This window comes from Microcebus murinus, chromosome 20 (assembly GCF_040939455.1).
Source record: "Microcebus murinus isolate Inina chromosome 20, M.murinus_Inina_mat1.0, whole genome shotgun sequence".
Lineage (NCBI taxonomy): Eukaryota > Metazoa > Chordata > Mammalia > Primates > Cheirogaleidae > Microcebus > Microcebus murinus.
The window spans coordinates 23,523,381-23,580,886 of record NC_134123.1 but is presented as its reverse complement, the minus strand read 5'-3'; the positions used below and the strand labels follow the sequence as shown (position 1 = coordinate 23,580,886).

Here is a 57,506-nt window from a genome sequence, read left to right as displayed (position 1 = left end):
TTTGAACTATTGGTTACTCTTACAGGGAAATTTGTTCTGATTTTTTTAAATGTATTTTGAGGTTACAATAACAAATGCATAAAAACAATTCTTGTGCCTTCCTGGTGAATTGAACTCTTATAAAGTGTTCACTTTTATCTCAAATATTTTTATAGTATATTTTATCTATTTTTTTTTAATTTTAAAGAGATTTATTCTGAGCCAAATTTGAGGACCATGACCTGGAACCACTGCCAAGAGGCCTTGGGCAAGTGGACTCGCTGTGGCTGGTTTGGTTTTTATACATTTTAGAGACAAGGGTTATGGGTAAAGCCATCAATCAATGTGTGGGAGGCATACATTGGTTTGGCCCAAAATATTTTATCTAATATTAATATTACATTAGCTTTTAGTGTGTACATGAAGTATGTTTTTATATTCTTTGTCATGTTTTTTGTTCCCTTATGTGTTTTTTTGTTTGTTTGTTTTTTGGTTTTTTTGGGTTTTTTTTGAGACAGAGTCTCACTCTGTTGCCCAGGCTAGAGTGTCGTGGTGTCAGCCTAGCACACAGCAACCTCAAACTCCTGGGCTCAAGCGATCCTCCTGCCTCAGCCTCCCGAGTAGCTGGGACTACAGGCATGTGCCACCAGGCGTGGCTAATTTTTTCCATATATTTTTAGTTGGCCAATTAATTTCATTCTGTTTTTAGTAGAGACAGGGTCTCGCTCTTGCTCAGGCTGGTTTTGAACTCCTGACTTCAAGCGATTCCCCAGCCTCGGCCTCCCAGAGTGCTGGGATAACAGGCATGAGCCACCACACCCTGCCCTGCCCTGCCCATATGTCTTAATGCCTTTTGTAAACACAGTTGGGATTTTTTAAATCCATATACAGACCACATTTTATTTATACATTCATTCATGCATGGATGGACACTTGTTATAAATTTTAGAGACCAATTGTTACTAGCAGGAAAGATCTACTGCTGGCCTCTACCCCCTAGGTCCTATTTTTAAATGGATGCTAGTTCTAGTACTTATATTAGAAGCACACTGGCTCCAGTAGAGGCTGGCAAACTCAACAGGTCAAATCTGTGCCTGTTTTTTATAAATAAAGTTTTACTTATAAAACTCATTCATTTATTATCTATGGTTGCTCTCATGCTGCAAGAGCAGAATTGAGTAGCTGCCCCAAAAGTCATGTGGCAAAGCCAAAAGTATTTCCTATCTGACTCTTTAAGAAAAAGCTTACTGTTCCCAGAGCTGTAGTAACAAACAGACCCCAAAATTACTAACAGCTCAAACACGAATTTATTTTTCTTCCATGTAGCAGTCCACAGTGGGCAGCTTTCCCACTGTTTAATCCACACACACAGGATGCTTCTAGCTCAGGGTTCTGCAATGCCCTGGGGATACCATAGCATTTGCCTGGGGCTGGTAGAAAGGGAAAGAGACCCTGGAGGGGACACCCCTACTTATTTAGGCTTGACCCACAGGTGGCATGTATTATTCCTGTATGATCCATTAGTAAGAACGAGGTGCCTAACAATGTCTAGATGTTGAAAAGGACGGCACATTTGGTCCCTGACTTTGCAGCTTCCTCTCGGGGACAACCCTAAGCCACTAACTTTAGTGGGCAGCCAGCTGTCTTGGCCATGGCAACACCAAGCAGAGAAGACACTACAGATAGAAGAGGACTTCAGCCTGACACCACCCAGACAAAATATTACATTGTCACATCCTCAACGTGAGAACGTGGTCCTGAAACAGTGAGCAAGGCAGCTTGGACCAGCACCGAATGATAGAATCAGGACTTCTAAAGAGTCAGATAAAGCGAGATATTATGAAGCAGGGAGATCGTCTACCCCTGAAATGGGGCACAAAAAGGGGGAGCATCCTCAGCGTGCTCGGCCCAGCTCCCGGAGTTTCACCTGGGTCAAGAATTGAGCATCATGGGTGTATCAACTCCCTGATACGATCTGAAAGTTTGTACATCTACTTACATTTTTTCCTGAGCTTTCTAAAGATTCCAATGATTCCCTGATCAAAAGACAGAAAAAGGTTACAGACCAAACTAAGTCTGCTCTAAAATTCCTTCCCGCCCCTGAAATTTGCTGAATGGAGGTATAAGTAACCCATCTCAATGAGTCTTATTTGACAGAAATGCACACACAGCCACGCCTTTTGGTTTTTGCTTTGTCACTTTATTCATTACTTCATGATAACCTCATTTATCTGACTCGTGAGAGGTCCTGAGCCTAATTCTGGCACTTGGTACCAGTCGAAGGCCAGATCTCATTGAGTTTCCCTATCCAAGCCCAGAAATCAGTGGTAAAAAAATAAAAGGAGAAGCCCCAAGCCAAGTAATAAAACTCTGGGAGGGCAGGATGGGGCAGGGGCAGATGACCTGCCACCAAGGCTGAGGAGGAAGAGTCATCTGGCACCCTGAGTTCATCGTCTCAGCCACGCTAGCCCCAAGGTGGAGTCTTCACTGGCATGACCCTGGCTCCCAAGCTTCAGTACAAGAGCTGGTAAGTAGTGGCACTGTTCTTGGAGCCCGTGATCAGATACTGGTTGTCGGGGGACATGTCACAACACAGGATTTCAAAAGGCTCCACTACCTAGAAGAGAGGAGGGACCAAAAGAGGGTCACACACAGAGACAAGGCTTGGGCCAGACACGAAGGCTCCACCCGGGGCTGTTGCAAGGCTTAGCGTAGACCTAAGGTCAGTCTGAAGACAGGGAGTCCACAGGAACTCAAGTCCTCAATGCCCCACACTAGGAACTGGCCCTGGACACCTCTCAGAGGGACTTTCCAGCACACCCGGGGATCTGACCCAAGGGATCTGGGTCATACGCCCCGAGTGCCTGGGCTTGCGAACCCTTCCTCCTAGTACCTCAAACGACTTCTGTAGAGAAGCCGCCTGGAAGAAGTTGATGGACGTATCTGTTGTGGCCACAAAAAAGCTCCCTGGAGAAGGAAAGAATGGATGGAGAGGACAGAGACTGAGCCTGAAATCCAGTTCCAGCTCTGTCCTCGACTAGCTTAGGGAAAGGGCAATTCTTTCTCTGCCTCAGTTTCCCTGCCTATGACAATCAGAGACGCAACCCAAGCTGTTGGCCTTATCTGCTCCCACCCTCTTGCCATGCACAGGATCGTGGTGAGTGTCACTGAACGGAAGGACGATCAGATGGGGCTCCGTGCCCTTTCTGTCTGCCTGTGTCTTCGGGCTGCCATGCTGTCTAGGACGCTGCCGTCCTATGACAGAGGGGGCCAGAAGAGAAAAGGGATGGGGGTGACCCAGAGGTGTCACCTGGCTTTTCACTCACCAGAGGAAGCGAACTTGATGTTGTGGTGGTGGTAGTATTTTTGTGCGACAGTCTTAAACCAATCGTCCCGATGAGTGTGTAAGATGAAAATACTGCCCGTCCTCAAGCCCGCTAGGACCCACTCCTCGCTGGGGTCATGGGTGATGCTTAGGATCTGCATGGAGGAAGGTTTGGGGTCAGCACTCAAAGTTGCCTACGCCACAGCTCCTTTGTGCCCACCCTCTTGGAAATCGGACCCCAGCCCTGCCGCTCCGCCGGGGCCCAGCCAGGCACCTCGTAATGTAAGCAACACTGCCGCAGCATCCGGTAGGTCCTCAGGTCCCAGGAATACAGGATGGTGTCTTCGCCTCCCGTCCAGAACTTGTTGCCTGCGACCTCAATCCGTCGAGACCCGGACTTGGGGATGTCATGCTTCCTGGCGGGAAAACCACTCAGAGGTTCACCAATGGGTTTGGGGGCCCTGGAAGCTTCAAGGGGCCAGAGGTACCCCCGCCCCCTCGCTGCCTCGCCTCGCCCTGCTGCAGAGGGGGGAAGGTGAGGCCTCGTTGTCGAGTCCACCCCCGGCTGCACCCGAGCGGCTCTGGAGAGAGGCCATACCTGACCAAGATTTGGTTGTGCACATCCCAAATCTCCACACATCCTTTGAAACAAGCGAAGCAGAGGCGGGCATCATGGGAGAGAGCCAGGGAAGGGCACATGGAGTTTGCAGTGGGCAGGTGTACTCGAACTCGGGGCGTGGGTGCCAGGTCCCAGACAGTCAGGGTCTGCCTCTGCGACAGACCCCCCGTGATCAGGCTCTGCTCATCGGGAAACAGCTTGCAGGTGAAGACAGAGTCATTCGGGTCCTGTAGGAACAGTTCACACTCTTAGGTCCCCCCGCAGCCCTGTCTGGGGTCCCCAAGCCCTGCTTGAATACCCCGCACCTGAAGATCCAGCTGGGCCTGAGGGGCGCTGTCCGTGGCATGCAGAGCACTCTTGTCCCACACCTTGATGCAGCCGGTGCCACACGTGTACACGTGGTGTGTTGAGCGACTGATAGCAACAGCAAAGACTCTCTTTCCATGGCCGAGTGTGCCAACCTTCCAGGTAGTCCACGGGGCCCTCCGTGTAACCACGACATTATCTGGAACAAGGGGCTGGGGAGGGGGGCAGGTGGCAATGAGAGGCCATGGCCCTGCCTTCTGTGGGGCCAGCCTGCCCCTGTGCTCCAGCCAACTCCTATCCACCCACCCTCCCACCCAACAGCAGAGCCTGGCTCCGGGTTCCCTAGGTCACAGCTCTTGAAGAAGTGACACTGTGAGCAGAAGCCCTACTCAGGATGAGGGGAGAAAGAAAGCCTAGTTCAAAAGAAGCAGGAGCCCCAGAACACCCTTCACCTGTGGGACTGAGAGTGTGAACACATGGCTTCTTGATTAGGGGTAGGGGGAAAGGCTCCTGAGTGTTAATAAAATAAAACAAAAGAAGACACTTACAATTTTGCTGAGCAGTGAGTAGACTTCTGCACTGGGAGGGCGCAAGTGAGGCCAGCCTGCAGGGACACGGTGACACCCGACCGGCGCCTCAGTGGGTGTCTCGCAGCAGAGTCACCCCGTATAGGGAGAAGGCTGCTCTCAACTCGGCCCATCCCTAGGTCTGCATCTGTGGCCAACCTTGGGCCACCACCCCTGCCCGCCCACACAGCCACAGGTACTTACCATACTCATGTCCTGGTGGTAGGTGGCTATGGCGAACAGAGAGGGGAGAGGGAGGAGACATACGTGAGACGTGAGCTCTGTGCCCGTGTCCCCTGCACCCAGGACAGCTCGCTGCCCCCACCCAGTCTTATTCCAGCGACACTCACCTTGGGCCAGCCACGGCTTCGTCTCCTACTTCCACTTTGGAGGAGTAAGTGGCCTGGAGCTCAGACAAGCCCAGGGCCCGGCGGTTCCACTGCTGCTGGGTGACAGCGGTCAACTCTTGATAAACAGGCTGGTGCTGTGTCAGGGAGTCTGCGTCATCCGGGGAGTCCGCGTCGTCTGTGGACTCTGTGTCACCCGGGGAGTCCGCGTCATCTGTGGACTCCGAGTTGTCCTGGGAGTCCGCAATGTCCAGGTAGTCCACGTCGTACGGGAAGTCCACATTGTCCGAGTCATCTGGGCAGTGCAGGGGCTCCCGGGACATCCTATGCAGACGGTCCGATTGCTGCTGCCCTTGTTGCCCATGATGATTGGAAATACCAGAACTTTCTGGAACATTCCTCCTCTCCTCTGGTTCATCGTGAACCCTAGGCATACCAAATGAGTTCTTTTTCTTCGCTTTGCTCATGTTCCTAGATCAGTGAAGTGCCTGGGCCACCCGGCTCTAGGGCTTGAGAAATGAACCTGCCAAACAGATCCCGGGGTCCCAACGCGTCCTGATGCCTGTGGCAGGAAAGAGAACAGAGGCGGCTCTGCTGGAGTGCCGTCTAGGGTCGCCAACTCACTTTTTATATTAAATGTTGGCAGCCATGGTGTTCCGGGGTCAAAGTTTCACGCAGACGCTTTGAGATGTTCATGCCCGGTGTATTTTCCTTTTACACACATGTAGACTGCATTTCTACTCATATAAAATCAAACTCACCCTTTAATCTGGCTAGACACATTTCACCCCAGGGCTCAACCCCAAGGTAAGCAAAACAGCAACAGGAAGCTCCATGCACTCCACAGGGTCTGTCACCCCCTAGAGGGACAGCGTGGAGGAACTCCAAGAGCTCTGAGGAAGACTGAGATGCTCTGTTTGGAGGGGGCAAGGTTGTATTAAAGAATGATGATGAGGTCAGCTTGGGGATGATAATATTTCCTACTTTATGGGGTCATTCTTAGAAGTGGATGAAATCGGGCATGTAGAATGCTCGGTGTTGGATAGGGCAAATAGTAAGTGGAAGACATAATCGTACGCTTCTTTGTGGAAGGTTCTATCACAGTCTGTCTGCCCAGCAGTCAGCCCTAGGGAGGCCGTGGGGAGACCCAGGGTTCTATTAACAGAGCAGATTAGAAGCCTCAGGGACAAAACAACAGGTAGATATGGGAGGGGATTGTCCAGTTGGAGCCAATGGCTTCACAGTCGCGCTCCGTCGACAGCCCTCGGGCTGGCGGGCACCCTCTCACGGAGCCCTACAGCGGGCGGCAGGGGGAGCCCTGGCTGCCTGCCCTGGGGAAGATGCAGGGGACGGTTTTCCTGCCCTCCTTATGTGTTTGACCGTGAACTAAATGCTTGACATAGGTGATCTCATGTTATCCTCAAACTGTGTGCGCCACATTTCATAGATTTTAAAAACTGGAGCTTGGAGCAGGTGAGCTTCGGGTCTATGATCCAACAGCCAGAAAACACAAAGAGGAGGTTCAAACCCTCTCCGGTCTGGCTCTAAACTGCCTCTTTTCCCACCTCCTTGTTAGAGGGTGGAAGGCAATGTCCACCACAACTACCGATACAGTTACCCTTTGACCCAGCACTTCTACTTTTTAAGCAATTATCCTACAGATGTGCTTGGATATATGCAAAACAACAGATGTACAAGGTAGAACATTACAGCAGTGTTTGTGACAGATGACTGGCCAAAACCCAAATGAGGGGACTGGTGCAGTAAGTTAGAGCACAGCTAACATAGCAGAACAGGATGCAGCTACTAAAGAAGACAAGGAGACCAGCGTTGATATGCAAAATTCCAAGGTGGAGGGGGGAGAAATGCAAAGTTCAGAAAATGTGCAAAATATGCAACTTTTGTGCAAAAGAAGGATGGAAATTAAAAGTTATCTTTGTGTACGTTTGCATGCACATAAGAAATTAGGAAGAAGGCCGGGCATGGTGGCTCACGCCTGTAATCCTAGCACTCTAGCAGGCCGAGGGGGGATAATCACTCAAGGTCAGGAGTTCTAAACCAACCTGAGCAAGAGCAAGACTCCGACTCTACTAAAAATAGAAAGAAATTAATTGGCCAACTAAATATACAAAAAAATTAGCCTGGCATGGGGGCAAATGCCTGTAGTCCCAGCTACTCAGGAGGCTGAGGCAGGAGGATCACTTGAGCCCAGGAGTTTGAGGTTGCTGTGAGCTAGGCTGACACCACGGCACTCTAACCAGGGCAAAAGAGTTCGGAAAGGGAAAGGGGGAAAGGGAAAGGAAAGGAAAGGGAAAGGAAAAAGGACAGGACAGGACAGGAAGAAAGAAAGAAATTAGGAACAGTGGTTGCCTTTTGGCAAATAGGAAATTGGCAAATAGGAAAGAAGAATGGGAGGGAGATTTGTCACTGCATAACTTGGTACACTCTTTGCATATTTGTGGATATTTGAACCTAAGTTAAAAATTGTTGGACCTGGAGCCTCTTTCTCAGCCAAGTCCTTTCTTTCTCATCTTCCCCCAAATGATAATCCTATGGTTCTTAGTTATTTAGATGACGTAACACGCTCTCCCTGTTACCAATCAGGCCTCCCTTAAGCAGAGACACCAGGGCAGAGTGCGGAGCGTGGACACTCCCAGCCCAGAGTGGTGGACCAGCTGCTCACACTCACCTTTGGGGGCTGGGTAAAGCTAAAGGCAGTGAAACTATTTAACCAGGACTTTAGAACTCAAATTAACCAGAATTTCACCCTAAGAATAAGATAAGGCTTTCTAGAAAGAGGAGAAGTCAATATCACCAATTCCTATCTCTTCTCCCTCCCAGAGCTGGGAATAGAGACCCCTGCCCTTACGAGACAAATCTCTTTCCAAAACTTCACAAAATGCTGGTCGTGCAAATGCGGGGGAGGGGGTCGCGCAAATCCCCCCTGGCAGGGAACTCACCTCTGAAGGCAGAAGTCAAACCCTAGAGACAGAAAGTCAGCTGAGTGCCAGCTAGGCTCGGCAGCCCCCTCTCAGGCCCCAGACCCTCCCTTCGACACCCAGGCACTGCCCCTGGCCTCCAGCGCAGCCATTTTTAAACCTTAACAATGGATCATCAAGCCCGGGCCAGAACCTGCGTCAGGTATCTGGCCCTGAATGGTTTGTCAATCACCCAGGAGTGGCCACACCCCCCTGTGCTTAGCCATAGCTGGCAGCCAGGGTTCTTGGCTGGGGTAAGTCAGGGATCCACCAAATAAGTTCATGTCGAGAGGCAAGATGGAGAAATTTTTAGGGGCGTAAGTCTTTGGATTGGATTAGAGCCGCCCTGCAAGAGCAGAGTTTGGGCAAAGAAGGAGAGTTGAGTTGGGCTGTTCACACGAGCCAACTAAGAGGCAAAGTCTGACCTCCAGGTGAGGCCGCTTTGCTCCTGAGGCTGATCGGGGCTGAAGCCAATATGTGATTATGGAAGGGAGGTGGGCCCACTTTCCTTTTGTGCTCCCTGCTTTGGCCCAAACTTGCCTGGCTCTGTGCCTGTCATCTTTTACCAATGTCCCTGAAAGCAAAGACTGAGGAAGACTTTCTTTTTCATGGCTGTCCCATCCAATGGTTCTTAAATGTGAGCACACATCAGAATCCCCCGGAGGGCTTGTTAACACAGTGCTGCGCCCACCCCTAGAACTTCTGATCCTGCAGGTCTGGAGTGGACCCAAGTGTATTTCCAAGTTCACGGCAGTCCTGCTGCTGGTCTTAGGACCACATCTGAGAAGCACTGCATGACCCTTGGTCTGCTGGTCCCTTTCTGGAAGGCGGGAAAGGATGGTGAGGCCGGATGCCTCTCCTGCTCTGCTGCCCACTCTGCCCCCTGCCCCGGACCAACCCCCAAACTACTCTGTCCTCTCCTCGGTGGCTTCTTGTCTGTTGGCTTCCTTCTCTTGCAGCAGAAGTCCTGCTACTACTTAGAAGTATTTTACCACCTCTGACCTCCAATCTCCAAAGCTCTGTCTCTCCCTTCCTCCTCACACAACACTTGTCCCTAAAACTTCTGTGGCTGCCTACTGCCTTCAAGATCATCCCTCCACTCCTCCACCTAGTATTTAAAAATCCACCCCCACCTACCTTTTCCCTGCTTGTACCCTATATTCCTGCCAAGCCTCACGCCCAATGTGTTGAGTGTACATTTCCATGCTGGTGCTTTGCTTGTACTCTTCCCGAATCCAGGAATGCTATTCCTTGCCCACTTACGGGTCACATGTGTGCTTCCATGCACTGAGTCCCGGATGCCAGGGACCAGAAGGCAGGTTGAGGCCAGATTTGGGAGCTCCAATATGAGAAGGAGGATGGGGGTTATACACACATAAATTCCCATCCTGACATGTGATCCATTTTTGGTGAATTATTTCTTTTGTCATTTTCACAGGAAATGCAACAGTGAGGCATAGAGGCATAGATTTTATCCCCAATTTGGAAATGTGAGAATTAATTCAGGGGGTCAGAACCTCACAGATACATGCCCAGGATGTCACTAAATGGGCAGAAGAGCGAGCTGGGATGCAAATCCAGGCCTAGAGGACCTTTCCAAATGTGTTTATGAGCAAGCCTCATTGAATCACAGAAGTTCTTTACATATTCTGATTATGAATCCTTTGTCAGATACGTGTGTGACAGCTGTCCCCTGCCAATCTGTGGCATGCCTTTAACTCTCTCAGTGGTGTCTTTGGATGAATTCATTTTAAGAAGTTCTATCGAGTTTATCTTTTATTTTATAATTAATTCTTCTTTAGTCTTATTTTGGAAGTGTTTGCCGATCCCAACATCATAAAGCTATATGCGTTTTTGTTTACTTCTAGAAGCTTCACTATTTTACCTTTCATATTTACATCTACGAAATTTAGGACCCTGGCAACATCTGGAATGTGGTGCAGGAAAAACAGACAGCCCTGAATGGAAGCCTGGGCCTCTCGGGAGAGGGAGCACTCAGGGTGGTGAGAAGCCCGGGCCTGCCACTGCCAAGCAGCGGGGGCTCTGACAGGTTACCTGTGCCTCAGTTTCCTCATCTATAAAATAGACTTGGCAGGATTATATCCTTCCTGAAGCAGCAGATTCAGGTTAATAGATCCAGAAGTTAATAAGGGCTTTGATGATTCCAGATTTCAAATAAATGCTCATTGACAGCAGTTCTTGGAGGCCTCAGGAGAGAAAAAGAAGTGAGAAAGGTTGGTGGGAGGACCCTTGTCATCAGGGAGTGCAGCCCTTGGAGGAAAGGACTTCTAGAAGGGGTATGGGGTCTGGATCACTATACGGGGCATGCCTTAGCTTACTCTCACAGCTGCTCCAGGAGGGAAGTTTACATTTAAGGAAACTGAGGCACAGAGAAATAAGTGATTTGCTTATAGTCACACAGCAAGGAAGTGCTGGAGTGAGGGTTTGGGCCTAGGTTCAACCTGCACAACTCCACATGGTCCTCTACCTGGCTGCGGGGAGAGGGAGGAGGAACAGGGACCATCTGTCTTCAGCAACCTGGCCAGGGTGGCTTCTGTGCACGCTTGGACAAGATGCCAGATTGCTAAGAATGAAGTGTCACATCCTGGTAGACATGGAGGTGAGGGAGTGAGTAGAGTGCTCAGCTGAGACAAAGAACTGGAGGCAGCCCATGGGGTGCCGGGGTCAGGAGGGCAGTGGTTCTCAAACCCAGAGGCAAGGTAAAGGCAACCGAGTGCTTTAAAACCAGCTAGATGGAGAGACAGCACGTCCTGTTGTACCTCAGCTGTGTCTTTGGATGGAGGGACATGGTTGGTGCGGGTGCAACTGGTGGGACTCCCTGGATCAAAGCTGTCTGAACCAGGGTGCAGCTGCTTCTGGGCAGAGAAAGCAAACAGGGCCGATGATGTCATCAAACACATCTGAGCGTCTCCCCCCTCGCCCACCACCTCTCCACGCAAGGGGGCAGTTGGCACATCTGGCACTGAGGACACAAGGCCGAGCCCACCACCTGGCCATGACCCTTGTGGATGTCAGGCTTTTAGGGAAAATGGACCGCTGAACTGGAGATTACAAAGCAGAGTGGAAAGTGACACGGTGGGGGCGGGGGATGTAACAGGGCTGCAGGAGCAGAGACAAGGGCACGTGACCCCCTAGTAGAAGGTGGCAGGCAACAGGTGAGATCTGAGACACGAAGGATGGAGGGCTTAGTGGGGTGGAGGAGAGCAAAGGAGAATGTTCTAGGCAGAGAAGAGCAGGTGCTAAGGTTTGGAGGAGTATATTATAGCAACTGGGAGAGTTTTCTAGGGGCAGGAGCACAGACGGTGTGAGCTGTGATGGCAGGAAGGGCAGGAACGTGTGTTCCTTTCTGGGGAGAGTTGGGAGGCATTTGGGGGGCTCTAAGCATGGGAGACATGATCAGACCTGGGTTTCGGAAGGAGGACTCGGCTTGTTCCCCTGTGGATAGACTGGGGGAGGGGTAAGACAGGAGGCCGGGACCCAGTTAAAAGAAAAAGACGTTCAGCATCACCACTAGTCATCAGGGAAATACAAATCAAAACCACAACGAGATACCACTTCATACTCACTAGAATGGCTATAACAAAAACAACCAAAACCACAGAAAAGAACAAATGTCAGCAAGAATGTAAAGAAACTGGAATTCTCATACATTGCTTATAAGAATGCAAAATGGTGCAGCCATTGTGGAAAACAGTTTGGCAGTTCCTCAAAAAGTTAAACATAGAGTTACCATCTGACCCAGCAATTCCTCTCTTAGATACAGATCCAAAAGAACTGAAAACAGGGACCCCCAGCAGATTCTTGTACACCAATGTTCATAGCAGCAATATTCACAATAGCCAAAAGTGGGAACAACCCGAGTGTCCATCAACAGATGAACGGATAAACATAATGTACTATATTCCTACAGTGGAATATTATTCAGCCATGAAAAGGAACAAAATACCAATACATGCTACAACATGGACACACCTTGAAGACATTAGGCTAAGTGACTAGCAGCCAGGCACAAAAGTCCACGAATTGTATGACAGAAAGTACATTAGTAGTGATTGCCAGGGGACTGGTGGGGGGATGGGAAGCAACTGCTTAATGGGTAGGGGGGTTCCTTTTGGGTGATGAAAAAGTTCTGGAACTAGACAGTGCTAATGGTTACTCAACATGGTCAATGTACCTCATGGCACTGAACTGTACACTTTAAAATAGTTAAAATGGTAAATTTCACGTTATGTGTATTTTACCACAACAAAGAAACAAAAGCAGACATAGGGTCATGAGTTAAAGGCCCTGCAAGTCCCAGTAGCATTTTTCCTTCTTCCTCTTCAGCAAACTCCAGGCAGTTTGGCCGGTGGTTTTCTTACCTTTGCTGCCCTAGAAGAGTCAGTCAGCTGCAGGTGCCCCTAGGCAGCTACAGTCAAATTGGGAGGAGGGACCCTACCCCCTGGCCAGCCACCGCCGCAGCCTGGAGCGCGAGTCATGGGGCAGGACCGCAAACGTCGGCCCCAGATCTGCATTTGGGGGCTGCGCGCCCCCTGGTGGGCAACTGGAGAGCAGCCCCCTCATTTCCACCTGCGAGGCCTCGCTCGCGCCCCAGTTCACTCGCTGGCTGCTTCAGGTACCGTCCCCTACCCCGAAAATCTCTTTTTCCGCACAGTGGCCCGGGGGATTTACCTGGACGCTTGTTGTTGATGGAAATGCATAAACCATATAACTATCCACAGGCGCAAAACACTTCTTTCCCCGACGGATTCACGTCGTCATCCGCGCCACCGAAGCGTGCTACCGAGCGAGCGTGCTCGAGGCCCGCTGAGTCCCGCACACCAGCAGCGCCAAGGAGACTGAGAGCGCGGGGCAGGCGGGGACACCGCGCAGAGGACCCAGTGCGGACGGACGGGGACCAGGGAGGCCGGCAAGGGGGCGGTGGCGTTTGAGGGAAGCTTAGGGTGGGAGGGGAAGAGCGCTCCAGGTGGAAGGGACAATGCGCGGCCAGGCCCTGCTCACGGTTCGCCTGGCCCCTGATGCTTCCTCAATATTGCTCCCTCCCTGTCACTCCTTGCGCCTCAACAGAGCGCCCTGCTCACGGGCAGGAGCGTGGTGGCGCCGCTCTTCCAGGAGCACGGTGGCATATCCCCGGTGCATCGCTCTTCCCGCCACCTGGCCCCCCCAACTGTGCTCTGGGACACCTGGACTCCGGACTCCTGCATTCTCATTTCTGCCCTGGATCCGCCTCTTTCCTCCCAAGGGACCTTTATGCAAAGCTCCCAGCCCGGTCACTCGCAGGGGCCTGCCGGCGACTGCCCCCTCCCCCACAGTCCTCCCCAGCAGCTCTACTTATGTGGCCTCTGAGCAAGACTTGAAGGAAAGTTGGCGGTGGCTGCACTAACCATTCCTTCCGACTCTGGCCTGCAGGGCGCGGGGTGGCCCGTTAGGCAAAGCCAGTCCGGAGCGCCCCCAGGCCTCGGGGTCCCTGGGCTCATCTCCGCCCACCCTACTCCGCTGGAGACTTCCCACCGTCAGCTTGGGTGGGGACTGTTGTTGCAGGGCTACTCCTCCGGCTCCGGGCAGGGGACGAGCCCCCTCGCGTGGCCCAGGGGACAGGGCGGCTTCCCTCCTGGGTTTTCTTCCTGCTCCCGGAGAGTGGGGCGTGCGCCAGGCCACCAGGGACCAGCGGGGGCGGGGGCAGAAGGGCTTCTCGGGGCTCCCTGGGGCTCCCCTATGCACAACGACGCGGGCGCAGGGCCCCGCGTCCCTGCCCCCTTCCATGCTGGGCAAAGCCGAGGCCCAGAGAGGGTGAGACAGACCCGCCGGGCGACCACGCGCCAGCCCCAGCCTGGGAGCACGTGAGCTGCGCCGCTCCAAGGCAATGGCAGGGTAGGGACAGGCCCACACGCAGGGGGACGACAACAGAACAGCCTCTTACCGTGGTGGGCCACGCTACGGACAACCAGCGGAGAGAGGCTCAGGGCAGCCCTGGAGTCCGCGGAAGGCTTCTTGGAGGCTGGGCTTGGGCTGAGCGTGGGTGGGATTTCGGTGGCCCGTAGGAGGTGGGGGCCACGCTTCAGGAACTCTGGAGCCACTTGGAGACCAGCCTGCACAGTGGGAGATCAAACAGGAGCAGGGGCAGGCTGAGGCCCAGAAGCAGGGGCAGGCTGAGGCCCAGAGGCCTGAAAGCAGAGCTGGCTCAGACCCTGGGCAGGAGCCCTGGTCTGTAGCGTGTAGTGTGGCCTGCGAGCAAGGGGAAGGGGGCCCCAGGAGGCCGAGGTTGGTTCATCTGAGATTCCCCAGCCTGTGGCCAAGCTCTGGCCTGTGGAAAGGGCCTGCCAGTGGTCCTGGAATTGAATGGAATGTGGTGGGGGAAGATGTCCTCGCCCTTGTCAGGCCAGAAGACACAGACAAAAGGGGGGAGTGGAGACTTAAGAGGCACAGAGGACAGGAGAGAATACAGAAGCCTCTTCTCAGAACCCCCAGCCCGACTGCAGAGAGAGGGCTGCCAGCCCGCAGGAAGCTGTGCTGATAGCACTGGAGCCCTGCCCCCAGCTCATGGACACCCCCCAGCTCGTGGACACCCCCCAGCTCGTGGACACCTCCCAGCCCGTGGACACCCTGCTGGCGCCTCTCACCAGGCTCCCCCCAGCCATGTCCTCCTCTGAGCTTCCATTCCCACCCCCACCCCCAACCTGGTCAGGACAGGCCCAGATGTTCTCTGAGGGCTAGTGTGACAGGTCAGAGCAAGAGGGACAGAACAGACTGAAGGAGAAAGACTTTAATCCCCTCCCTTCCGGGCCCAGGCTCCAGTGCGGAAGAGGAGAGCTGCCTCTGTGTGGGGACAGGGGCCTTCTGTGGTGAGGTTCCTTGTTGTTCTTCTAAGGCCTCCCATGAACCCAGGCATCCTAGGACTGGGACAGTGAACAAGCTCTGTGGGAGCTTGTTCCCAGTGGGAGCTATAGGATATCAGGAGTACTGGGTGGTGGGGTCATGTGACTTCATACAGCTTGGAAGATGTTTAAGTACCTTCTTTTTGCCCTCCAATCTCCAGGGTCTGAACAGATGGTCCTGCTCTGAACAGTAGCAAGCCTGTGGGAGGAAGAAAACAGTCAGGGGCCATAGGGTGCTGGGACCAACCCCACTCTGCACTGACCAGAGGAACCAGAGACACAGAGAGGCCCAAGGTCACACAGGACATTGGCGGCAGATCTGGGATATCAGGTTCTGTCCTCAGTGATTTTTGATTCTCCTGGAGTCCCTGCCTTGGTCGTACCACAGCAGAGAAACTGGACCCTGCAGGATGCCAGGGCCAAAGGACTTCCTGAGCTCCCTCCCCTGTGTGCCGGCCCAGAGGCCTGCAGAGGCTGTCCCTGAGCCGGGAAGCTTGGGGGAGCCCTGGCCTTCTGACCTCTCCTCTGGCCTAGCTAAGAGATCACATCAGGTGATGATTTGCTGTGGGACTAGGGGGTGTCCCATCCCTAGGCCTCAGTTTCTCCATAAGTAAACAAAGGACTTGGACTCCCTGGCCTGGGGCCCTCCAGGGTCACACAGCATGTGGTGTAGAATTGCCCAGAGTTGTAGGACTGGGTGGTGATGGGGAAGAACAGTCCCACTCTCTACTCTCCTCAAGGTATGTTCTGGGGTGTCCAGGGTCTGTCTGCCTCTTCCTGTGCCCAGCTCCCAGGAAGCCCAGGGTGGGGTAGACTTACACAAGGGCATCCTTGGGACACTCCTGAGGTCCTACACCATGTCACTAGCTTTCTGACAGGAATGGCTGCTTTAAGTACTCAAGGCAGCACCCCTGGCCAACATTCCCTGAGCCACAGAGAGCAGCAGCAGGCGTCTGTGTGACGGGGTGGCCAGTGGGGTGTACCACGTGTGCCTCTATGTGTCTGGGGGTGGCGTCTGTGTCTATGGGAAGGTCTGTACGTGCAACTAGTTTATGCCTCTGGGAGAGAGATTTGGGGGCTTCCCGCATGCGTGCGCATCTGTGCGTGTGCGCGGCTGTGGCCATCAGACATGCGCACACACTCAAATGACAACCCCCATCGCCATCTCTGGGCAAGGCTCTGGCTGAGCATTTACCAGCAACAGGTAATCCAGTCCTCACAACCACACCTGGGAGGCAGGTTCTGTCATTACCCCATTTTACAGATGACAGAATAGAGGCCTGGAGATATGAAGACACTTCTCTGTGCCTCAGTTTCCTCATCTTTGTGCAAAAAAAAAAAATCCCAAACTTGGAAATAGGCAAAACTATGATTGTGTGGCTTTTAAATATATATGACACATTTCCTAAGCCATTTACCCCTAACTGTTCTCTGACCCTCCCAGGGGATACAATTTGGTTTGACTAACTCTGTAGCACTGATTGAACCCCAGCCCTTTCTCAGCCCCATGAACTTACAGCAAACCTACAGCAGACTTTAGGGTGGGACCATGTCATTTGCCCAGTTGAGAAGATAACCCTAAATGATTACAGTTTCATGACCATGCAAGACTAACCGATCTTGTTTCAAAAGCAGCCACCTTATTTCAACTTTCCTTTTCTAACTGAATATATATGAATCTCTTTATAATGCTCTTGGAACCAATTCTCTCATCTTCCTACTTATTCTATCATTTTATTTACAAACTCAAGAATGAAATGGATGCCAGTGAATGGCTTTGAGGAACATTCTTTTCCAACTGTGAAACGAGAATCGGTCACTGTCTTTGCCACCGTCACGCAGGGCTCAATCACAGTTTGAGATGTGCAAAAATTTTGTAACTTGCCAAGCTGATCTCCTGTGCTTGGGGCATCATTATTAATTTGCTTTTGCTACCCTTCTTTAGTGGGAACAAGCCTGTATTGTGCTGCGGTCCCAGCTCCCCCATCCCATGCCCACAGGTGACTGGGGGGCCCCTTCAGACCCCGTCCCTGCTCTCACCTGCACAGGTGTGCTGAAGAGAAGGCCCCAGGAGGCAGGTGACCAGGAGCAGCATCTGCAGGTGAGTCGTGGTGCAGGAGCCCAGGAAGGCCCTTGGTGCTGGCAGGTAAAGATGACCTGTTCAGCCCCACATCCTCCCACTCCCCTCACGTCCCTCCCTGGCCCAGTACATGATTGAGAATCTGAGATGATTCTATGGGATTCCAGTGTTTTTGGCTTTCCAGAGAATGGACACTCAACTGGGGACAGAGGTGGGTGCAGAAAATGATGACACACAGCTCCTTCAAAGGAGACATTTCTTGACTCCTCCATTACCAAAAGCCAAAAAATAATAATAAAAAATCTCTGTCTTGGACTGGGTTAACCTATGTGCTGTGTCTCTGAAGCTGAGGAGCTCCATCAAGACTGGGCCCTGAGCAGTGGGCAGGTGGGGGGACAGGCAAGTGAGGCAGGGACAGAAGAGAGTACCTTAACTAAGTACCATAAACAAACCTCAGGCATTGGAATCCTACTGCGGTAGAGACTGCTGGACAAGGGCACTCGGGCACCTCTGTGGTTGGGTCCATGGCTTCATCTGAGTCTGAAACCAAAATGGTTAAGTGCCATTCAGTGCCCTTAGCTGGGCACTGAAACACAGGGGAGAGGCTGATGAGACTTTGCCTCTATCCTGTCCAAATGTTCTGTTCCATAGATCCAGAAGCCGAGTGCCCAGAATGGGAGGACATCATGCCAAGGCCACAGAACAGAAAGAAAAGGGTGGCAGGAAAATGATGCCTCGCTTCTAACAGGACCTCACTCAGACATCTGGAATGAACACCTGGTCAGTGTCCAGACTGAGCCAGGCCCTGAGCAGTTTCCCAAGCCTCCCCTCTGGCCACAGCCTGTGTGCAGGTCACTCTACCAGCCACCAGAGAAAATGATCAGTTGTTTCACTATGGTCCACTGTAGGGCCAGAGGATGGATGCCTGGTGGTGTCAGAACCCCCACCCTGTGTTCTCAGAATTGGCTCTGCAAACAGCTCAGACCCCCAAGAACTGTAGGGGTGAGAGAGTTAGGGGGAGGGCTGAGGAGTGTGTCATGTATAGCACTTGTGGGATGGGGCAAGTTCTTGTTCTTGTCTTGCCTGTGTGTTTCGGCCCCTTTCTTTACACTTTCTACTTGGGCCTACTGTTCTTCAGCTTTCTGACAGCCTGTTCTTTTTATTGCTTAGAATTTTTTTAAAGGGGTGATAGATTTTCTTCTCAACAGTATGTTGAGACTTCCAAGATTTTCATGGAACCAGAGACCTTGAAAAGCACCTATAAGACTGGGAATCCAAGGCAGCCACCTTACTTCAGGACCTCAGGAGCTATGTGTATGGAAGAGTTCCACTTACTGCAAAGCAGGAACCCTCTAACACACTTTCTTGTTGACTGCATTTTATACCTACATAAAGGGCATCTATAGTAAATGCCATTTTTGAGGGCTGCATAGTATTCTATGTATGCATATATACCAATAGGATCTACAAAAAAAAATCTTCACTAGAGTACTGCTGAAACTGAACATCTCATAATCATTTTTATATTTTTAAAAACTGCCTGTTGGTATTATTTGCTGGTTTTGATTAATTTGTCTTTCTTTTAAATAAAAATCACTTTGCATATTAGATATTACACTTTTATATCACAAATTTTATAAAGGTATTTCTGCTTTTTACGTTTTATCTTTTAACCTCATTTGGGATTATTTGAAATGAAAACATACAGAAATATTTAGTTTTGAGTAGTCAATTTATCAATATATTCCCTGTGGCTGGTTTCTAGCTTTCATCTGACACTTAGAAAGTTTTTCTCTATTCCATGAAAATAAAAATATTTACTCGTGTCTTTGTTCCTTTTTTAAAGAAATCTTTATTTTTCCTCTTTACAAAAGTATTGCATGCTTATTGTTAAGAAACTAAACAGAAATAAGTTAATTTAAGTAGAGCGATTATCTTTATAATATGGGTTTTCCTGTCCAAGAACGAGATTTCTCTTTCCATTTTTTCAAGTTTCCTTTCATCACCCTCAGAGAAGACTTTTAATTTCCCCATATAGGTCTGCCATGATCATTGTTTAATCCTAGAAAATCTACTTTTCTTGATGCTGCTAGGGACAGGATATTTTCTTTCATTATATTTTCTAATTCTTGTTGGCACAAAACAAAGCTATTTATTTTTTGATGTTTCTTTTTAACTGTCATCTTTTCCTGATTCAAAATAGAATTAAAAAAAAAATTTGTTTCCATGTGAAAACTTTGCCATATTCATTTCCCTCTCAGGGTATTCCATGATGGTGAATTTGATGATACTTGATTCATTTTGGCATTAACGTTAAGAGTTTTCTACACCTTTCTTATTAGTATTTGACACTCTGATGCTAAGTTGGAAGCTAAACCTGAAGGCTTTCCAACACACATTATACAAATGTGGACTGTTATTAGGATTTTCCTTCACTATGGACATTCTGATGCTGACTAAGTTGGAAGCTAAACCTGAACGCTTTCCGACACACATTACACACATAGGGTTTCTTCCAAGTGTGGACTGTCTGATGTATAATACAGTCAGAACTAAAGCTGAAGCCTTTCCCACACTCCACACATCTAAAGGGTTTCTCCCCAGTGTGGCTTCTCTGATGTCGAATTAAGTGGGCATTAACATGGAAGGCTTTTCCACATTCCTTACATTGAAAGGGCTTCTCTCCAGTATGGATTCTCTGGTGCACAATATAGTCAGAACTACAGCTGAATGCCTTCTCACATTCCATACATTTGAAAGGTTTCTCCCCAGTGTGTATTCTCTGATGCCTAGTTAGTTTGGCATTAATACTAAAGGCTTTCCCACATTCCTTACATTGATAGGGCTTTTCTCCAGTATGGATTCGGTGATGATCAAATAGGTTTCTTTTAGAAGTAAAGCATTTCCTACATTCATTGCATTCAAAGGGTTTCTCCCCAGTGTGAATTCTCTGATGCTGCATTAGTTTTGCATTAACACTGAAGGCCTTTCCACACTCCTTACACTCATAGGGCTTCTCCCCAGTGTGGATTCTCAGATGCTGCCGAAGCTGGGAGTTGCACCTAAAGGCCTTCTCACATTCGCTGCACTCATAGGGTTTCTCACCTGTGTGGATTCTCTGGTGCTGAATTAATTTCCCTTTGACACCAAAAGCTTTTCCACATTCAGTGCACTCATAGGGTTTCTCACCGGTGTGGATTCTCTGATGTTGCATCAATTTTGCATTAACATTGAAGGCCTTTCCACACTCTTTACACTGATAGGGTTTCTCTCCAGTATGGATGTTCTGATGCTGCCTAAGCTGAGAACTGCACCTGAAGCCTTTTCCACACTCATTACATTCATAAGGTTTCTCTCCAGTATGGATTCTCTGATGTTGAATTAATTTTGCATTAACATTGAAAGCTTTCCCACAGTCATTACACTCATAAGGTTTCTCCCCAGTGTGGACTCTCTGATGTGTAATATATGCAGAACTACAGCTAAAGCCATTTCCACACTCCTTGCACCTATAGGGTTTCTCTCCCGTATGGACTCTCTGATGCCTACTTAGACTCCCATTAACACTGAAGGCCTTCCCACACACCTTACACTGATAAGGCTTCTCCCCACTGTGGATTGCCTGATGTGTGATATAGTGGGAACTGTAGCTGAAGCTTTTCCCACACTCCACACATTTGAAGGGTTTTTCCCCACTATGAAGTCTTTGATGCCAAATTAATTTTTCATTAACACTGAAGGCTTTGCCACACTCTGTGCACTGATAAACCTTCTCCTCGGTGTGGCTTTCTTGATGCTGAATAAGGTGAGAGTCATAGCTTAAGTTTTCCACTAATTCTTCACATTTGAAAGGTGTTTCTCCAGAATCAATTATTTCATGCTTAATAAGTTTTGTGTCAAAGCTGAAGGCTTTCTCCAGTTCTGTACACACGGGGGGCTGCTCTCCAGTGGAGATGGCATGACACTGATACAAATTTGGACTTTGACTTAAGAAAAAATCCTCCATGGGGCTTGCATCATTTTTCACTGTTCCATCAATGACACTGCTCTTTTCCTTCTTCATATTTCCTGCTGAGTGGATTGCTTGTCGTTTCTCTAGAATATAGGCTTCTGAGAAGTCTGTTTCCTGGGAAAATTCCCTTTGAAGTTCAAGTGATGTATAATCTTTTTCTTCACACATTTCCCTTGTCAAATTATTGTCAGTCTGAATACCTACTATAAAAAACAGAAAACATAAAATGTCATGTAAGAACCATGCTACAGAAAAGAACTGTGCTATAAAGGATCATAATCAAGGGGCTCCTTAAAATCACCAGACTAGGTCAAAGAACCTAAGGCTTATACATAAGGTGTAATAAATAATATGTAGCTGGCAAAAGAATAAAATAAATCTATATATGCTGACATTGAAAGATACCCAAGATACAACATTATGGATAAACAAGTTGAGAATAGTATATAGGTTCCATCTCTGTAAAGAAAAATAAAAAAGGCAGACACATACATTTATATATTTGTATACCTCCAGAAAACTTCTGGAAGAATACATAAGAAACTGAACAAAGTGGCATAGGAAGTTTGGTAGACTTATTTTTCCACTTTATACACTTTCTATACTATTTTGAGTATGTGTCAGTATTATAAATTTTAAAGTAATGATTAAAAAAGATTGTCAGTCTCACTCTGCCTAAAGGAAAGCCACTGTAAAGGACATAATCAATAATATGAAGGTTAAAAATGACACCAGCAGAATAAAACTCTAGGTCTTGTCCACCAGATCAGCATTCTTTCCATTGCACCATGCTTTTCTACATTCTGAAGTTTCTTTTTAGTTGTCCCTATGGCATTGAATTCCTTATTAATAAAAATAGAAAATGCTTAAGAAGGAAAAGGCACAGAATCCAAGCATATGTGGCAACACTGGGGATGACACATGTTAGCAGCACCAGGAAGCAAAGGGAAAGAATTTTGTTTCCTTCCTTAGAACTTCAACTCCAGGCTTTCCAAAATTCCCCCCATCTATTTCCTTTTTTGTCTACTTCAGAAGACTCTATTTAAGGCCCATTTGATCCCACCCCTTCCCACCCTCCTCCAGAATACTACTGCATTACCTTTGCCTTTTCCTTTCACCTCTTCCCTCAATCCTAAAATTGATCATTCCTTAAAATGCTTTCTATAATCCCAACAGTCTTTTGAACTACTGATCTCTGCATTTGTTCCCAAATTTCTCAAAAGGTTGGCCCAAATATGATGCCTCTATTTTTCCATCTTTCATCTCTCCTTAACCACATGTACTACGCCTCCTACCTCAATATTTCACTTTAGATGCCCACAATAAACCCAAGTGGTTGGGCAAGCATTTTCAAAATAATGTCAGTCTTTTGCCAATTAAAAAAATAACACTCATGTGTTACTGAATATTTGCCCTCCCTCTAAATTCATACGTTGAAATCCTAATCCCCAGTGTGACTGTATTAGGAGATGGGGCCTATATCAGAATACTCATGAATGGGATTAGTGCCTTTATAAAAGAGATCTAGAAGCTCCCTTCCCTTCTGTGAGAGGACACTGTGAGAAGACGCCTGTCTATTAACCAGGAAGCGGGCCTTTGCCAGACACAGAATCTGTCAGGACCTTGATCTTGGACTTCTCAGATGTAATAAATAAATTTTTGTAGTTTATAGGCCACCAAGTCTATGGTATAGTTATAGTAGCCCAAACTAAGACATCTATAGTTATCAGAAACTTACAAAGAAGAACATTAAAATTACCTGCAATACAACTACCTACAAGTAACTATAGTAGTCCCCTCTTATCTGAGGGGGAATATGTTCCAAAACCACTAGTAAATGCCTGAAACTTCGGATACTACTGAATCTCATATTTATTATGTTTTTTTCTATGCATATATACCAATGATAAAGTTTAAATTATAAATTAGGCACATTAAGAGATTAACAACAATAAAATAGAACAATCATAACAATATGCTGTGACAAACATTATGTGAATGTGGTATCTCTCTCTCTCTCAAAATATCTTAATATTTTTAGACCGTTGGTTGACCATGGGTAACTGAAACTAAGGAAAGCACGACCAAGGATAAGGGAAACTACTGTACTACAATCTTCTGATTTATTTCGTTCCCCAACCATTTTCTTTGCAATCATTTTTCTAAAAAGAAATATGCATTTTTTTCAAAACTGAAAATCGTTTCTTCCTTAAATATTTATGATGATCATTTTTAACACCTTTAGATATAATAAGAAAATATACTTTCCAATTGTTAAATAGTATTCCATCCTACAGAGGTACCTCAATTTAACCATCCTCCTTACACTGAAAATTCAGACTGTTTCCAATATTTTATTATATAAAATTATGATGGACTTATATGCATATGTATCTTTGTCTATACCTCTGATTACTTTATTAGGGTGCAGTCCTTGAAGGGAATATCCAGGTTACCAAGTACATACTTTTTTAAAGGTTTTTGATATGTATAACTAAAGTACTTTCTGGAAAGACTACCAATTCACATTCACCTCCAAAAGTTTATTCCTGTTTTGCTGCACTCTCATCAACACTTAGTTGTTCTCAATATGATAGATGAAATCTCTGCCCTGTTTTAATCTGTATTTCACTGGTTTCTACCAAGGGTGGACATGTTTCCCATTGATTAACATTCGCACTTCTTAAGTGGATCAACCACTTATATTCTTTGCTAATTTTTCTACACTAATGACTTTATTTACCAAATCCTACGGTGTGACAGATGTCAATATCCATCCTCCCTTTTCTGAAGTAGCAATATGCCCAGCAAAAACAATACTGTCCTTCCTCTCTTGCAGTGAGGATGGCCGTTTGACACAATTCCAGCAAATGTGATTTAAACAGAAATTGCTGGGTGGGTTTCCGAACACTTATAAAAACAAAGTTAACTTTGCTGACACAGGCCTCATTCCCTTTGCCCTTCCCCTTCTGGCTGCCGGAAGACCCTCTAATTCTTCACCCCAATTAACCCACACACACTGACTACATTAATGTTTTTATCCTCAGCTAAGATCATGATGGGTTGCTCAGAACTTCAAAGACTTCCAGATGGCCTGCAGCCTATAGAATGAAATCCGGACTCCTTTGATTAAAGACCTCACAATATCACTTTTTTCTTCTTTATTTGTCAAGCACATTACACTTCAAACTCTCCATTTCCAAAGCACGCCTTCCTTGGCCAGGTATCATCTAGCAAAATGATCAAATGGAATAAAAAACTCACTGAAACCATCTAAGAAAAATGAAGATTCATTGAAAAAAAATGCAAAAGAATCTCATGGACCCCAAGTGCAGGAAATAAAAGTGAGGCTTCAGGGGAAAAGAAAAGTCATCTGAAAAATAAAAGATTACAAAAAAAAAATTGAACTTTTAAATAAAATGGTTAATCACCTTTTAAAATGCAAAAAAAAAAAAGAAAAAAGAGAAGTCACCTGGCAGTTACTCTGCTTGCACCAATTAGAACCTTGCTACTTCAAGCGTGGTGGATGACCAGAAGAACTGGCCAGGGAGTATAATGGAAATGCAGACTCTTGGCCCTGCCCCAGACTTCCCAGACTTCCTAAATATCTGTGAGACCCCCAGGTGATTCATTTACACATGGACATTTAAGAAGCAATTGAAACCACTTCTTCCCTTAGGTTCCCACCTTACTTCCCCTACATATAGCTGTCTCCCTACCGCCACCAAAATAAAAATATTTAATTGTGCACACACTATAAGCTAGGCACTTGATATGTGTTATTTCATTTAATCCTCAACCTACAAGACTAGTACTATTTCCTCCTTTTACTATTATTCTCCATTTTCAGAGATGAGAACACTGAATCTTAGAAAAGTCAAAGAATTAAACCACTTGAAAGTCGCATGACTAGAAAGTACCACAGTTGGGACTGGAAAAGTCTACTCTAAAGACTATGCTTTTAACAACTTCTGCTTTTTTTTCATTTTTTTGAGATAGGGTCTCACTATGTTGCCTAAGCTGGAGTGTGGTGGTGTCATCATAGCTCACTGCAAATTCAAACTCCTGGGCTCAAGTGGTCCTCCCAACTCAGCCTCCTGAGTAGTGGGGACTACAGGTGTGCCTCACCACGCCTGCTTTATTTTTCTGTTTTTAATAGAGATGGGGTCTCATTATGCTGCCCAGGCTCATTTCTCCTTTTCTGTGTGAAAAGGCTGTTAATTCTCTTATCCTCCACATTAAGTAGACAATGCTTAGAAAATGGCAAAGGCCCCCCAAATTAATGAATCCACTAATTTTGTCTGAGAAAGGCAGGATTCCAAAATTAGGATTATAAAGAGTTAGAATGAGGCATTTGAAAAAAGATCTCTTCTTGGAATTAGACACAGAAAACTGCAAAGACCGAAAGGACTGTACCTATCTCTATAAATCAACAAAACTTATTCAAACTTTGTGTGGCTGGTCGATAAATGTGGCATGTTTACATGTTGCTGAAGTTGGCCTTCTTCCTCAAGAGCTAAACTTTCCAATGGAATGGGCAGTATGTGCCTCACTTACCAGTCCAGAGGCCCTGGGGGCCTGTTCCTATTCCGGTGGCCAGCAGAGAGGGGCCCCGCAGCTCACCTCCTTCCTCCAGTTGTGAGATCACAGCAGGTTTGAGAAGTGGAAATCCTGGTTTGGGGGAAGTAAATAGGACAGATAAATGAATAATCTCCTACAGTAAGTTCCTAAGCCTCTTCTCGGATCATCTCAGCAATGGGGAGGGAAGGTGAGAGCCCCAGGGGTTCCAAGCTTAAGGACCACGGGAAAGTGTTGGGGGACTTGGGAAGTGTGAGAGGGTGTAGGGGAGCTTGGGAAAGGCCCAGACTATGGGTCCAGGACCTCATGCAGGACAGGCAGGGAGATTCTGCACAAAAGGGTTACTATTAGATTGGTGCAAAAGTAATTGCAGTTTTATCATTGTTGAAATTTGCTATTGGAATACATTCTTAAATAAATGTGGTTTAGCTATACATCATTTTAAAGCCCATTTCTCACTCTATATTTTTTGTTAATGACCTATTATTACTTGCTGTTTATTTTATATTTATTTTAGACTATGGAAATGGTGTTAGACAAAAAGCAAACTCAAGCAATTTTCTTATTTGAGTTCAAGTCGTAAAATAGCAGAGACAACTTGCAACATAACAACACATTTGGCCCAGGAACTGCTAACTAATGTACAGCGCAGTGGTGGTTCACAAAGTTTTGCAAAGGAGATGAGAGCCTTGAAGATGAGGAGCGCAGTGGCTGGGCAACAGAAGTTGACAACGATCAACTGAGAGCAATCATCAAAGCTGATCCTCTTACAACTACACGAGAAGTTGCCGAGGAACCCAAGGTCGAAACAAATAAAGATGTGTTTGAGCCTAATTACGATGATTTAAAATTCATAGTCTGAAAACACAATTACTTTTGCACCAACCTAATACTTTCTGATCTTGGCCTGAAATATTCAGAGTCCACCAAGACCCTTAAAAAGATTCAAGATACAGGCGAGGTGATGGGGGACCTGAAGATGCTACTATGGAACAGGAAGTTACTGTATTCCACACTGTGCCAAAAACACAGCTTCCGTAGGGTGGATCAAAAGTACACACCAGTTCCAGCAAAGACCTATATAGGCCCACAACGGGCGTGGGGTTTGCCTTTCCCAGCAACCCCTAAGTCTAGGGGATTAGAACAGCCCTATGGGTCCTACGCAGTAAAGGATTACCAAAGACCCCACCTGCAACCTGTAGGGAAAAGGAAGCCAGGAACCTCAAATGGCAGAGTCTGGGTCCTGGGGGGAGAGAGACCTTACCCAGGGAGGCCACATTCCCATAATTCTCCAGCATCACATCCCTGTACAGGGCCCTCTGTGCAGGGGATAGGCCATCCCATTCCGTCTGCGTGAAGTACACAGCCACGTCCTCGAAGGTCACCGACTTCTGAAACAACAGGTTCCTGCTGCCCTAGGGCCAATTCCATGGCTCAGGCCCTAAGTGAGGGGCAGAGGGCAGTATAAGGGTTTGGGAGGGAGCTCGTGAGAGCACAAAATTAATAACAAGGGACAGATTTGAGAAAAAGCACCAGGAAAGTAAACCACAGAATACCCGACTTCTCCCACAACAGAGAAACCTCATAGCATTTTTAATACTTATAAAAGGTAACGTAAGATGAGCTAAAAGAAAAAAATTTTTCCATAAGCAAAATCTTCTAAAGCAACCCTGCTCTTTTGATTAGGCCACTCCCTCACTAGCAGAGTCAGGACGCATCTACCAGCAGTCCCCATGTCACCCCTTGAGGTCCAGGCTCCCCTGTGCCTGACCTCAGCCCCATTCCACTCCCCATACCTCACCCTCATCCTTACACCTCAAGCCCCCTGCTAAGAACAGTCATGGCTTCTGTCTCAGCCAGCCCCCATCAGCCACCTGGTATCCATCACAGACCCACCACCAAGGGGCTGCGCAGCCTCTGTTTGATCACCTCCAGCCAAGGGACTCAGTGCTGCCCAGGCTGGGGGGGGTTTTCCCTGAAAACCCGGGCTTTTCTGTTACTCTCTCCCAGTCAAGCCTCATCCTTTCCACCTGTTCCCAAGACTTACTGATTTTCCAAGAAGGCTTGGGAAAGAAGGGAGACCAGCCTTCCCAATGGCGGGCCACTCTGCCATCCTTTTGGCTTCTCTTCTTTGTGTCACTAAGCTTTGAGGTCAGCACAAGCCCTGCCACTCAGCGTTGATGCTGCATGTCACTCCAAGGCCCAACCCCTCCTCTGGCTGGCTGGCCTCTGCCCACTCCAGCCTTCCATGAAGACCCAGGAGAATCACTGGCAGGGATCTGTCTCTCAACTCTTTTCTGCCAGGACTTGCTTTCCTTGATGCTACTGATCTCCACCCGTCAACAATTCTGGTCCAACCTTTATGTGTTTCTGTCCTCTTTGTGTGACCTTAGACAGGTCAAGTACTTCTCTGTACAAAATTAAATGCCTTCACTGTGTGCCAACACCCTTTTCCCCAGTAAGCTGGCACTTGCTCCTGAACCTGCACCTCAGTGGATGTCAGCACCATCCTCGCAGAAAACCTCAGTTAGAAACCTGGGGCTCATTCTTGACTTCCCCTAATCCTTATCCTTAGCCCTAATCCTTGACTCTCTTTGTCCTGAAGACTTTTGTCTTAAGCATTACTGGAACTGGCTCCCTCCTCTTCAACAGCTACTTTCCTTGATGAAGCCCATATCACCTGGACCGGCAGGATTCATTCTCAAGTGCTCACCTTGCTTTTGAATCTTCCCTAAAAATTATTCCACACACATTGCAAATCTAACCAACTTAACATCACTGATTTCACAGTTGTCTTATGGTCAAGCAGTTACAAATCTCATGATAACTTTGTGACCTTGAGCAGGTTACTCTCCTCCCCTTTGCCTTCCTTTGTTTTTGGTAGGAAGAGTACAATGCAGCACCTATCAAAGAGGGCGGCTGTCAGGACTGAATGATCACACAAAGGGGTTTGCAGCATGGGAAGCTTCAAACGGTGCCTCTGTGACTATATTATTCCCAACCCGTAGCCCATGGAGGTCCATGGATGAGCTTCAGGTGGTCCATAAAGTCCCTGAAAGTGTATGGAAATTTTGGGTTGCAGGTTTATTTTCTGGGGGAGAGGATGGAGAGCTCTTATCACAGACCTAAAGTCTGAGCCACTGCACCCCAATCCCTGAAAGCCTCACAAGGACAATGAGATACTCTGTCCCACAGGATTCCTTGTCTGTCCCTTTTCTTGACTCCACTTACTGTCATCCTCCCCCTGCCCCTGAATTAGAGGCATAGCCATCCCTCTGTTTGATCTGGTCCTGCTACTCAACTCCCCTATACCCACACCACTGAGACTCCCAGTCCCCTGCAGTTCTCTTCCATTCAGATCTATGCACAGGGCATCCTACATGGGCAGTTTCCATGTCCCCAGTGCCCTGGAGCCCTGTGCTGGGAGACCACCTGCTGCCTCCTACTCAGCACCACCCTGGTCTCTGCTGCCCTGCCTTCATGCCACCTCCTTCCCGAAAGTTCCAGTCCAGCAGGAGGATGCAGCTTTCATCTCAGGGCTCATCTCAAGGCTCACCAGTCCCCCTTCTCACATCTCAATCAGAAACTGCCCAGAGCAAGAACTGAAGGACCCACAGCTCACCTGGGACCAGGCTGTCAGGAGCATGGCTGCCATCACCTGGTCTCCCCTTCAGAGCAGGGCTGGAGCTGAGCAGAAACAGAGAGGGACAAGTGTGAGTCAAGCCACCCCTACCAGGAGCAGCACAGAGCCTCCCACAAGATGTGAGATACAGGCAGCCTGCATCCAGGCAGGACTGGGAACAAGAGCTGCCACAGGAAGAACAGGGTGATCTGTTCACTGGCTCGGTGCCTAGAAGTGGCATAGAATATGAAAAAAAATTATGCAGGTTTACATGGCTTTACTCATTAAGAAACATACATCTGCATTATAAATGTATAGAAAATCAGAAGATAGACACAAAACGATGATAAAATCATTGCATGGTAGTAGGATATGATTTTTTTTAAGTTTTAATATTCTATTTTTATTATTTAAAATTTATAGAATGAGTAGTAATATTACTTTTGCAATTGAAAAAGAAGAAATTTTACATTTTCCTAAAATATCCATTTCTTCCAGGATTTCAACTTTACTGGTAAAGAGCTGTAGAAAACACTGGTTCACGATTCTTTTCATTTCTTCCCTATCTGGAGCTAATTTGCTGTTCCCACTTCTCTTTTGCATATATGCACTTTCCAGACCTTTTCCCCAGGGTCAGTGTTATGGACTAAATGTTTATGTAACCCCGAAATTCATATAGTCAAGTTCTGACCCCCCATTTGACTGCATTTGGAGATAGGGCCTATGAGTAGGTAATAAAGTTAAATGAGGACTGAAGGGTGACAGGCCCTAAACCAACAGGGCTGGTGCCTTTGTAAGAAGAGGAACGCCAGAAGCCACGCTCACACTCACTCGCTCTGCCACTCTTTGCCCTGTGAGGACACAATGAGAAGGCTGCCATCTGTAAGCCAAGAAGATAGCCCTGGCAGGAACCGAAATCAGCAGCACCTTGACCTTGGACTCCAGTCTTCAGAACTGTGAAAAATAAATACCTTCTCTTTAAGCCACCCAGTCTATAGTATCTGTCATGGGCTGCCAATAAATCTCAAGTAGACTAATATACTTAGGCTGAGCGATAGTTTATTTATTAACATTTTAATGTGGTTTTCTTTTATTTCTAAAGAACCAGCTTTTCTATTTCCTAAGCAATACCACTCTCTTCTATTTGTTTTTAATTCACCAATTCTGCTTTATTAGTTTGTTCCTTTAGATTTGTAAGGGACAGTTTAAGCACCACTCTAAATCCTCATGTCCCATCCTCAGTCCGGTTTTAAGGAGGCTTTGATCAGTTTTGGGCAGCTTCAACTTACCAATGTCTCTGCAAAAACCTACACCACATATGCCTGGTTTCTGCCCTGGGCCTTCTCTGGTGTCCCATGTGGGACACCTGTAGACACCTGCTGGGCCCTGAAATGCAGGGGAGTTAACACCTGCAGGACCACCTTCAACCAATAGGAGACAGAAGCCAAGGCATAAATGTTAAATGTTCCCCCCAACTCCCACCGTTAGTCCCCCAGGTGGGCAGCCTTGAGACTCCAAGGCTCCTCAAAAAGACCCTGCAAGACAGAGCCTGTTGAGGGCTGAGCCAAACAACACGTCCTTGTACTGGTCCTCCCTCCTTCTCTGTTTCACTCACCTTGTCTTTCATACTGCTCCTGTAACCATATTCCTAAGTAAATTCCTATGCACAAATCTTTGTTCCATGTTCTGCTTTTGGGGGAAGCTACACTGCAAAAGGTTTTTTTTCCTATCTTCTTCAAGTTGCATGATTTATTCATTTATTTTCATCCTTTCCCTTGGCAGTTAAAGCTTGTAGGGCCATAAATTTTCCTCTGAATATGCTATTAGACACATTCCAGGCATTTTTATATTTCATTTCATTTCATTTAAGTAGTGTTATAGGATTATTCTTTTTTTTTTTTTTTTTTTGGAGACAGGGTCTCACTCTGTTGTCCAGGCTAGAGTGCAGCGGCGTCATCATAGCTCACTGCAACCTCAAACTCCTGGGTTCAAGCCATGCTCCTACCTCAGCTTCTTGAGTAGCTTAGGACTACAGACTCAGGACACCAAACCCGGCTGACTTTAATTACTATTTTATAGCCAGTCAACAACTCTGTTTTGTCTCTGATCGAACACTGTTTAGGACAGTTTGTTGGTGCTAATTTTTTCTCTATTGATAAGTTCTGGATTTAGTGCATGATGTTTAAATAACCTAATGTATTAACTTCTACTTTACAGATTTTTTTCAGGTTGCTTTGTGGCTAAGTATCTATTTAAAAAAATATTCTGTGGTGTTTACACAGAAAACTTGTTCTATGATGACAGAGTATATAATTCTACTCTAATCTAATAAATCAATTCTACAAATTACACTATAAAGATTTTCTACATAATCCTTCATTATTTTTACCTAATCAAACCAAGACAGCCAGTGAAGAGCTAACACTCACAAAACACTGAGCCCAAGTATGTCATGAGATAGTCCTTTCAATTCTTTAAGAAATGAATAATTTTAGGGGTGGGTGTGGTAGCTTACATCTGTAATTCCAGCACTTTCAGAGGCCAAACAGGGAGGACTGCTTGAAGCTAGGAGTTTGAGACCAGCCTCCGCAGCACAGAGAGATCCCATCTCTACAGAAAAATAGCAAAATTAGCCAGATGTGGTGTCCTGAGTCTGTAGTCCTAAGCTACTCAAGAAGCTGAGGTAGGAGTATGGCTTGAACCCAGGAGTTTGAGGTTGCAGTGAGCTAAGACGACGCCACTGCACTCTAGCCTCAACAACAGAGTGAGACCCTGTCTCCAAAAAAAAAAAAAAAAAGAAGAATCCTATAACACTAATTGTAGCACAGCACAGCAAAATAAGTTTCCCAATTCTTTTTATGATGCCAGCACAATACTAATACAAAAACCATAGACCAGTCTCATTTATGAATAGTGATGCAAAAATTCTAAATATTAAGGAATAGACCAATAGTTCATTAAAGTAATGTATCGTGACTAAGTAGATCATCCCATGAATGCAAGTAAAGTTCAATATTAGGACACAAATTAGTATCTTTTCCACACTAACAAATCAAAGAAAGATAAACATATTATGCAACTCAACAGATATCAAAGGTGTGTGAAATAATTCAACATTCATAGCTAATTTTAAACACTCACACTGAGCGTAGTGGCAGTGGCTCATTCCTGTAATCCCAGCACTTTGGGAGTCCAAGGCAGGAGGACTGCTTGAGCCCAGGAGTTTTAGCCCGGGCTGGGGAACACTGCGAGACCCTGTCTCTACAAAAACTAACTAAATAAACACACCTGAGAGAAACTCTCATATATAGGAGATATGTGAAAAAATAATTCATTATCAGCTGTATTTAAATAGCAAAAAACTAGAAACAACCCACAGATCCATTGAGAATACATCAATAAATTTTTTAAGTTTTTAAGTTTTTAAGTTTTACAATGGAACATTACCTAGCAGCTACACACAACATGAATGAATTTAGGAACATCATATGGAATTATGTGAATCCAGATTACTAAACACAATGATGCCATGTATATGAAGCTCGAAAACCCAAAAGTTAAACGTTGTTTACAGATATATGCGTATTTCATAAAAATCCCTTTAAAAAATAGTAAGGCTACGATTAACACCAAATTCAAGATAGCAGTTACCTTTAGAGGTGGGAGGCTGGGAGTTGGGTTGAGGAGAAATACAGTACTAGCAATGTTCTCTTCCTTAATTGGGTGGTGTGTTCACGGGTGCTCATTTTAATATATATATATATATAAACATATATATTTGATACACACACAAACACACCAAGCAGGAGTGAAGGTGAGGACCTAAAATCGAATACTAACAAGAGGAAAGGAGCCTCACTATACTACAACTGAATAACATAACCACACTGAAGTGGTGGGAAGGAAAAGAACCAAGTAATTTTGGAAACCAGTATTTTGACTGAACACTATACGGCTAAAGACAAAAAGACTTGTATTTGAATACTGTACTCTAGGTAGTAAATTTGTTCTGCAAGGTGTTGAATTAGCAATGCTTAAACAATTTTACGTATATTCAAGAACTATGCAAATTCATAATTACACTGCAGATGTCATTTCCAAGTAGTTGTCACCCTACAGCCGAAGAGGAGTAGGACCGAGTTACCTTTTGGGACTGGCAACACAGTAGGAGACAGGGCCCTCCAAAAGCCAGGCTTCTTCTGCTCCTGGCAGGGGATCTGCTTTTTCTGAGCTCCCAGTCGGTCCTGATTCATGACCCTATGTCACCAGCCTGGGAGCACACACAGTCCAAACCTGAGGTGCAAGACCTCAGTGTGTCAAAAAACTTGTGGTATCACCTCGGGCTGCTTCACTCCCGCAAATCTTCACCCCCCTGGCGGCACCGACACATCTTCCCCGAACAGATTAAGTACTAAATACCGGGGGCTTCGTGGCTCTGACAGCAACACGGGCTTTGCTTTCCACTGTACGGAATGTATATTCGGACTCTAAGACCAAAGCGGGAGTCGAGGAGGGCAGAAGACCCCGGGCCGCCGCCGTGCTCCCTTCCCCCAGCCCGGGCCTCCCGGCAGCGCTGTCCGCGGGAGACTCAGCGCCACCCAGATGCAGGCGCTCCCCAACTGCGTCCAGAGCCTTGGGGCCCGGGCACCGCCCACGAGGCCCACAGTCCGGCACTCACCTTTGCAGCCCGCGGCTCCGCGCCGCTGACGGAAGTGCGTCACCAGGCAGCGTCCGAGCCTTTCTAGGAGCAGGGGCGCCTCCTCTCTATGGTGCTCTCGCCCGCCCGCTGCGGCTGCAGACCTGTCCTTGAGAGTTTTGCTCCCTTTGCCCTTCTCCCTCTGGTCTGACCCGTGAGGGTCGTTACTCCTCCGGGGGTTGGGACAGGCAAGAATCAGCGTTGAGCGCGGGGCCCAGCCCGGGGAGACGCGCCAAGAATCTGAGTCTTGGTAAAGCTGCAGGTGCAACTATGTTTGGGAGTCTCCGGACTGGACCGATGGTTCACACGCTGCCAAGACCCAGATCTAGTGCCCCTTCCTTTAGTTCTTTATCTTTTTCGAGACAGAGTCTCACTATGTCACCCCGGGCCGGAGGGCAGTGACACGATCATAGCTCACTGCAACCTCAAACTCCTAGTCTCAAGCGATCCTCCTGCCTCAGCCTCCCAAGTAGCTGGACTACAGATGCGCACCACGCCCGGCTCCAGTGCCCCCTTTTTCTAGCAAATATTCTGTAATGTCCACTTAATTCTCCTGACCTGAAACTCATAAATAATGGCCTAGAAAATGATAATATAAAGAATCTACATTTTAAAAATTAATGTTATGCCTTAAGTGTAATGAAGGAGAAATAAAAGGAACATAATTTTTAATTAAAAAACACATACTTCAATATGCCAATGTTTGGCCATGACTGCTGTAGGAGACCTAATGAAATGGTCTGATATTAGTCTTTACACACAAAATTTGCCTGAATTGCCACAGCCACAAGCTGTGTCTTATATTGGTGTTTCAAAAATCACAAGTATGATCCAGAATGGTAAACACTTTTTGATGAAGTTCTGAATGAAACACAGGACATTGTATTGATTATACAGTGGATATATTCTTGGAACATCAGTGTACATTAAAACTGTGCAAAAAATACATTGTGTTTATCTACATCAGTTAGCTGCTAGGTTCAAGTAATTTACAAATACGGTTTTCATTTACACGAATGTCCTGCAAGACATTTGAAAGTCTGAAAATGTTTTAGATCCTGTGCCTGCAGGACTTGTGGCACTCGAGTGGCTCCCATCCCTAATGCTAGTAGCAATGCCACCACCACCACCACCACCAAATGTTAACTAAATACCTCCCATGATTTCCAAAATTAGCCCTGGTGGGAGACAGTACTAAACACCACCGGACTGTACCACCCTTACATTCCCACCCTCAATCCTGATGGTGTAGCCCTTTCTTCCTTCCAGCTCCCATCCCTCCAATGCTGCTGCACTGGAAGGTGGTGGTTGGCCTAACTCACCTCTGCAAGCTCTTATCACTCCCATTCTTTCCCCCTCCCAACTTCATCCCCACTTGCTGAACATGCTGTTCTCTAAACCTAGAATGCCCTCCCCTTCCTCTTCTTACCCTCCATCTTAACTGTTACCGGAAGCATCAGCTCAAATCCTATTTCCCATGAGAAGCTTATGGTTTCCCCTGACCACCCAGAATAAGGCAGGTCCCCCATTTATGTGCCATCACAGTATTTCTCAGGACTTGGAACATCTGTACCTAATTAATGGTGATATTTTATTTAAATATCTAGGTCTTCTCTGGTAGCTCCAGAGAGCAGGGACTATTAATATATCTACCTTGTTCAACACTGTTATCCTCAGCTAGAGCACAAAGGAGGAGCAATAAACGTCTGTTGTTGGCATGGTCCAAAGGCTCCAGCCCCAACTCCTAGGTAGAACCCTACTTTACTTTTGTGCCACTGAGCATAGGATATGTCTTATCCCTGGGATCCTGGCATTTACCATGGCCAGAAGCCCTTCTCTGCCTTGCCCTGACTCTGATCCTCACTGATTTCCAAAATGAACACTTTATGTGGCTTCTTTCATTTGAAACAAAAAATGGTCCCTGTGATTGGGCAGAGTGGGATTACACTGCTCTAGGCCATACGTGCTACTTTTCACTTCTTCCTAGACTCAGATATCAGACTTCTAGGCAGGAGTGAGGGCTTATTGAAAGAAATAGGAAGGAATTAGGAGATAACACCATCAAATAAATGGGGGCCCCCGTTAGATCATAAATTACTTAATTTTACAGATAAGAAAATAAAGCCCCTTTAAAAAAAAAAAAAACAAAAAACCACAAAACTTCTAGTCCTACTGCTATCCAAGGTGCTAGCTCTACCTCATTCGGGTGTTCCTGGAGCTCTCCAAGGTCCTGGCTCAGGCTTCAGAACCCTTGTTCTCCAACCTGATGCTGGTCCCTCTGATTATATTTTAAGCCTGATCTCCAGATATCTGTCTCATCCTCTGTCTTCCTTTGAACTCAGTTGGCCAGAACCTGACACATCTCACCTAGCCACCCCGTTCCCGCTCCTCTCTGCCTATCACCCTGCCTCACACTCCAGAGAATTCCAAGGATGAGAATTTCTTGTGGACACAAATGGCCAAGAGAGGCTCTTTTGGAAAGCTTTCTTGCATCTTAAAGATTTCTATAAACATGAGTTATTGGCTTTGAAAATTTAAAAAGACAGACTAGATATTGTTCTTGTTGGTAACAATACATTACTTCAACAGAATTTAAGCATAATGAGAGTGTAATAAGATTGGAAACTTCATTATGTTCCAATTGCTTTATTTAACATTAAATCCCCCGAATTACCTTACATGCAGGTGTTCTGAGCTATGAAAGCATCTGTCATCTGAATTCAACTTTACTATTAGACACATTTGTGTTTATTATGTTTTTTCTCACCTCATCCTGAGAAAGGTGCATCCTGATATTATATCTATTTTATAGATAATGAAAAATAAAGCTTATAGGTTACAGCCTTTGTAAACCATAGAACATAGTGGAGTAGACACACTTTAAAATAAATCAGCACCTGGATAAATACACCATGGTAAACTTTCATTCATGTGATAAAGACAAAAAGCAAGGTGTTTAGGACCACTTAAGGAACAATTGTGGTAGTCTAGGAAACACTGGTGGCTCAGACCAGGCATAAAAACTAATACAGTAATCATAACTGATTCAAGGACAGTTACTCATTTGGAGGGGGCTTCCTGACAGTGGTCCTGGGGTGAGGGTGCTAACTACTCAATAGTGAATGCCAGAAAAAAGAAAACCAACCTCACTCAGCTGTCCCATCTCAAAGCTGAAAAACCTCAGAGGAGCCAGCTCACTGACTCAGGTATTTGATATGAAGACACCCATTTTCAGATGGTGTTGAGAGGAATACATGTTTAACTCCCCAAAGCTACACAGCCGCAAGGGTAGGGCAACCTAAGAACTGGACTCTCTGCCTTATCTACAGATGTACGCTACCTCCCCCACAACAGCTATACTGGGACACTGTACGAGACAGATTTTACTATTCTAGGTCAACTTATGCTTCCCCTTACAATGCCAAGCCCCCATCTACCTCTGTGAAGCTGAGCAGTCCCTGTCTTGACTTGTTCCTGATCTCTCCTCCACCCCTAAGGAGCATATCAGTTTCCCACAACCACCCTGCTTCTGTCGCCAAGGCACAGACTTTATATCCAACCTCTACAGGGCAGCCTATGTATTGGTTAGAACATGAGATCTGGACCCAGGCTGCCTGCGTGTGAATCCCTACTCCACTATTTACCGTGCCCTTGGGCAACCTATAATCAGTTTCCTCAACTGTAACATGGAGCTAAGTACACCCCCTTCTTCATTTACTGTACTCAGTAAATGTGTGTAGTGATTAGTGTAATGTGTAGTGAAAGTGTCTGACATATGATAATTGCCCCCCAAAAAATTACTGCTGTTATAATTTACTAGAGGGCAGTTGTAGCTGATGCAACATGTGAAACTAACAGTTCCTTGCCCAGTTACCTTAACCAGTTTCTTTTCTGGGTGACTTTTCGATTTTCTGCCCTTAAAATGATACCCCTAGAAATAACCCAAATGCTCACCAACAATAAGCAACTTACGTAGTGGAATACTACATGTGTCACTAGCAGTGATAATGAATCTATACTGAGGATACCATTACAGTACAAGAACAGGCAAAATTATTTACGGTGACAGAAGTCATAATAGGTTATGATGAGAGAGAGGTAACAACTGGAATATGGTACACGGAGATCTGAGGTGCTGGTATGTTCTTTTTCTTGATCTTGGCAATTGTAAGACTATGTTCTTTCTAAAAATTCATGTTGTACAACTATGACTCATGCATTTTTTCCATACACTTCAATTAAATAACATCTACTTCAGTGATTACCCCAGTTGGTCAGTACAACTGCTCATCCAACTGTTGGCAAGGAAAAGGTAGTGAAGCCCCCCAGGTGCTACACTCTGGGGGCAGGTAGTCTGGAATTGGGTAGGGTGACTCCAACAGTGGCTGATGGCAGAAAGACACATGGGAAAAGAGGGTGCAGATTATTTTCATCACCTAAAGGGCCAGCTCTTTGTTTCCCTACCAAGATGTCTCTGCAGTATGCCTTTTGTTGGCCCACTAACCAGATCGAAGAGCAGAGTGGGCATGTTATTCTAGGCATTAAGCTGGCAAATATTAATATCAACATTAATACATACAACACCCTGGCATTTGCCAGCTTAATGCCTAGAATAGCATCCATTCAAAATAAAAACAGTATAAATACAAAGAGTGAAAGCTTTCAGTTTCATAGGTAAGACTTTTCTTGAGAATGGATTCACTGACACAGTTTTGTATTGAGAAACACAAATTTGTTGTTCTAGAAAAAATTTTTTTTTCTAGCAAATTTTCTGTTCTAGCCCTTAAGCTAGAAGAATTTCTATTCTCTGGTGGTGTCCTGATGTAGCCTGCGCTCTCCAGTGTTGCAATGTGTTTCCCAATCTCATTGCAATCATGGGCTTTGGGAGGTACCATGGCTATAGCTAAAGACTTTGCCACATATGCACACAAGACATTTCTCCATCATCAGGAATGTTATCCCTGAAGACTTTTCAAATAACTGTTATACCAATAATGCTCTGTATAAGTCAAAATGTCGTTCCAAGGGAAGAAAACCTAATTCAAACTTGCCCAGGGAAAAAACAAAACAAAAAAAGTGGAATTTATTGGCTACTGAAATCCAAAAACCCACATGTATTTCTAGCTTCAGACATGGTTTAATGTAGCTGCTTAAACAGTATCTTCAACATTTGATTGCTCTTCAACTCTCAGATATCTTTTACTGTGCTGACTTTATTCTCAGCCTCTGTGAAAATTTAGGAGGTCTTCTCAGCTTTGAAAACAATGAAACAAAAAAGAAAAAGAGTATTTCTTCCTATTAGCTCTTGTTCTTGCCAAGTCCTGGGACTCATACTGGACCACCTTGGGTCACCTACCAACATCTGAACCAGTGATTGTGGCAGAAGGGAAGGATCTGAGGTTGAGCCAGGTCTGTGTCACACATTCTACTTTTGAGTGGAAGATGGAATCTAAAAAGAAACTGAGTGCACTATTACCAGTAAAAAGGAGTAAAGAATTCTGGCAGGCCAAAACGACCAATGTCCAGCATAGGCTTTTCTCCAGAGTAAAACTGCTCAAAATGACCTAGCTGGGAAGAAGTCCGAAAGGCTTTTGCGTACATGCTACACTCATAGGATTTCTCTCTAGTATGGATTCTTTGATGCTGAAGAAGATTTCTTTTGCTAGTGAAGACTTTTCCACACTCACCACATATATAGGAAGACTCTGGAATATGAACTCTTAGATGCCTTTTTAATTGTACTTGAGTACGGAAGGCTTTTCCACAATCTACACAGTCAAATGGTTTCTCCTCACTGTGAATCTTCTGGTGCCGAGTTAGTTTTGTATGGAAATTGAAGGCATGTCCACATACTTTACAAGAATAAGGCTTTTCCCCTGTGTGAATACGCTGATGTTGGCTAAGATGGGAAGTCCTTCCGAAGCTTTTGCCACACTCATTACACTCATAGGGTTTCTCTCCAGTGTGGATTTTCTGATGCCGAATTAGTGGTGAATTACCAACAAACGCTTTTCCACACTCGTTACACTCATAAGGTCTCTCCCCAGTGTGGATTCTCTGATGTATAACAAACTCAGAACTACTGGTGAAATTGTTTCCACACTCTGCGCAGTGATAGGGTCTGTCCCCACTGTGGATTCTCTGATGCCTGATCAGATTTGCATTGTCATTAAAGGCTCTCCCACACTCCACACACTGATAGGGCTTCTCTCCAGTGTGGATCCTCTGGTGCCGAATTAATGAAGAATTGCCATTAAAGCATTTCCCACACTCATTACATTCAAAGGGTTTCTCCCCAGTGTGAACTCTCTGGTGTCTAACATAGTAAGAAAAATAGCTGAAGCATTTTCCACATTCCTCACATCTGTAAGGTTTCCTTGCACAGTGGATTCTTGGAACCTTTCCTCGAGCATTTTTCACTGCGGGGATTTTCTGGCGCTTCTCCACTTCACATGTTTCTGGGAAGTCAGTTCTCTTGGGGAGACTCTTCTTCAGTCCACATGACATCAACATGTCTCTTTCTTCAGAAACTCCTTGTGGTGATGTGGACTCACTGTCAATGTTGGTCTCAGCACCTGACATAAGAAATAGAAAACACAAATGCCACAGAATTATACTACAAACAACAGAGCATCAAAAATTAGGTGGCTTTGAAAGACATCATTCCAATCTCCGTGTGAGCCTGCTGAGAAGATGAAGCTGTTAATATATATCACATACGCAGAGCATAGCCAAGGTGGAACACAGCATCTGTGCGCACAGCACATATCAGATTGCTTCGTAAGATTTTCCACTCTAATATCTGAAAGCCTCTGGTCACCCCTAGTATGATCTAGTATCTTTTGAATTTATGGTACTTACAGGCCTACAAGATGCCAAAGGCAACACAGGCTTTAAGAAAAAGTAGTGACACTGCGGCTGGCAAGACTCAAAATCAGGAAGTAAAACAGTCAGAAAGTAAAGGCAATGGATGAACTGTTGTTCTTTTTAAAAACTCATACCCTGCAGATGTCCCAAAAGATTGAAGACAATGAGCATTAAGGGCACTAGGTTGTGACAAAACAGAGAGAAAGAAAGTCACAGCAGCGTATAGAGGACATCACTGCCAATATACTACATGATTACTTAGTCCAGAGGTTCTTAACTGCAGTATACAGATAGACTACAATTAAGGAGACAGGGAAATACCCTAAAATTGTTGACAACTGCCACATCTTGCTATCACATTCTCAAAGTCTGAACCTCAAACATGCAGAGAAACTACTGTCCTAGACGCTCTGCCTATTTGGACAGGGAAGAACCTGTTTACTTAGACACTCCAAGTGTGAAGAGTATTCTATCTTATATTAGCAAAAAGGAGACAAACAGCAGCCCATATAATGGATTTTGTGTTCCTAAAGATTGGATGACACTTGAACTAACTTAACCATTTTATATAAAATCCATTTTATATATAATGTTGGACTAACTTTGTTTTAACATTATTTGGATTATCTGGGACTCGTGTGCTGGTTAATCAAGTTCATCCTATGCATGTGAGTTAAATGAGCAAGGGCTCTCAGAAGGAGAGTGCTGGGAGAGGAGAGATCTGAGACTAAATAAACACAGTAACCAGTCTGAAAAAAAATGATCACAGAATTGAGAACCTGTTGGGCTGTTCTCACACCCCTTCTCTCTCTAGCTACTAGGCTGTGCAAATATCATACAATCAGGACCAAGGAATAGATAACGCCAAAACTCTATTTTCCTTGCTGTCCCGTACTCTGTCATTCATCTTGATCAGTATCCCTGCAGCAGGTTGTCCAAGCAACCACCCTTCCCTATACCCCAGATGAGCCCCCACCTTCCTAGTTCTCCAGTCACTGTCACCTCCTTCTTGCTGAAAAAAAAACTAAGGCTGCCCAGGTGTAGTGCCCTGGACTTCTTTCTCTTCGATTTCCACATCCTCCCATCCCAAACTGCCCTCCTAACTCTCACATTTCCCCAACACCCCTGACGCCACCTCCTGCCACGTACTTGACATACCACCCTAGCAGCTATATCTTCTCTTTTCTTCACTTCAGGCTCCTTTAGATCTTCAAATCCACTTAAACTTAGTGATCACCCCATCATATTCAATTTTTCTTAGTACCTAGCCCTTAGTCATAAAACTGATAGAGTATGCCACTATTGCTATAAACAAATTTTTTTAATGAAATATGCTAACCTACATTAGAAGAGAACAGAATAAAACAGAAAATATTCACACACACTGCAACAGTAAAGGTAAATTTTGTTTCTGGATACTCGTTTCAGAGTACATATGACTGCACAGGGTTTTGCTGCAAAACATAATGCCTACTCAGGGTTAAAAAATTGAAAAAAAATTTGCTGCTGTGTCTACTGTATTTTCTTTCATTCCAAAACTTACCAAAATAAGAGGCTAAAGTGCTGCCCCAACGATGTCATCTTTCATTTTCTTGCTCTCTGCAAACCAACTGCACTGAAACTCCTGCCTCTGCCTGTGGTTTCACTGTTCACTCTCGGTGGTGCTCCTCTGACTATTTTCTTTTCTCTTTCTCACTGAAATTAAATACCCCTTAATATTAAAGATTCAGCTCTGTTTTTGTTTTTGTTTTTTAATCTCTGGGGATCATTTCAACCCGACTCTGGTAGAGTACTCTATCAGACCCGACCTTAATCTCGGACACTCTACCACCTGCCTTCTCAATGGCCTGCTCCAGCCATCCACTCACCTCACACCCTGCAGCCAGCTCTTCATTCGTATGAATGATAAAAATCTTCTCCCATGTCATGATTTCCCAGTGTTATCTGACTCAAATCACCTCTTTTATGGCCAATCTTGGTAAGATCTGGTCAATTTTAACTCCACACTCTTCTTCCCATTCCCAACAGCACTCAATACGTTTTTCCTTTTAGCTTTTTATATCTATCTCCATAACTTATATCCTCCAGAGCTTCTTAAACAAAGCTTGGCACATAGTAAATGCTCAAAACTGCTCTTGAATAAATCTATGCCATCCAAGGAAGGAGGACCACTGAAGTAAGCAATGTTGAAACTCACAAAGGAGCAATGGATTGAAGAATTGTAGATGAGATGTACTGAGTGGTTACATGTTCATAAGAGTTAAGATTGGTGGGAAAGTTTCATATTTTACCTATTAAGAGAAATCATCTATTATATTTAAATCCTGCCCAGTATGGTTCTTTTTAAAATACAATGCTCCAGGGCCAGGCATGGTGGCTCATGCCTGTAATCCAGCACTTTTGGAGGCCAAGGTGAGAGGATCACTTGAGACCAGGAGTTCGAGACCAGCCTGGGCAATGCAGTTAGACCCCCATCTCTACAAAACATTTAAAAATTAGCCACGAGTGGTGGCTCATGCCTGCAGTCCTGGCTACTTGGGAAGCTGAGACAGGAGAATCATTAGAGCCCAGGAGTTTCATGTTGCAGTGAGCTATGATTACACCACTATACCCCATCCTGGGCAACAGGGCAAGACTCTGCCTCTGGAATAAAAAAAAAAAAAAATACAATACAGTGCTCCATAAAACTCTACACTTATTGGTTCTAAACCTGACTCACTTACCTTTTTTTTTTTTGAGACAGTCTAACTCTGTTGCTGGGCTAGAGTGCCATGGTGTCAATCTAGCTCACAGCAACCTCAAACTTCTAGGCTTAAGCAATCCTTCTGCGTTGGTCTCCCAAGTATAGCTGGGACTACGGGCATGAGCCACACCATGCCCAGCTAATTTTTTTCCTATATATATTTTTAGTTCTCCAGCTAATTTCTTTCTATTTTTAGCAGAGACGGGGGTCTCACTCTTGCTCTGCTGGTGAACAAGGAGGAACAAGCAATCCTCCTATCTCAGCCTCCCAGAGTGCTAGGATTATATCACTTACCTTTACAGATGTCCCTGAGCCTCTCTGTATGGGGTTCACCCTGTGCCTCCAGGCCCCAAGGCAAATCCCCTCCCTCTAGAAATGAGATCAGTGTACATCTGGGAACTGGGTATCCTGAAAAGGGGAAGAAAATGGCAACCTTTCAGCCCTGTATCTGCTCTGTCAAAAGAAGGAAAACCCCAGGAGTCTCAGAAAGCGTAAGACCCGTAGAAGATGGCTCAGGACTAGGGAAGGCCAAAGAGCTTTTCATCAATAGGAAACTTAGCATTTGTGACCTCTTCCTAAAAAACCACTTAAGGGTAGGTAAGTTAGTGAGATTCTGCAAGCCATGTAAAAACACAGAAGGAAAACGACCTTACCCACAATCGCCAAGTTCTCATAATTCTCCAGCATCACACTTCTGTACAGGGCCCTCTGGGCACGAGAAAGGCCAGCCCATTCTGTCTCGGTGAAGTGCACAGCCACGTCCTCGAAGGTCACCACCTCCTAAAACAACAGGTTCCTGCTGCCCCAGAGCCAATTCTCTGGCTCCAGGCCAGAGTGTGGGGCAGAGGGGACAGTAATGAGGGCCTAAGGGAGGGTCCTGTGAGGGGTCAGTAATGAGAAAGGGGAAAGAACTGAATATTACATCATTACATAACTATTTCTACAACCAAAATTCTGGAACCTCTCTACCAGAAGAGCTTTCATTATAATACAAAACTTACCATAAAACATGATTTAATATTTTTGAAAACCCTGGAAAAAAGTCTCCCATTAGTTACACTACCTAGAGCAAAATTTCTTTGATTCCGCAAATACTTTCAGTCTTTCATTGTTGCACCTAAAAGTGGACAATTAGCTTCAAGTGGCCCTCAGGACCTGCTCCCACTCTGCTGCTGTAAGTCCCAGCCAATCCATCCTGTCTCACAAGTGCTCACTCTGCCCCGAATGTCACGCCCACACAATAACTGATTCGTAGTTTACCCTGATAAGCCTGTCTCATCCAACCCCCATCCGATGCTTGAATAAGGGGCTGTGTTACTTGTGCTCAAGAACGTCCAGCAGAGGGAACTCAGAGCCACCTGGAGCAGTCCATTCTGCTTCCTGACAGGTCTTCCTAGGAGAAGTTGCTTCTGACATCAAATTGTTGCTGCTGGGTGGCTCTTTTAGGGGCTTATCTTTTGTTTGAAACAGAATCTTGCTCTGTTGCCCAGGCTAAATGCAGTGGTGTCATCATAGCACACTGCAACCTCAAACTCCTGGGATTGAGCGATCCTCCTGCCTCAACCTCCCAAGTAGCTGGGACTACAGGTGTGCACCACCATGCCTGGCTAATTTTTCTATTTTTAGTAGAAACAGGGTCTTACTCCACTTGCTCAGGCTGGTCTCGAACTCCTGACCTCAAACAACCCTCCTGCTTCAGCCTCCCAAAGTGCTAGGATCACAGGCGTGAGCCAATGTGCTTTATACCTCCCAGACAATTGATAACAGGCCTCATGCTTTTTCAAAAGCCACTCCTTCCCCTCCCTGATGGCCCCAACTCTTCCTTCCCAGAAAGTTCTAGCATCTGGTTTAGAGCCTCTATTCACTCCTCAGACTTTCATATCAAATTTGGTTACCTGAACCCTCAGTGAATATCTTCCCATCTTCCAATGAATCATCAGCCTCAGTGATTCCGCACATCTCCACTCACCCCTCATCCCGGCACTGCTTCAGCCTCTGGATGACCCAACACCAAACTCATCTTCCCCTAAACTGGCCCCCTTTCTAACTCATATAAACTAACTGGCACAGCGAGTGACAATTCCCACCTCCCAACCCTCCCTCCCCCCCCCCCCCCCCCGCCTCAGTTAATAATATCAATTTCAACCCAGTCTCCAATGCTACAAATTTGAGATTCATCTTAAGACTATCTCACCCCTGACACTGTTCACTTCTGACAGTCAGTAACCAAGTTCTGCTAATTTTATCATCTAAATATTTCTGGAATCTGACTCGTCTTCACCATGGTACAATCAGTACACTAGTTCAACAGCTGGGGACACTTAAACAGCTCCAATTCCAGGCTTGTCTCACATTGAATCCATCCTCTGCCCAGGTCAACTCCTAAATGAATCACCACTAAATGGAACAGTGGTTCTCAAAGTGTGGTCCCTGACCACCACCAGTAGCAGCAGCAGCACTAGGAACCCGTGAGAAAGGCAAATTCTCAGCACCCACCCTGAGAGCAATCTATGCTTTGATGAGCCCTCCAGGTGACTGTCATGCACACTAAAGTTTGAGAACCCTGGATTAGAAGATAAAATGCAAGCTCAGAAAACTGAGCTGTTTCAGGTGACAAGGAGAAAGTGATGTGAAAACGCACAAGAGAAACTATTAATATCTGGGAAGCTCTGCAAGCAAAATCCCAGAGAAGGAATAACAAACCTTAAATGGGGGTAATATAAGATTGGATGAGTGTAAAAGAAATAACAGAAACACCAAAACTTGTGGTGGACAGTGGTATCAAGGGAGAACAGAGTCAGCAATTACTCAGTAATCTAGAAACGGAATGATCAGGACTGTGATATAGTGATGTCAGAGACGTGTAGAAAAATCAGAAGAGGGTCAGAGCTAAAAGGAAGATGATGTAGCAGTGAGACAGTCAGGTAGAGAAATTTGACAGATGCTGATAAATCTGGGATTGGGACTTGGGATACAGTTCGTGGATGCTAAGTTACTAGATAAGTGTCAGAAAGAAAGAAATGATAAAGCAACACTCAGCAACTCATCAGTCTCAAAAAGTGAAATATATTCAAGAAATAAATTTCCCTGTCCCCAAAATACAAAGTACTTATATTCACTTTACAAATGAAGCCAATTAAGATGCAAAGAGGTCAAGGTCACCATGCCACTGAGGTTTAATGGAATCCCTAACTTCAGGTGCCCTGGCCTAATGTAGATTTTCCTATCACAGCCAACTACCTTGCACAGCCGGCAGTACTGACCTCAAGAAGGATATGCGTTCCCTGATTCTGAAGCCCAAACTTCTTTCTTTAGGAGGACAAATGGTAGAGACTCCCTTTTTCTTGTCTTCTTCCTGTCATCTCTCTGCCACCATTTTCTAAGAACCTTGTAACCTTGCTGATCTTGATTACTCTCACCCTTAAGAGTTCCTACATCACGAGCCTGAGTCCCTCATCCTCACAAATCCCTCTGTGGCTGAGAGCTACTGAACTTTGGGACCTTCTGACCCACAGAGATCCTCAGCACACAGGAGGCTGTACTTCTGCTTTCAGGACACACTCTCCTGTCTCCATTTTCACCAGCCCCGACATCTGGCTGCTTAGCTCCTCACCTTCTACTCTTTCCCCAGCACCAGGTCCTAGTGGAGGGAGTCCACAGTGGTCTTCCTACTGCTTTGGCTCTAAGACCTGCCAGTGTTACCTCTGTCACCTCCCATTTCCTTCAAATCACATCTCCGCAAAGCTGACATGAGGGATCCACAGCTCACCTGGTGTCGGGCTGTCAGGGGCATGGCTGCCATCACCTGGGCTCCCTCTTAGGAGGCAGTCGCTGAGGGAAAGAAACAAAGAGAACCGAAGTGAGCCCCATCCAGTAAAAGGGTCTCCCTTAAACCAACAAACCTTCGAATAACAGCAGCAGCAATCACTTACTAAATGCCCACTGGATAAGTGGTGTATAAAAATATATCCTCTTTTAATCCACACCATACCATGAGGTTTGTAACTCTGAGGAAACAGATTTTGAAAGGATAAGTAACTCATCCTAGGTCACCAAAGACTGTACTCATCAACATCAGGCAAAACAAAGAGTAAAACAAGCAAAAGACACCAAAAAACTTGCAGTAAAACCTAACAAGAGGAACCCCAGACCCTTTTTTAAAAAAACAAAATTTTACTGAGAAACATAAAAAGTTAAAAACTAGAAAGTATCATGTTTTTGGATGAAAAACACACATTCTCTTATTCAGTCCCCACAATGATCTTCTGAACCTTTTTTTTCCCAAATGAGAGAACAAGACTAAGAGAATAATCTTCTCTACCAAGATCACTCAGCTGGTGAATGAATGAACTTGGATTCCACACCAGATCTGCCAGACTCCAGAGGCCTTGCTTATAATAACTACACTATATTGCTTCCAGTTGTACCGAACAGGATTTCTTTTAGAACCTGGCAAAGTGATTTTAAGGTTAATATGGAAGAATAGATAAAAATATTCAAGATAATTCAGAAAAAGAATCTTAAGAGTTCCAATCAATGGTGTCCAGTTAAAAACAAACAAACAAAAATAAAGAATCTTAGAATAAATCTTCCTTTACTTGGACATGGGGGCAGACATCTTTTGTTCATTGTCCCAATCTAGGATCCTGTGATAATCAGAAACAGGTCAGCAAAGGACCTGAAAGGCCACCTCAACATGCCAAAACATTTGGGTTATTCCTTTATCATCCCCTACAGACACTTTGTATTCTTGTTAAACAGTGATGTTCTACAAGAAGCCTGCCATCTTCTCTAAGAGACTCAATACATGACTCAGTTTCCTGCAAGCCCCATCTTGCGCCACCTTCCTCCTTTGTCTTAGTTTAGCCATACTGGCTTTCTTTCAGTTTCCTCTACTATGCTAATTCAGGACCTCCACACTTGCTGTTTCTTCTGTATGAACTACTCTTCTCAACCTCAGAACCTTTGTAACTGATATTCTCTGTCTTCCACACACTCCAGTAACCTCCCCACTTTTCACCTTCAGATCATGATCTGTCTCTACAGACCAGGTCAAGTCCCGGTTACACGTTCCACTAGCACTCTATTCCTTTTCCTATATACCACTATCCCAGTCTGAGACTTATACACTGATTTGTGCTTTCTCCATTCAGCAAAATTTCTCACATACATATTTCATGACAGGCCATGTTTGAGACACAGGAGAGCAGTGGAGAGAGACAAAAAAAAGGCATGACCCCTTCCCACATCGAGCTTAGTCTAAATCAAAGACACACATTAATCAAAGATTCTCACAAATAACTTTCAGGTCACAACTGTGATTAGTGCTAGGTGAAAAACTATCCTAGATGGGAAGGCTTAAGAATATAAATTAGGTTAAAAATCAAACATTTACAAAAGTAACAGCATGTGCAAAAGTTTGAGCAGTGGAGAGAGACAAAAAAAAGGCATGACCCCTTCCCACATCGAGCTTAGTCTAAATCAAAGACACACATTAATCAAAGATTCTCACAAATAACTTTCAGGTCACAACTGTGATTAGTGCTAGGTGAAAAACTATCCTAGATGGGAAGGCTTAAGAATATAAATTAGGTTAAAAATCAAACATTTACAAAAGTAACAGCATGTGCAAAAGTTTGTTCTGGAGGGAAGGATTAACAGGCCTGTAGTAGCATAGCCAAGGGGGGTGTGCTGCAAGATGATGCTTTAGAAGTCACTAGAGTCAAAGCCGCGCCTTGTGCACGTCCTTGCAATAGGTCATGAAGATGTGAACTGATCAGATCTAAAGAGACTTTTCCATTGGGCTGAAAGCTGCCGGAGGGCGGGCCCGCGCCTGCTCTCATTCCCAGCAGCATCTCCGGAACCTACAGCAGAAACTGGCGTTTAGCCGCTCAGTAACTAGTTGTCGGCCAGATGAGCAGAAGGGCTTTCTGGCAGCGTCTCGTTCCACCCAGCAGCCCCCATTCACAGCCTCCATTTTCCAAAACGGTCGGGGCGAGGGCAACGAACGCGCCCGAGGGAGAGCGGGACTGACCCGCAAACTGCTTCCGCTGCCCGGACCCAGAGGCGCCACCTGACTCGCTCCACCGTGGCCTCAGTGATGAAGTCGACAGCCTTCTCTAGAGGTGAAAGCACCCTGGGGCGACAATCGGCAACACTCACCTCCCCAAAGGCGAAAAGCGTGGCGTGACCGGATGTGCGTCACTACGTCGGCCTAGCGGCCCAGCCGCGCGTGCTTCCTCTCTAGGATGCCAGAGCGCTCCTCTCAGTGGTTCTCGGGCTTTGGTCCCTGGAGCAGGGGTGTTTAAGCCATGATCCTCAGAGACCCTAAATGGAAAGGAAAGTATGTCATTTTTATAAAGTGTCTTTTGTTCTTTTGGGTAGATGCCCAGTATAAAAAACAATGGTGATATAGCACCTCTTGTATTTTCCTGGATAGAGCTGGAACCCATTCTACTAAGTGAGGTAGCCCAAGAATGGAATAATAAGCACCACATGTACTCACCAGCAAATTGGTTTCACTGATCAACAACTAAATGGACATATAGAAATAACATTTATCAGGCATCGGGCAGGTGGGAGGGGGGAGGAAGGGACGGATATATACATACATAATGATTGCTATGCCCACCGTCTGGGGGATGGACACGCTTGAAGCTCTGACCCGAGGGGGGAGGGGGCAAGGGAAATATACATAACCTTAACATTTGTATCCCCATAATATGCTGAAATAAAAAAATAAATAAAAATTTTAAAAAGTATGTTATTGTTTTCGCTAATCTCTAACTGAAAGCATTTCCTTCTATTGTGTTTGCACAATTGCTGTACCTGTGACTTTGTCACCAGTAGAAATCATATATTTTCATATATTACAGTTGATGCAGATCTCAAAATATGGCTGCTTTCATCACTAATTTGAAATTATCATAGTTGTTATTGAGCCCACCTTTAGATCTTGTCATTTCATTTTATCACATTAGTAAGGATGCACTCATATTTCTGTATCACAAATTCCCCACCGAAAGACCCTAGCCAGGCCCAAAGGGTATATAAAAGGCCTCAGCCCCTTCAAACAGAGGCGATTTCTGGGGTCCCCCTCTCTTGGGGCCCCAGAACCTTGTCCAGGAGTGTATAATAAAGCCACGTGGTTTGGCCCCCACTCTTTCTCTGTGTCTTTTCTTTTCACCACCGCTGAAAAACCTTACAATTACCATGAAAATGGGGTAAAAATGCGGGGAGCCCAAAAGAACCAAGGTCCAGAACAGGCTTCTCTCCAGAGTGGGCATACCCGTGATGGTGCAGCTGGGAGGACGTCCTAAAGGTTTTCACACACTTGCTGAACTCATAGACTTTCTCTCCACTGTGGATTCTCTGTTGCTGGCTTAATGTGGATTTCCCAGCAAAAGCTCTTCCACACTCGTTATACTCATAGGGTTTCTCCCTGGTGTGGATTCTTTTGTGTATAACCAACTCAGAACTACTGGGGAACCCATTTCCACACTCCTTGCAGAGATAGGGTCTGTCCCCACTGTGGATTCTCCGATGCCTGATCAGACTGGCACTATTATTAAGGGATCTATCACACTCCTCACACTGATAGGGTTTCTCTCCCGTGTGGATCCTCTGGTGCTGAATTAATGAAGAATTTCCATTAAAGGATTTCCCACATTCCTCACCTGGGTAGGGTTTCTCCCCAGTGTGGATTCTCTGGTGTCTAATGTAGTAAGAAAAAAAGCTGAAGCATCTCCCACATTCCTCACATCTGAAGGGTTTCCTTGCACAGTGGAGTCTCTCATCCTTTCCTTTACTATTTTTCACTGTGGGGATTTCCTGGAGCTTCTCCACTTCACATGTTTCTGGGAAGTCGGTTTCCTTAGAAATACTCCCTGGCAGCTCACATGACACCACCCTGTCCCTTTCTTCAGAAATCCCCTGTGTTGAGGTGGACTCACTGTCCACATTGGTCTCAGCATCTGACATAAGACAGAAAACACGAGTGCCACCAGAGAATTATACTAGAAACAAGACGGCACTGGAATTACAGTGCTTTAGAGATTACTGTTCCAACCTCCACATCAGCAGGCCAGAAACACAAAACTATTAAAATAGCAGTGCCAAATATCACAGAGGCAGAGAATGATAGAAGCCCAACCAGGAAACTAGATTTTGAACCCCAAGTCATTATACTTTCCCACACAGAAGATTGCTTCCTAAGCTTTTCCAGAACTATGGCCTTCATCTGCTCATTCATGCACTTAGTCCTCTGTGTGTGAAGTAGAGGAGTGGGTTTCTTCAGGAGGGGAATATTGGGAAACACAAGCAGGGAGCCAACTGAAATTGTGAGTAAACAAGGTAAATAAAAACCTGAAAAACAATGACCTAAACCATGAGGAGCTTGGAGGTCAATTCTCATATATCTTTCTCTTTTCTATTTGGCAAAAAGGAAGTGTCACAAAATCAGGATTAGGATACTAGATGATAAAGAAACTTTCATTTTCTTCACAGGCAGATCCAAAGTTTGCAACTAGTTTGGGATTTGCAATGTTATGTCCTAATTCATCTTAAACATTTGATTTTGGGTCTTTTGTAACGTAGCTTGAATTCTTTTTGCATATTTGGTTTCTTTAATAATGTAAGGTGATGTGGTCTCATACTAGGCAAAATTATCTTATTTGTTGGGGAAAGTTCTATGATCACTATTAGTGCTGTCATTGTTGAATCAGACCATATTCTGACATCAAGAAGGGAAAAATTAAGTCTTCAATTACTTGAAGAACTGACCCTGTCCTGAATATTAAACAGCACTCCTGAGCGGCAACTACATTTACATAGCACAATGGTGACATCTAGTGTCAGATGGATAAATTTCAGCTAGCTCTGCAATTTACCTGAAATTTAAGGGTAGAATCTTAGTGCCTCAGGATCCTCACCTCAATTTCCTGCAGGGCCAAGATTTTCTTCTTCCAATTTATAACTTACCTTTTAATTTCCTTAATAACTGATCTTTAATTATTTACATTATTGAGAGAAAATTAATGTACAATAGACTGGACATTTTTATAGCATACAATTTGATGAGTTTTGACCAGCAGAGAATTAAATAGACAAAAACCCTTATCCTCATAGAGCTTACATTCTTAATGGCCAAAATTATGTCACATGGCTACTCCTGACAGCAGAGGAATCTTGAAGGCAAGTTTTTACTTTCTTGCTTCTATAGTAGGAAAAGGATGAGAAGGGTGTTGTGTGAGCCAACCTACAATTCCTGCCACAATGAGACAGAGAGGTACATACTCAAAATGTGTGAATCATTATATATAACATTTAGGTTTAAAATATGTTTCAGAAGTTTGGCATTCTTGTTCTTTAAGTCAACCCTATTTTTTATTATTACTATTATTGTAATATTATTAACTTACATCTCTTCTTATTGCTGACATGTAAATAGATCTACCACAGGACCTTAGTCCACAGGCAACCTCAGCCAATGATAGATATTACCTTGCCACCAATAATGTAACCCTGTGGTCTTCTAGTGGTGTTTAGACCTTTCATTAGCTAAGGTCTCTTGTTCGCCTTAAAGGCTCTCTATAAGCTACTAGCTCAGCTGGCTTTGCTAGGGTCTCAAGTTGTTCATGGCCTCTTTGTTTTCCAAACTCTTCTGATGGAAAGCAACAGGTGCAAACTAGATAGGATGAGTGGATCTGCTAATCTGGCTCAGAATATATCCATTTTTACTGCAATAATATTAAATCACACTTTATGAAAACCCACTCCAAAATTCCAGGGACTTTCCACCTGGGTACACATCCCAAGGGAAACTCCATCAGAGCACTGGTTCTCAAACTTCGCTTCCCATCGGTAATGCCTGGGAAGTTTTAAAAATATAATGCCTAGGTCCCACCCCCAAGAATAGTGATTCTCAACTGGGCGATCTGCCCCATCTCCCAAGAAACACTTGCCTTTTAGTTGGTACAACTAGGGAAGGGTGCTACTGGCATCTAGTGGGTAGAGCCCAGAGATGCTGCTAAACAACCCACAATGCACAGGACAGCCTCCCAAAGCAAAAAATTATCTGGTCCTGATGTCTACATTGCCAAGATTGAGAAAACCTGTCCAAAATTTCAACTCTCAGCATGGCTTGAGCCTGGGCATGGGAGTTTTAAAACCTTCCCAGGTAATTCTACTATGCAGCAAAATTTGAGAACCACTGCTAGAGACCTGTTGGTAGAGGATATTCAAATATGTAGCTAAATTCCTTTCAACCATGTGCCATTGGGCTTGAACTTAAAATTTTCCATTTCTTCTCATTTGCTTTGTAGTTAGTTTGGGAGTTGGGGATGGTTGGAAGGAGGAAGAGTTAGTTGCTTTTATGAGAAAGCCTACATTTCCCACAATGTGCTAGAATAGACAGCTCTACAAATGCAAGTTTTGCTGCTTATTTATTCACCTTAGGAGTTGGCCTTCCTGGTACAGTTCAGGAGGATCATTAACCACAGTCAAACAAACACATCCTGTGGGACAGGTCACTTGGAGTTACATATGGGAGAAGCTCCTCCTTTGCAAGTAAACACTCCCTGATGTGTGGGAAAGTGACAGCCTCCCCCTTTACAGGGCCCCAGGCAGGGTCACTGCAAACAAAACTCCAGGGGGTACCATTCACACAGAACACAATGTGAATCATGCTTCCTTGCTCTTTGGCCTCAAAAGTAAATTTTGAACTTGCCAGAATAACTAGACTTTTAAATCAGTCCCTTTTAAATATTTTTGCCACATGAAAATATCCAACTAGCTCTACATATTTACTCTGACATTTATATTATCTCAGATAATGCAAAGGAAAATATATTTACATGCATACAATATATGTGTACTTATATATGCTACTTAAAAATTTTAATGCAAATGTTGTCATATTATATACACCAATTTACAACTTGCTTTTTTCATTTAACCTTCTCTGTTATACTCACTTGACATGTCAAGACATACAGATATGTTATTCCATTCAACAGCTTCAGAGCATTACATTGCATGGAATTTGATTATCTTAAAGATCAGTTGCTTATTAAATGTGAGTGGATTGAACACAGGCATTTCCTGAAGTCCATAACATGACAGTAAAAATAGAAAAAGGAAGCAAATCCACAAGGACAAGAGAAGGAGAAAGGAGACTAAAACAGATGAGAGATGTCAACAGAGTTTGTGAAGATGGAAAGGGATGGAGAATGACTAACCAGAGAAAGCCTTGCAGGAGGGTGGGCTGGCTGAGACAGGAGGACGGTGGCTGAGACAATGGTATTATCATACCAGGAAGCAAGATGATTCACCCAGCACAAAGGCTCACAAATTGGGCAGACAGATGTATAATAAGCAATTGGACCCACAGATCCCATTCCTGGATTCCAAAGCCTGGAGACCTCTGTCTCCAAACTCTCCAACACAGGAGGTTTATTTTCTGGGGGAAAAAATAGTAGAGGGCCAGACTGAGACAGTGGACTTAAAACAAGGAGACAAAAGTCTGCATAATGAATAGAGATACATCACAAATTCTCACCACCGCCCCAGCCCCATTCTCCCACCTGGATCTTAAAACACTACCAAGCAGGCTTATAGCCTCTTCACAGGAGCCTTTAGAGGCAGTGAATAACCCCAGATAAACCTACAAGACATCTGGGGTAAGAGTTCATCAGCAAAAAATGTGATAGTCCCATGAATTCTTTACCACAGAGAATTGGATGTGACTCTAAAGTCCCAAACGTAGCCATGCCTACAGGTAATGCAAATGTAGTAGAAATAACAAGAGGATAGAAGGAAATTTCTAGAAATAAGGATCAAGAATAGAGGAGATAGTTAATGTTAAAACTGGAGATCCAGCTGGGCGCGGTGGCTCACGCCTGTAATCCTAGCACTCTGGGAGGCCGAGGCGGATGGATTGCTCGAGGTCAGGAGTTCGAAACCAGCCTGAGCAAGAGCAAGACTCCATCTCTACTATAAATAGAAAGAAATTAATTGGCCAACTAACATATATAGAAAAAATTAGCCGGGCATGGTGGCGCATGCCTGTAGTCCCAGCTACTCGGGGGGCTGAGGCAGAAGGATCGCTCGAGCCCAGGAGTTTGAGGTTGCTGTGAGCTAGGCTGACTCCACGGCACTCACTCTAGCCTGGGCAACAAAGTGAGACCCTGTCTCAAAAAAAAAAACCAAAACAAAACTGGAGATCCAAGGTACACAGGGATAGGAGGTAACGAGGAACTGCTGGAGGATGTCGGACTGAGACGGACAGGAAAGAGCGAGGAGCAGGCGCAGCAATCAGGATGTGTACTTCTTCATGCCCACCAAGGAGGCAGGGGAGGCTCTACAGCGTGCTCACAGGACAGAGCATCAACAGTGAAGAACCCCGGTCAGCAAACATCACATGCGTACCTACTGTGTGCCGGATTCCGTGTTAGGGAACATGTAAAGATATAGGACTAAGATACTGATCAGTGACTGAGCAGTGTATCCGGGGAGATTGCCCAGCACAGTACTCCCTGCTGTCCTAGGGCCCAGAGACCCCCCTCGTGTCACTTGCACAGCTCCCTGCCTAGCTGCAACTTCATTTGCCCAGAGGCTTCCTCATTCCCTCTCCCCTTCGTCCAGACAGACACAGAAGCGCCTTTCCCAGAGCACTCCCACCGAAGAATATCCGCGAGAATTGCAGCTGAACAGCCCTTCAGGTTGTCATGTCAAACCAACGAATCATCATGGAACATGCTCACTATGTGCAAGGGGCTCAGTTTGGCATTCAAATTTCATCACAGAGGCTTGACATCTTGGCATTTATAATAATGTCATCAAAACAATGGAGGGCTAATTTATCAGGTAGGAGACAAATGGGACGATTTTGCTTTTTAAGTTGTAATTTCATTCTCTCATAACACCCCACTTAGAGGGAAAAGGTTTTTTGTTTTGTTTCTTTTTAATTTTTAGTTCTGCACTTCTACAAGGGAAAATTGTTCCTCAGACAAACTCTCTTGAAGCCTTAGGGTCATGGCATGATGCTGCTGGGGTAGTTTGAGTGGGGTAGTTTGAGCAAGATCTTCCCAGTGGCTTTGACTCAGAGCCATGGCCTGCAAACTTTTTGCTTTCATACCTCCTAAAATATTAATAGTTTTATAAAAACTAGGTAGTCATTGCTATCAAGCACATGAAAAGATGCTCAGTTTCATTAGTCATTAGGGAAATGCAAGTCAAAACCACAGTGAGATACCACTTCACACATTGCATGGAATTTGATTATCTTAATCATTATGGCTCAGTAGGTTAGCCATGATTTAACCAAAAAAAGGAAGATAACAAGAGTTATGGAGGATGTAAAGAAGTTAGAGCCCTTGTACATTACTGGTGGAAATGTAAAATCATGCAGTTACTGTGGGAAAGTTTGGCAGTTCCTCCAAAAGTTAAACATAGAATTATGAGCAATTCTACTGTTAGGTATACAGTAGTCCTCCCTTATCCTCAGGGAATATATTCCAAGACCCACAGTGGATGCCTGAAACAGCACATAGTACAAAACCCTATATATACTATGTTTTTTCCTATACATACATACCTATGATACAGTTTAATTTATAAATCAGACACAGTAAGAGACTAACAATGATAACTAATAATAAAATAGAACAATTATAATAATATGCCAGAATCACTACTCTTGTGCTTTGGGGCCATTATTAAGTCAAGAAAGGGTTACTTGAACACAAGCTCCGTGATACTGCAACAGCCGATCTGATAACCAAGAAGGCTACTAATTGGCTAACAGGCAGGTAGCACCTACAGTGTGGATAGGGACAAAAAGGTGAGTCACGTCCCAGACAGGACAGGGTGGGATGGTGAGAGATTTCATCACG

At 45.3% G+C, this 57,506-nt stretch overlaps 4 protein-coding genes across 9 annotated transcripts; all 4 read right to left on the bottom strand.

The window, feature by feature from the left end:
• Window positions 1–2,187: 2,187 nt before the first annotated feature.
• On the bottom strand, window positions 2,188–14,221 carry TLE7 (TLE family member 7). Its single transcript, XM_075995581.1, has 9 exons — window positions 14,062–14,221; window positions 5,146–5,704; window positions 4,955–5,025; window positions 4,229–4,428; window positions 3,903–4,150; window positions 3,579–3,720; window positions 3,306–3,459; window positions 2,873–2,946; window positions 2,188–2,596 (listed from the first exon to the last, which is right to left on the bottom strand). The coding sequence occupies exons 2-9, from the start codon at window positions 5,607–5,609 to the stop codon at window positions 2,492–2,494; spliced, it is 1,458 nt and encodes a 485-aa protein (XP_075851696.1). The 5' UTR covers window positions 5,610–5,704; window positions 14,062–14,221; the 3' UTR covers window positions 2,188–2,491.
• Window positions 14,222–18,716: 4,495 nt separating this feature from the next.
• Window positions 18,717–31,174, bottom strand: ZNF23 (zinc finger protein 23). Of its 2 annotated transcripts, none has more exons than XM_012742625.3 (4): window positions 29,309–31,174; window positions 26,951–27,077; window positions 25,666–25,779; window positions 18,717–21,311 (listed from the first exon to the last, which is right to left on the bottom strand). In XM_012742625.3, the coding sequence occupies exons 1-4, from the start codon at window positions 29,339–29,341 to the stop codon at window positions 19,516–19,518; spliced, it is 2,070 nt and encodes a 689-aa protein (XP_012598079.2). In that variant the 5' UTR covers window positions 29,342–31,174; the 3' UTR covers window positions 18,717–19,515. The 2 variants fall into 2 exon arrangements, with proteins under 2 accessions (XP_012598079.2, XP_012598082.2); XM_012742628.3 differs by having other exon boundaries at window positions 18,718–21,311; window positions 26,951–27,127; window positions 29,309–31,173.
• Window positions 31,175–39,062: 7,888 nt separating this feature from the next.
• On the bottom strand, window positions 39,063–49,806 carry LOC105859052 (uncharacterized). Of its 5 annotated transcripts, none has more exons than XM_012742631.2 (5): window positions 49,777–49,806; window positions 47,384–47,445; window positions 44,268–44,394; window positions 43,909–44,022; window positions 39,063–40,579 (listed from the first exon to the last, which is right to left on the bottom strand). In XM_012742631.2, the coding sequence occupies exons 2-5, from the start codon at window positions 47,414–47,416 to the stop codon at window positions 39,477–39,479; spliced, it is 1,377 nt and encodes a 458-aa protein (XP_012598085.1). In that variant the 5' UTR covers window positions 47,417–47,445; window positions 49,777–49,806; the 3' UTR covers window positions 39,063–39,476. The 5 variants fall into 5 exon arrangements, with proteins under 5 accessions (XP_012598085.1, XP_012598086.1, XP_075851890.1 ...); XM_012742632.2 differs by lacking the exon at window positions 49,777–49,806 and adding an exon at window positions 47,547–49,030; XM_075995775.1 differs by lacking the exon at window positions 43,909–44,022.
• Window positions 48,209–51,594, bottom strand: LOC142862584 (uncharacterized). Its single transcript, XM_075995580.1, has 3 exons — window positions 50,826–51,594; window positions 49,649–49,733; window positions 48,209–48,260 (listed from the first exon to the last, which is right to left on the bottom strand). Exons 1-3 carry the CDS (start codon window positions 51,592–51,594, stop codon window positions 48,209–48,211), a joined length of 906 nt encoding a protein of 301 aa, XP_075851695.1.
• Window positions 51,595–57,506: the final 5,912 nt, after the last annotated feature.

Bases quoted from the DNA above. Each gene is read 5' to 3' on its own strand.
- TLE7 (XM_075995581.1), bottom strand. From the start codon at position 5,609: ATGAGCAAAGCGAAGAAAAAGAACTCATTTGGTATGCCTAGGGTTCAC. The intron at 2,947-3,305 runs GTGAGTGAAAAG...TTCCTTCTCCAG, and splicing joins CATCAAGTTCGCTTCCTCTG to GGAGCTTTTTTGTGGCCACA. The intron at 2,597-2,872 runs GTACTAGGAGGA...CCTCTCTTCTAG, and splicing joins CTCTACAGAAGTCGTTTGAG to GTAGTGGAGCCTTTTGAAAT.
- ZNF23 (XM_012742625.3), bottom strand. From the start codon at position 29,341: ATGGCAGCCATGCTCCTGACAGCCTGGTCCCAG. The intron at 27,078-29,308 runs GTGAGCTGTGGG...CTGTTGTTTCAG, and splicing joins TCCTGACAGCCTGGTCCCAG to AAGTCGGTGACCTTCGAGGA. The intron at 21,312-25,665 runs GTAAGTGAGGCA...TGTTTTTTATAG, and splicing joins CCCCCAGGGCCTCTGGACTG to TAGGTATTCAGACTGACAAT.
- LOC105859052 (XM_012742631.2), bottom strand. From the start codon at position 47,416: ATGGCAGCCATGCCCCTGACAGCCCGACACCAG. The intron at 44,023-44,267 runs GTAAGGTCGTTT...TCCCCTTTTCAG, and splicing joins TGAGAACTTGGCGATTGTGG to GATACCCAGTTCCCAGATGT. The intron at 40,580-43,908 runs GTAAGTGATATA...TTCTTATGTCAG, and splicing joins GCTCAGGGACATCTGTAAAG to GTGCTGAGACCAACATTGAC.
- LOC142862584 (XM_075995580.1), bottom strand. From the start codon at position 51,594: ATGTCAGATGCTGAGACCAATGTGGACAGTGAGTCCACCTCAACACAG. The intron at 49,734-50,825 runs GTAATTGTAAGG...TTTCACCTCTAG, and splicing joins ATTTTTACCCCATTTTCATG to AGAAGGCTGTCGACTTCATC. The intron at 48,261-49,648 runs GTCAGTCCCGCT...TGATTATCACAG, and splicing joins GCAGCGGAAGCAGTTTGCGG to GATCCTAGATTGGGACAATG.